The 72089-nt window shown below is 41.6% G+C and overlaps 1 protein-coding gene and 1 long non-coding RNA gene across 2 annotated transcripts; both read left to right on the top strand.

The window, feature by feature from the left end:
- The first annotated feature begins 35666 nt into the window (after positions 1-35666).
- On the top strand, positions 35667-37361 carry LOC141008522 (uncharacterized). Its single transcript, XR_012180081.1, has 3 exons — positions 35667-35882; positions 36381-36687; positions 37244-37361. It is a non-coding gene; the product is annotated as an uncharacterized lncRNA (long non-coding RNA).
- An 11785-nt stretch (positions 37362-49146) lies between these two features.
- On the top strand, positions 49147-54435 carry LOC141008055 (uncharacterized). Its single transcript, XM_073480247.1, has 8 exons — positions 49147-49263; positions 49988-50112; positions 50364-50729; positions 50917-51166; positions 51262-51485; positions 51579-51726; positions 53413-53522; positions 53854-54435. Exons 1-8 carry the CDS (start codon positions 49176-49178, stop codon positions 54160-54162), a joined length of 1620 nt encoding a protein of 539 aa, XP_073336348.1. The 5' UTR covers positions 49147-49175; the 3' UTR covers positions 54163-54435.
- Positions 54436-72089: the final 17654 nt, after the last annotated feature.

The following is a 72089-nucleotide window of genomic DNA, read 5'->3' as shown; positions in this document are numbered from 1 at the left end:
TGTATTTCTACCGTGTGATGTGTATTTCTACTGTGTATTTCTATTGTGTGATGTGTATTGCTGCTGTGTATTTCTACTGTGTATTTCTACTGTGTGCTCTTTATTTCTACAGTTTATTTCTCCTGTGTATTTCTACTATGTACTGTGTATTTCTAGTGTATTTCTACTGTGTGATGTGTATTTCTACTGCGTATTTCTACTGTGTGATGTGCATTTCTAGTGTGTATGTCTACTGTGTGCTCTGTATTTCTACTGTGTACTTCTACTGTGTGCTGTGTATGTCTACTGTGTTTTCTACTGTGTGCTGTGTATTTCTAATGTGTCTTTCTACTGTGTATGTCTACTGTGTAATTCTACTGTGTATTTCTGCTGTGTAGTTCTACTGTGTGCTGTGTGTTTCTACTGTGTATTTCTACTGTGTGCTGTGTATTTCTACTGTGTATTTCTACGGTGGGCTGTGTATTTCTACTGTGTTATTCCACTGTGTGCTGTGTACTTCTACTGTGTGCTTAGTATTTCCACAGTGTATTTTGACTGTGTGCTGTGTGTTTCTACTGTGTATTTCTACTGTGTGTTGTGTGTTTCTACAGTGTATTTCTACTGTGTGTTGTGTGTTTCTACTGTATATTTCTACTGTTTGCTGTGTATTTCTACTGTGTATTTTGACTGTGTGTTGTGTGTTTCTACTGTATATTTCTACTGTTTGCTGTGTATTTCTACGGTGTAGTTCTACTGTGTGCTGTGTGTTTCTACTGTGTATTTCTACTGTGTGCTGTGTATTTCTACTGTGTATTTCTACGGTGGGCTGTGTATTTCTACTGTGTTATTCCACTGTGTGCTGTGTACTTCTACTGTGTGCTTAGTATTTCCACAGTGTATTTTGACTGTTTGCTGTGTGTTTCTACTGTGTATTTCTACTGTGTGTTGTGTGTTTCTACAGTGTATTTCTACTGTGTGTTGTGTGTTTCTACTGTATATTTCTACTGTTTGCTGTGTATTTCTACTGTGTATTTTGACTGTGTGTTGTGTGTTTCTACTGTATATTTCTACTGTTTGCTGTGTATTTCTACTGTGTATTTTGACTGTGTGTTGTGTGTTTCTACTGTGTATTTCTGCGGTGTGCTGTGTATTTCTACTGTGTATTTCAATTGTGTGCTGTATATTTCTACTGTGTGTTTAGTATTTCCACCGTGTAATTCCACTGTGTGCTGTGCGTTTCTACTGTTCATTTCAATTGTGTATTTCTAATGTGTTTTGTATTTCTACTGTGTATTTCTAATGTGTATTTCTGATGTGTATACCTGCAGTGTGCTGTGTATTTCTACTGTGTATTTCTACTGTGTGTTTTGTGTTTCTACTGTGTATTTCTAATGTGTGCTGTGTATTTCTAATGTGTCTTTCTACTGTGTATGTCTACTGTGTAATTCTACTGTGTATTTCTGCTGTGTATTTCTACTGTGTGCTGTGTGTTTCTACTGTGTATTTCTACTGTGTGCTGTGTATTTCTACTGTGTATTTCTACGGTGGGCTGTGTATTTCTACTGTGTTATTCCACTGTGTGCTGTGTAGTTCTACTGTGTGCTTAGTATTTCCACAGTGTATTTTGACTGTGTGCTGTGTGTTTCTACTGTGTATTTCTACTGTGTGTTGTGTGTTTCTGCAGTGTATTTCTACGGTGTGTTGTGTGTTTCTACTGTATATTTCTACTGTTTGCTGTGTATTTCTACTGTGTATTTTGACTGTGTGTTGTGTGTTTCTACTGTGTATTTCTACTGTGTGCTGTGTATTTCTACGGTGGGCTGTGTATTTCTACTGTGTTATTCCACTGTGTGCTGTGTAGTTCTACTGTGTGCTTAGTATTTCCACAGTGTATTTTGACTGTGTGCTGTGTGTTTCTACTGTGTATTTCTACTGTGTGTTGTGTGTTTCTACAGTGTATTTCTACTGTGTGTTGTGTGTTTCTACTGTATATTTCTACTGTTTGCTGTGTATTTCTACTGTGTATTTTGACTGTGTGTTGTGTATTTCTACTGTGTATTTCTACTGTATGTTGTGTGTTTCTACTGTGTATTTCTACTGTGTGTTTAGTATTTCCACCGTGTAATTCCACTGTATGCTGTGCGTTTCTACTGTTCATTTCAATTGTGTATTTCTAATGTGTTGTGTATTTCTACTGTGTATTTCTAATGTGTATTTCTGAGGTGAATTCCTGCAGTGTGCTGTGTATTTCTACTGTGTATTTCTCCTGTGTGTTGTGTGTTTCTACTGTGTATTTCGACTCTTTGCTGTGTATTTCTACTGTGTATTTCGACTGTTTGCTGTGTATTTCTACTGTGTATTTCGACTGTGTGTTGTGTGTTTCTACTGTGTAATTCTATGGTGTGCTGTGTGTTTCTACTGTGTAATTCTACTTTGTGTTGTTTATTTCTACTGTGTGCTGTGTATTTCTACTGTGTAATTCTACGGTGTGCTGTGTATTTCTACTGTGTGCTTAGTATTTCCACAGTGTATTTTGACTGTGTGCTGTGTGTTTCTACTGTGTATTTTGACTGTGAGCTGTGTGTTTCTACTGTGTGTTGTGTGTTTTTACTGTGTATTTCAACTGTGTGTTGTGTGTTTCTACTGTATATTTCTACTGTTTGCTGTGTATTTCTACTGTGTATTTTGACTGTGTGTTGTGTGTTTCTACTGTGTATTTCTGCGGTGTGCTGTGTATTTCTACTGTGTATTTCAATTGTGTGCTGTATATTTCTACTGTGTGTTTAGTATTTCCACCGTGTAATTCCACTGTGTGCTGTGCGTTTCTACTGTTCATTTCAATTGTGTATTTCTAATGTGTTTTGTATTTCTAATGTGTATTTCTGATGTGTATACCTGCAGTGTGCTGTGTATTTCTACTGTGTATTTCTACGGTGGGCTTAGTATTTCCACCGTGTAATTCCACTGTGTGCTGTGCGTTTCTACTGTTCATTTCAATTGTGTATTTCTAATGTGTTTTGTATTTGTACTGTGTATTTCTAATGTGTATTTCTGATGTGTATACCTGCAGTGTGCTGTGTATTTCTACTGTGTATTTCTACTGTGTGTTGTGTGTTTCTACTGTATATTTGTACTGTGTGTTTAGTATTTCCACCGTGTAATTCCACTGTGTGCTGTGCGTTTCTACTGTTCATTTCAATTGTGTATTTCTAATGTGTTGTGTATTTCTACTGTGTATTTCTAATGTGTATTTCTGAGGTGAATTCCTGCAGTGTGCTGTGTATTTCTACTGTGTATTTCTCCTGTGTGTTGTGTGTTTCTACTGTGTATTTCGACTCTTTGCTGTGTATTTCTACTGTGTATTTCGACTGTTTGCTGTGTATTTCTACTGTGTATTTCGACTGTGTGTTGTGTGTTTATACTGTGTAATTCTATGGTGTGCTGTTTGTTTCTACTGTGTAATTCTACTTTGTGTTGTTTATTTCTACTGTGTGCTGTGTATTTCTACTGTGTAATTCTACGGTGTGCTGTGTATTTCTACTGTGTGCTTAGTATTTCCACAGTGTATTTTGACTGTGTGTTGTGTGTTGCTACTGTGTATTTTGACTGTGAGCTGTGTGTTTCTACTGTGTATTTCTACTGTGTGTTGTGTGTTTTTACTGTGTATTTCAACTGTGTGTTGTGTGTTTCTACTGTGTATATCTACTGTTTGCTGTGTATTTCTACTGTCTATTATGACTGTGTGTTATGTGTTTCTACTGTGTATTTCTACGGTGTGCTGTGTATTTCTACTGTGTATTTCAATTGTGTGCTGTATATTTCTACTGTGTAATTCTACGGTGTGCTGTGTATTTCTACTGTGTGCTGTGTATTTCCACAGTGTATTTTGACTGTGTGCTGTGTGTTTCTACTGTGTATTTTGACTGTGAGCTGTGTGTTTCTACTGTGTATTTCTACTGTGTGTTGTGTGTTTCTACTGTGTATTTCTACTGTGTGCTGTGTATTTCTACTTTGTATTTCTACGGTGGGCTGTGTATTTCTACTGTGTTATTCCACTGTGTGCTGTGTAGTTCTACTGTGTGCTTAGTATTTCCACAGTGTATTTTGACTGTGTGCTGTGTGTTTCTACTGTGTATTTCTACTGTGTGTTGTGTGTTTCTACAGTGTATTTCTACTGTGTGTTGTGTGTTTCTACTGTATATTTCTACTGTTTGCTGTGTATTTCTACTGTCTATTTTGACTGTGTGTTGTGTGTTTCTACTGTGTATTTCTACTGTGTGCTGTGTATTTCTACTGTGTATTTCTACGGTGGGCTGTGTATTTCTACTGTGTTATTCCACTGTGTGCTGTGTAGTTCTACTGTGTGCTTAGTATTTCCACAGTGTATTTCTACTGTGTGTTGTGTGTTTCTACTGTATATTTCTACTGTTTGCTGTGTATTTCTACTGTCTATTTTGACTGTGTGTTGTGTGTTTCTACTGTGTATTTCTACTGTGTGCTGTGTATTTCTACTGTGTATTTCTACGGTGGGCTGTGTATTTCTACTGTGTTATTCCACTGTGTGCTGTGTAGTTCTACTGTGTGCTTAGTATTTCCACAGTGTATTTTGACTGTGTGCTGTGTGTTTCTACTGTGTATTTCTACTGTGTGTTGTGTGTTTCTACAGTGTATTTCTACTGTGTGTTGTGTGTTTCTACTGTATATTTCTACTGTTTGCTGTGTATTTCTACTGTGTATTTCTACTGTGTATTTTGACTGTGTGTTGTGTGTTTCTACTGTGTATTTCTACTGTGTATTTCAATTGTGTGCTGTATATTTCTACTGTGTGTTTAGTATTTCCACCGTGTAATTCCACTGTGTGCTGTGCGTTTCTACTGTTCATTTCAATTGTGTATTTCTAATGTGTTTTGTATTTCTAATGTGTATTTCTGATGTGTATACCTGCAGTGTGCTGTGTATTTCTACTGTGTATTTCTACGGTGGGCTTAGTATTTCCACCGTGTAATTCCACTGTGTGCTGTGCGTTTCTACTGTTCATTTCAATTGTGTATTTCTAATGTGTTTTGTATTTGTACTGTGTATTTCTAATGTGTATTTCTGATGTGTATACCTGCAGTGTGCTGTGTATTTCTACTGTGTATTTCTACTGTGTGTTGTGTGTTTCTACTGTATATTTCTACTGTGTGTTTAGTATTTCCACCGTGTAATTCCACTGTGTGCTGTGCGTTTCTACTGTTCATTTCAATTGTGTATTTCTAATGTGTTGTGTATTTCTACTGTGTATTTCTACTGTGTATTTTGACTGTGTGTTGTGTGTTTCTACTGTGTATTTCTACTGTGTGCTGTGTATTTCTACTGTGTATTTCTACGGTGGGCTGTGTATTTCTACTGTGTTATTCCACTGTGTGCTGTGTAGTTCTACTGTGTGCTTAGTATTTCCACAGTGTATTTTGACTGTGTGCTGTGTGTTTCTACTGTGTATTTCTACTGTGTGTTGTGTGTTTCTACAGTGTATTTCTACTGTGTGTTGTGTGTTTCTACTGTATATTTCTACTGTTTGCTGTGTATTTCTACTGTGTATTTTGACTGTGTGTTGTGTGTTTCTACTGTGTATTTCTGCGGTGTGCTGTATATTTCTACTGTGTGTTTAGTATTTCCACCGTGTAATTCCACTGTGTGCTGTGCATTTCTACTGTTCATTTCAATTGTGTATTTCTAATGTGTTTTGTATTTCTACTGTGTATTTCTAATGTGTATTTCTGATGTGTATACCTGCAGTGTGCTGTGTATTTCTACTGTGTATTTCTACTGTGTGTTGTGTGTTTCTACTGTGTATTTCTAATGTGTGCTGTGTATTTCTAATGTGTCTTTCTACTGTGTATATCTACTGTGTAATTCTACTGTGTATTTCTGCTGTGTAGTTCTACTATGTGCTGTGTATTTCTACTGTGTACTTCTACTGTGTGCTGTGTATTTCCAATGTGTCTTTCTACTGTGTATGTCTACTGTGTAATTCTACTGTGTATTTCTGCTGTGTAGTTCTACTGTGTGCTGTGTGTTTCTTCTGTGTATTTCAATTGTGTGCTGTATATTTCTACTGTGTGCTTAGTATTTCCAGTGTATTTTGACAGTGTGCTGTGTGTTTCTACTGCGTATTTCTACTGTGTGTTGTGTGTTTCTACTGTGGATTTCTACTGTGTGCTGTGTATTTCTACTGTGTATTTCTACGGTGGGCTGTGTATTTCTACTGTGTAATTCCACTGTGTGCTGTGTATTTCTACTGTGTGCTTAGTATTTCCAGTGTATTTTGACGGTGTGCTGTGTGTTTCTACTGTGTATTTCTACTGTGTGTTGTGTGTTTCTACTGTGGATTTCTACTGTGTGCTGTGTATTTCTACTGTGTATTTCTACGGTGGGCTTAGTATTTCCACCGTGTAATTCCACTGTGTGCTGTGCGTTTCTACTGTTCATTTCAATTGTGTATTTCTAATGTGTTTTGTATTTGTACTGTGTATTTGTAATGTGTATTTCTGATGTGTATACCTGCAGTGTGCTGTGTATTTCTACTGTGTATTTCTACTGTGTGTTGTGTGTTTCTACTGTATATTTCTACTGTGTGTTTAGTATTTCCACCGTGTAATTCCACTGTGTGCTGTGCGTTTCTACTGTTCATTTCAATTGTGTATTTCTAATGTGTCGTGTATTTCTACTGTGTATTTCTAATGTGTATTTCTGATGTGTATACCTGCAGTGTGCTGTGTATTTCTACTGTGTATTTCTACTGTGTGTTGTGTGTTTCTACTGTGTATTTCTAATGTGTGCTGTGTATTTCTAATGTGTCTTTCTACTGTGTATATCTACTGTGTAATTCTACTGTGTATTTCTGCTGTGTAGTTCTACTATGTGCTGTGTATTTCTACTGTGTACTTCTACTGTGTGCTGTGTATTTCCAATGTGTCTTTCTACTGTGTATGTCTACTGTGTAATTCTACTGTGTATTTCTGCTGTGTAGTTCTACTGTGTGCTGTGTGTTTCTTCTGTGTATTTCAATTGTGTGCTGTATATTTCTACTGTGTGCTCAGTATTTCCAGTGTATTTTGACAGTGTGCTGTGTGTTTCTACTGCGTATTTCTACTGTGTGTTGTGTGTTTCTACTGTGGATTTCTACTGTGTGCTGTGTATTTCTACTGTGGATTTCTACGGTGGGCTGTGTATTTCTACTGTGTAATTCCACTGTGTGCTGTGTATTTCTACTGTGTGCTTAGTATTTCCAGTGTATTTTGACGGTGTGCTGTGTGTTTCTACTGTGTATTTCTACTGTGTGTTGTGTGTTTCTACTGTGGATTTCTACTGTGTGCTGTGTATTTCTACTGTGTATTTCTACGGTGGGCTTAGTATTTCCACCGTGTAATTCCACTGTGTGCTGTGCGTTTCTACTGTTCATTTCAATTGTGTATTTCTAATGTGTTTTGTATTTGTACTGTGTATTTGTAATGTGTATTTCTGATGTGTATACCTGCAGTGTGCTGTGTATTTCTACTGTGTATTTCTACTGTGTGTTGTGTGTTTCTACTGTATATTTCTACTGTGTGTTTAGTATTTCCACCGTGTAATTCCACTGTGTGCTGTGCGTTTCTACTGTTCATTTCAATTGTGTATTTCTAATGTGTCGTGTATTTCTACTGTGTATTTCTAATGTGTATTTCTGAGGTGAATTCCTGCAGTGTGCTGTGTATTTCTACTGTGTGCTGTGTATTTCCACAGTGTATTTTGACTGTGTGCTGTGTGTTTCTACTGTGTATTTTGACTGTGAGCTGTGTGTTTCTACTGTGTATTTCTACTGTGTGTTGTGTGTTTCTACTGTGTATTTCTACTGTGTGTTGTGTGTTTTTACTGTGTATTTCTACTGTGTGTTGTGTGTTTCTACTGTGTATATCTACTGTTTGCTGTGTATTTCTACTGTGTATTTCTACTGTGTGTTGTGTGTTTCTACTGTGTATTTCCACTGTTTGCTGTGTATTTCTACTGTGTATTTTGATTATGTGTTGTGTGTTTCTACTCTGTAATTCTATGGTGTGCTGTGTGTTTCTACTGTGTAATTCTACTTTGTGTTGTTCGTTTCTACTGTGTAATTCTACTTTGTGTTGTTTATTTCTACTTTGTATTTCTACTGTGTGCTGTGTATTTCTACTGTGTGCTTAGTATTTCCACAGTGTATTTTGACTGTATGCTGTGTGTTTCTACTGTGTATTTTGACTGTGTGCTGTGTGTTTCTACTGTGTATTTCTACTGTGTGTTGTGTTTTTGTACTGTGTATTTTTACTGTGTCCTGTGCGTTTCTACTGTTCATTTCAATTGTGTATTTCTAATGTGTTGTGTATTTCTACTGTGTATTTCTAATGTGTATTTCTGATGTGTATTCCTGGAGTGTGCTGTGTATTTCTACTGTGTATTTGTACTGTGTGTTGTGTGTTTCTACTGTGTATTTCGACTGCTTGCTGTGTATTTCTACTGTGTATTTCTACTGTGTGTTGTGTGTTTCTACTGTGTATTTCTACGGTGTGCTGTATATTTCTACTGTGTATTTCAATTGTGTGCTGTTTATTTCTACTGTGTGCTTAGTATTTCCACTGTATATTTTGACTGTGTGCTGTGTTTTTCTACTGTTCATCTCAATTGTGTATTTCTATTGTGCTGTGTATTTCTACTGTGTATTTCTAATGTATTATTTCTGATGTGTATTCCTGCAGTGTGCTGTGTATTTCTACTGTGTATTTCTACTGTGTGTTGTGTGTTTCTACTGTGTATTTCGACTGTTTGCTGTGTATTTCTACTGTGTTTCTCAACTGTGTGTTGTGTATTTCTACTGTTTGCTGTGTATTTCTACTGTGGTTTTCAACTGTGTGTTGTGTGTTTCTACTGTGTAATTCTACGGTGTGCTGTGTATTTCTACTGTGTATTTCTACTTTGTGTTGTTTATTTCTACTGTGTATTTCTACTGTGTGCTGTGTATTTCTTCTGTGTATTTCTACTGTGTGTTTCCACTGTGTGCTGTTTATTTCCAATGTGTATTTCTACTGTGTGCTTTGTATTTCTGTGTATTTTTGACTGTGTGCTGTGCGTTTCTACTGTTCATTTCAACTGTGTATTTCTACTGCGTGTTGTGTATTTCTACTGTGAATTTCTACTGTATATTTCTGATGTGTCCTGTGTATTTCTACTGTGTATTTCTACTGTGTGCTGTGTATTTCGACTGTGTGCTGTGCGTTTCTACTGCTCATTTCAACTGTGTATTTTTGATGTGTATTTCTGCTGTGTACTGTGTATTTCTACTTTGTATTTCTACTGTGTGCTGTGTATTTCTACTGTGTGCTGTGTTTTTCTACAGTGTATTTCTACTGTGTGCTCTGTATTTCTACTGTGTAATTCTACTTCATGTTGTTTATTTCTACTGTGTATTTCTACTCTGTGCTGTGTATTTCTACGGTGTGCTGTGTTTTTCTACTGTGTATTTTGACTGTGTGCTGTGTGTTTCTACTGTGTATTTCTACTGTGTGCTTAGTATTTCCACAGTGTATTTTGACTGTGTGCTGTGTGTTTCTACTGTGTATTTTGACTGTGAGCTGTGTGTTTCTACTGTGTATTTCTACTGTGTGTTGTGTGTTTCTACTGTGTATTTCGACTGTGTGCTGTGCGTTTCTACTGCTCATTTCAACTGTATATTTCTACTGTGTGCTGTGTATTTCTACTGTGCCTTCCTGCCATGTATTTCTACTGTGTGCTGTGTTTTTCTACAGTGTATTTCTACTGTGTGCTCTCTATTTCTACTGTGCATTTCTACTGTGTGCTGTGTATTTCTTATGTGTAATTCTACTGTTTGCTGTGTATTTCAACTGTGTGTTGTGTGTTTCTACTGTGTAATTCTACGGTGTGCTGTGTGCTTCTACTGTGTATTTCTACTTTGTGTTGTTTATTTCGACTGTGTGCTGTTCATTTCTACTGTCTATTTCTACTGTGTGATTTGTATTTCTACTGTGTATTTCGACTGTGTGCTGCGCGTTTCTACTGTTCTTTTCACCTGTGTATTTCTACTGTGTGTTGTGTATTTCTACTGTGTGCTTAGTATTTCCACTGTATATTTTGACTGTGTGCTGTGTTTTTCTACTGTTCATCTCAATTGTGTATTTCTATTGTGTTGTGTATTTCTACTGTGTATTTCTAATGTATTATTTCTGATGTGTATTCCTGCAGTGTGCTGTGTATTTCTACTGTGTATTTCTACTGTGTGTTGTGTGTTTCTACTGTGTATTTCGACTGTTTGCTGTGTATTTCTACTGTGTTTCTCAACTGTGTGTTGTGTATTTCTACTGTTTGCTGTGTATTTCTACTGTGGTTTTCAACTGTGTGTTGTGTGTTTCTACTGTGTAATTCTACGGTGTGCTGTGTATTTCTACTGTGTATTTCTACTTTGTGTTGTTTATTTCTACTGTGTATTTCTACTGTGTGCTGTGTATTTCTTCTGTGTATTTCTACTGTGTGTTTCCACTGTGTGCTGTTTATTTCCAATGTGTATTTCTACTGTGTGCTTTGTATTTCTGTGTATTTTTGACTGTGTGCTGTGCGTTTCTACTGTTCATTTCAACTGTGTATTTCTACTGCGTGTTGTGTATTTCTACTGTGAATTTCTACTGTATATTTCTGATGTGTCCTGTGTATTTCTACTGTGTATTTCTACTGTGTGCTGTGTATTTCGACTGTGTGCTGTGCGTTTCTACTGCTCATTTCAACTGTGTATTTTTGATGTGTATTTCTGCTGTGTACTGTGTATTTCTACTTTGTATTTCTACTGTGTGCTGTGTATTTCTACTGTGTGCTGTGTTTTTCTACAGTGTATTTCTACTGTGTGCTCTGTATTTCTACTGTGTAATTCTACTTCATGTTGTTTATTTCTACTGTGTATTTCTACTCTGTGCTGTGTATTTCTACGGTGTGCTGTGTTTTTCTACTGTGTATTTTGACTGTGTGCTGTGTGTTTCTACTGTGTATTTCTACTGTGTGCTTAGTATTTCCACAGTGTATTTTGACTGTGTGCTGTGTGTTTCTACTGTGTATTTTGACTGTGAGCTGTGTGTTTCTACTGTGTATTTCTACTGTGTGTTGTGTGTTTCTACTGTGTATTTCGACTGTGTGCTGTGCGTTTCTACTGCTCATTTCAACTGTATATTTCTACTGTGTGCTGTGTATTTCTACTGTGCCTTCCTGCCATGTATTTCTACTGTGTGCTGTGTTTTTCTACAGTGTATTTCTACTGTGTGCTCTCTATTTCTACTGTGCATTTCTACTGTGTGCTGTGTATTTCTTATGTGTAATTCTACTGTTTGCTGTGTATTTCAACTGTGTGTTGTGTGTTTCTACTGTGTAATTCTACGGTGTGCTGTGTGCTTCTACTGTGTATTTCTACTTTGTGTTGTTTATTTCGACTGTGTGCTGTTCATTTCTACTGTCTATTTCTACTGTGTGATTTGTATTTCTACTGTGTATTTCGACTGTGTGCTGCGCGTTTCTACTGTTCTTTTCACCTGTGTATTTCTACTGTGTGTTGTGTATTTCTACTGTGTATTTCTAATGTGTATTCGTGATGTGTATTTCTGCTGTGTGCTGTGCATTTCTACTGTGTATTTCTACTGTGTGCTGTGTATTTCAACTGTGTGCTGTGCGTTTTTACTGTTCATTTCAACTGTGTATTTCTACTGTGTGTTGTGTATTTCTATTGTGTATTCCTAATATGTTTTTTGATGTGTATTTCTGCTGTGTGCTGTGTATTTCTACAGTGTATTTCTAGTGTGTGCTCTGTATTTCTACTGTGTATTTCGACTGTGTGCTGTGTATTTCTAATGTGTACTTTCTACTGTTTGCTGTGTATTTCTACTGTGTGCTGTGTATTTCCAATGTGTATTTCGACTGTGTGATGTGTGTTTCTACTGTGTATTTCTACTGTGTGTAGTGTTTTTCTACTGTGTATTGCTACTGTGTGCTATGTATTTCTACACAGCAAAATCTGTAGTGTTGGTTTTTCAGTGTAAATAATTTTGAGTTGGTGGGTGTTGAATTTGGTGTTGTTTCAACCAGTAGGTGATTTGTTAATTTTTAACAGGGTGGATGGCTCAATGGGAGCACCACCTCTCAAAGGACATTGTTGACGCCTTAACCATAACTGTGAAATTTCTGATTCTACAATTCCATTTTATCCAGTTATCTTCCTTCTCTCCCTACTACAATTGTCTTTTTATAACTGTATTAAAGTAATGAGTAAATACACCTTTAAATTGTATGCAGTGGACTGAGTTTATTCAGGCAGGGTTTTCTCATGTTTCTCACAATACACTACAAGCAGGGTCATTTTAAGTTACATGATCCCTTGGAATTTTTTACCATCTAAATTCCTTGAAGGACACACAATGAACATTGTGCAAAATAGCAGAGCCTGACCGATTCATCGGTTGGCCGATTTTATCGGCCGATATTAGCCTATCACAGATATATCAGTATCGGTGTATATATTATCCGATATGCACTGATATGAAAACCTTATATTTAAAAACTATAATGCAGAAAAACATGCTTGGGCTAATTTAAAATTGGTGTAATTGTAGCATGGAGATGTTGTTACCTAAGATTATGACTATCAGTTTTTATTTTGAACGGCGGTAAAGTTCACTTCAGAAAGGGTGGGTAACTTCCGCATCTTTATATTTATTTTATTGGAGCGATTGTGTTGTTAAAAATGTAAAAGTAAATTATTTTCTTTATTTTGAATCGCACCGAACCCAGGGGTTGTGGTTTTGGGTGGCTGGTATGTGTTTAAAGAGAAATTAGTAAGCAATATGATTTTTGTGTCGCTGTTTCTTATAAAAACTGTATTAAAAGTAATGTGTGTTGTAAAATGTAATTTTTATGCATTCGGGGATGTTTATGGTCTGGAAAAGGATAGCGTGGTTGTATCAAATGCTTAGTGCTCCGTGTTGCATTGCTAGTGATGGCTACTGTGATCACATACTGAAAATAGTATATCCGGTGGTCAAACAGGCACAGTAATCCTTGTGAAGAAACCATTTCAGAAAACCACTGTGCTCTGCTGTTTTCATTCAGGTATGTGAGGTTGCACTGTGTTTTGTTGTTTTGTCCGGTAATGCGAGTTGTGTTGTAATTCTACAAATGTAAAATATTGATGGGAATGTGATGGATATTGTTTTATTCAGATTTATATATTTTTTTATTTTATTTTTTCTAATAGACTCCGCTACATAATGACATAGTTTGTCCAGCAGAGTGCGCTTCAACGGGGGATAGAACAGCTGGTGTCAGGAAATGTAACAGCTACCTCACTAATGGTTAAACTATCAACCAGCACAAAAATGACAATTACCAACATAACATAAGCCACTATGTTCTGAACAGGCACACTAAAAACACTTACAAAAAGTAACATTTTAGTTTTAGAACAAGCAAACTCCTCTACATCAGAGACGCACTGGGAATCCACCGGAAGCTGCTCTATGACGTCGCGTCTGCTACAGGTTTTGTCTCGCCCTCCACACGGCATCATACCATGAATATATAAAGAGAACCCAGCGGGAACGTTTCAGAAGCGGAGCCTTTTATCTGCCCGATTTTGTTGACTTGCTTAGATTTTGTTGATCTGGTCATTTTTCGTTTTTATACAATCAGGAGTCTGCACAGGGTGTTTTATTTTGAAAATTGACCGGATGCTCTATGCCGTTCCTGTGTCTCACTTCCTGCCGGTGTTGTGCCAATGTAGGTATCCCCGACGCGATATTTTTTTTTCGTAGAAGTCCGGGAATCTCATTAATATTCATGAGGCGCCGTCATCTTATTGGCAGATCAAGGCGCTTCGTGATTGGTTGATGCAGCTATGTGCGGCTAAACGTTCATTGATGCAGAGTGCAGCATAAGGTAAGATTATGGCTCATCACTCCCACTGATATGAGTTATTCATCAAAACTACTAGGCTACGTAAAACTACTAGGCTACGTTAATGTAATCATATCACCATGACAAATATTGGCTGCTCAAAACATCTGAAATAGTCTTAATTATCGCCACTAACCGCGAATTCGTGACGGACAGCTAGCACCATTGGTGTAAGCCAAATTTTCTGTGTTATTTCATATGTTTTCCCTGTTCTATTATGAATAAAATATGGGTTAATGAGATTTGAAAATCATTGTATCATGTTTTTATTTGTACATAGGAGTTTGTACATGTATTAGTGTAATAATAGTATTATTTTACATTTCAGTGAGAGCAGCAGTATGTGTAATAATGTCCAGGGGAACGTGAAAGAATATTCTCTGTTAAAGGTCAGATTCATTTAAAATCAACTTTATTGATAAGCAGTGAACAGAACAAACATGAACTATAAACAACACATTGTACATACTGATGCAGGGGTAGAGTTGATGTTAGGATTAAGGTTATGGCTAATGGTTGTTAAATTGAGGTATAGGCTTTATGCACAGCTCAACTACTTTTTGAACTTAAACCAGCTCTTTTATTTCCTGTTTTACATTATTGGACAAACTGATTAATCCAGGTGTGTCTGACTCTGACCTCAGTAGTCACAAGAATGGTCAGACACACCTGGATTAATCAGTTTGTCTAATAATGTAAAACAGGAAATAAAAGAGCTGGTTTAAGTTCAGGAAGTAGTGGAGCTGTGCATAAAGCCTATTGCCCCGACCATCTTCTACTGCCAGATCTGCCAATAAATCCTCACTAACCAACTGAAGTCAATGGGCCCTATTTTGACAAGAGGGACAAATTTCAGGGCAAATCTTCGAGTTTGGCTTGCTAGGGAGGATGAGGTTCAGAGGTGGTTGGAGGACTTTCAGAAATCCTCAGGCTTCACCTGGAAAAAGTCCAAAACCTACCCTGATGCAGGGCAAGGCTCAAATAAGTATAGGGTTAGTACTAAACAATCCACCCCCCACATCTCCTTAACGTTTTGTGTACACCACTTACCAGATTTTTCTTCTTTTCTACATCATCTGTAGGTGGACTTAAGGTTGTAGCATAACACCCGGGGAAGTGCTGGCAAGGTGACACAAAACACCTCCTGTCCTGCCACCATGTACCTAGTCCTGAAAAGGCAGTGCAGTAAAGGGAGAAAGTCAAGGTTAGTACTTTTTTTTGACTCCAATGATAGTTGGACTGTTTTTGCTGAATCTGGTGTGTGTGGATTAATTATATACCTTTCACATATCCATTTTATGTCAGGTCAGAAGATCCACATATCCTGGAGGGATTTTTTTTTCAAAATAAGCCTCCAGAATGAGCACAACCATCGGCTCTCATGTGCTGAAGCACTTAAAAACAGGGATGTTTGCCAGGACACCTGCAACAAATTACAGGCCCTGTTCCAGAGTGGGCACTCTCCCTCATCGGCCCTTGACACGCTGAAATTTGACCTGCAGGAGCAAGAGGGGGAGAACTACATTTTTGCTGCTGCAGATCGCTCTGTCTGCCCCGATCTCCAGTTCTGCTACAGGTGGGTAAGGTGGGCATAATAGGCATTAAAAAAATATAAGGAATGTGACTTACATTTAAGTATAATGAGGTGTATGGAGCTCCATTCAAAACTCCCATTTAGAATTCTGCCTCCTATAACTCAGCCCCAGATCCACATACTACCACAGGAATGGTCTTGTATGCATCATCCCCCCGAGACAGAGACATAAAGATGGTTAGTGGTTCCTGGGCTGGGTGAAAGGAAGCAAAAGTTTCCACATTATAAAGCCCTGCAGATGTCAATGTATTTTGGTGGTCTAGATGGTCTTTGTTGATTCGTCAGGCAACTGTGATCGGCAAAACCACCGAATTTTCCTCCTCATGACCCACTCTACTGCACGTGGGTTGCCATTAGGTATTCTCATCACCACCTCTGAGAACCAGGCCACCATCACAGCTGCCCTGCAGCTCCTCAACAGCATCCTGCCAGCGGAGAGCTTTTTCGGACGTCAGGAGGAAGGTTCCCGGGTCATACTGACTGACGACTGCCTGGCCTTGCGTCAGTCCCTCAACGCTGTCTATCCAGGCACCACCCTCATTCTGTGCGTGTTCCATTTGCTTCAGGCCATGTGGAGATGGCTGTGGAACTCCCACAATGGGGTCGCCAAAGACCATCGTTCTCACATGATGAGCTTGTTCAGGCACATCATGTATGCCGGCACCCCATCATCCCTGGAAGACAGCTACAGGGTGCTGACTCAAGAGCCAACAGCGCAGAAGTACCCAAAGTTCCTCCGACACCTTGCTGAGGTCTTCAGAAGGAGAGAAGAGTGGGCCATCTGCCTCCAGTCTGAACTGCCAACAAGAGGAAACCACACGAATAACTACGTGGAGAGTGCAATGCGCATTCTGAAAGAGAAGGTACTCTACAGACTGAAAGCATACAATGTCACACAGCTGGTTAGCTTTGTTACCACGTACATGGAAGAGTACTACATCGCCGCCTCACCGATGTCGCCAACAACAGAGGGAAGCAGTTGAAAAACATCCACCATGGCGATGTTGACTGTGAGGTGATTGTTCAGGTACGTTTTGTAGCATCCCCACACTCTGGAACACACTGTAAGAGGGGACAGAAATATAAAAAAAAAAAAAAAAAAATCTTCCCTTTATAATAATAAACTTATCATATATACATAGTAGCCTTACAAGATTCTCCCAGGTGAAATAATTTTGAACTGCTACAATCAATGTTTTAATAACAGAAAAATCACTTTAAAAAAAACATTTTAACATAAAGACAACCTCTAATAGAGCGCTGTATATAATGTCATATTGAGCTGCATTATTTGATACAGAATGACTGTTTAAAAACTTTGATTTCAATAAAAGTTTTTAAACAGTCATTCTGTATCAAATAATGCAGCTTCAAACATATACATGAAAGCCAGTAAAAAACACACAAATACATTTCGTTACATAATAAACAAACCAATGAAATAACTAGCTTTAGCTCCTAATGAAAATTGGCATTTCCGTTAGCCTAAACAGGTCATATAAAAATACACAACTTTGGGACATAGCCTACTCATCCAGAAAAGGACCACAAAACAAATGTGTTTCTGATTGATTTTAAACTCAGTTTAAACAGTTTTTTTCTTGTTTTTGTTTTTTTTACATGACAGTCACATGCTCTCCCCATCTGATTAGAGTGGGATATTTAAAGCCCTTGCTTACCTGATCATTCCTGGTTACTCTGCTGCTGTCTCTGCCACTCTGCTGCTGCCCTGCTGCTGATATTGGCTGTTGCTGCCACCACTTCTGCTTGTCACTGCTCGTCACATCCACCTGTGGGCTCTGTTTCTACGATCCTCTGTGGGGAGGGTCTGCTATTCATTCCCTGCAATGTCTGTCAAGCAGATCATTCATGGGGAAATGAATACAATGAGATAGAGCCTGATGCAAAGCTTGCTTCAGTCATGCTAAAATTATTTATGCTCTGCTTTAGTTGTGCAAAATGTTTGTGCCAAAAAAAAAAATATTGAACTCAATCTAGACTTATCTGACTGAAATGTTTTGATCATGTAATCAGCATTAATTGATTGTTCATATTAACTTAACTAGAATGAACTATCCTTTAGAAGGTGGCAGCGATGCAAATCCCATGGAGTTTCCTCCAAATGAGACCAACTCAGGTCTGTACACAGGCTTGTATTGTAGTGGGAGACTACTTTTCTTATCTTTCCAATTAATGCACTATCTGACTCTGAAAATCCGCTCAAGGTTGAAGTCCAAAAAATCAAAGGCAAAGCAGCAGGTCCTCAGTCCAAAAGGTGTTTATTTCCAAAAACAGAAAATATATATCCGTGAGCTACCCCGGGGCAACTGAGATCTCTCGCCGATTCTCCCCATTTTATACCTGTGGTCCAGGGTCCCCACGCCCCTATGGACCATCCTTTTACCTTTATGATCATCCTGGGTTTGTCACTTATTATTCTCATTCTTGGATGTGCTCTGAAGAACCTACAAATGTCTTACTCAGGCCCCTTCTGTGGCCTTGGGTGAACTGTGGCAGCACCTGTTGCTCATTTAAATGGTGCATCAAACATTGGTCTTTTATCAGCCTCAAGCTCAATTAGAGCACAGTTGGGACTGCAAGGGATATTAAAAAATCTAATCACATGCATGATCATGACCCAGTTTCTCATTTGCCACTACAGTCCCCCCTTTGGTCCTTAAAAAAAAAGGACCAATACTTCCACTAATGACCCGGGAGAGCTCACACAAGTCAACACAATACAAACAATAGCATGAATTTAATGTAAATAAAACATAGTATATATGGTTTCAAACGATATAAATGCAACTCCAACCTACAAGACTGACAATGAGTATCAACCCATAGGGAAGTGCTTCAACTATCAAGAGGATAGTTGAGAGTTTTCCCTGAGCCATCTTCTGGACCGGCCCTCAAACAGATGACCCAGTGATATTCATTAACAGATTTCTATTCTGACCTGGCAACATGATGGGGGAAACATCCTCTCCAATTTAGCTGTTTCTGAGAGGTAAAGGCCCCATCATGTGGCCCACTGTTCAAACTGACCTGTCCTTTTGGTGCTACATACAACACAGAAGAACTTCAAAATCAAATGGCGAAACACTTTAAACTCAATGGTAAATTAGAGATATATAAATGATGATAAAACACATTACACATGCTTAATAAACACATTTAAGTCCATGACATTAAATGGGTACACATTCTTGTGGCGGTAATCCACCTTAAGTCAACACAAGTAAACACTAGATCAACAGTTATTAGATCATCGTCATGAGATACTCATATTGTCTTTTTGTTTTTGTTGAGATTTTTCAAAAATACTTTTTTTGCCTGTTTCCATAGTAAGATAGAGAAACTATAGTCTAAGAATAGAGCAGGACTTTAAAAAAAAACACGGCTGGGTAATTTGCATGGACAGTTTACCATTCGTGGATGGATTAAAACTACATGGTTAACATATAATCTACTAATACTACATTGTGAATCATATTTAATACCACAAAGTGTAATCATCTAGAACTACATGTGCTTTATTTCATGCATAATTAATAACTTGTGCACATATGATTATATTAAAGTGATTAAGAGTAATATATATATATAGGTGACAATCACTTTGTCAACATTGTTTTTAACAACCTTTGCAACCTTTGTCTATCATCTCAACATTGGTTTTGTCAACCTATGTCTATGTACCACTTATGGAGATTAACCTCCTTATATATATATATATATTTTTTTTATTATTGTTTTCCAAAAAACTAACATTCCACCAGTGCCCCTATGAACTTACTGGTTTCCTGTAAACCACACTGGTTTAAAACCTTTCTCTTGCTTGTTACGGCACTCAGCTTTCTGACGTTACCTTCACAGATGAGTGCCCTCTTACCTTTATCAAACACTCATTTCATCATAACTACACATTTACAACAAGTGATCCCACATAACTGTATTGAATCCAAAGGATCGTCGTACAATTGCTGGAGCTCCATTTATAAACCTGTCAAACTCTCTCTCTCTTGCACGGTAGTTTCCATTTTGATACCTCACCCTTCTTCCTGGGGAATGTAGGTACCGATGGCTACCTCTGTCCTGCTGTCTCCACCTGGGTTTCTCCACTCCAGGTGCGGACAGCAACTTTAGCCAGGCTTGCATTTTTGCTGGCACATTTGACCAGATCACATTTTGTCCATTATCCATAATGTTGATGACTTCCTGGCTACTGTGAAACCTCAGGGCATAGGACGTAGTTTTTAGCCTAGGATATATGGTGAAAGGATTGCGGCTCTGGTTGAAAAAAGGATATGTCCAGAGGAACAATAAATATGTTGCTGTCACCAGATAGTTCACAGTCTGCACACGTAAGTTGTGGTTCAAGGGCATGATATTGTCAGTCAGAGTCTCACCTTGCAACAATGCAAACCCCTCGTCCCAATAGCGGTAGGTTTCAGTTTCCTCAATTTGTCTGAGGAGGGATCTTCTGTGATTTCTGTTAACCAGCATCCAATTTAATCGTAGGTCTTCTGATGCATTCCACTGTAAGTAGGGGGTAATGGGATCTGATGCTTGCTTCCAGGGTTCGTACCAGTCATCCCGATGCTGGAGTTGTGGTACATAACCAACTAATGTGTTTATTATTTTGGGGCCTGGGGCTTGGCAGTGAATGTCTGAGTCTTTATCTATATATTGGACGTAGGGTGTCAAAAAGTCTCCATATGACCAGCCTCCTACCGTTCTCCCGGCAGGAACATGTTGGTCACGTAGCTCTCTCCATTGTTCCCATCTATTTACATAAGCTGCGTCATACAGCAGTGCTCGACTCATGTTTTGTCCTCTATTGGGCACTGTTGTAAGTACCCCTCTGGCCATTATCAGGGTAGTGACTATTTCCCACTGTAGTCACCCCTGTGTTGAACATCGCCAATGCTGCTCTTTGTTGTTGCAGTCTTTCATTGCAGAATTTCAGCAAGCTATCCTTTTGGCGCTGCAGTTGCTTCACCATCATCTGCAAGTGTGCATTCTCTGCCTGCAGCTCTGTAACTCTACTTTGCAGGTGTGTCAGAGAGGCGTTCAGGTGCCCATTGTCCATTTGTAGCTGCACGGCGTTTCTCCTGATTTTGATTATCATGTCGTGTGCTTGGGGTGACAGGCATGTTTGCAGGGTGCAGTACACGGGTTTAGGCAGGTTGCCTATGGCAGTCTCAGCGTCTCGGTGTGATGGGTATGTGCTCAGTGGCTGTGGCAGCACACCATTGAGCTTTCCCACGTCGTCTGCAGCAAACTCATCTTGTAGTGGTTGGGCTAGCTGTTGGGCCCACCTGCCTCGTAGTGCAGGTCTGATGGGCTCTATGCGATGGAGTCCTCTGTCCTCCTTGCCGTCCGGGCTCGCTGGGCTGAACAAGTTCCCCGTTGGGGAGACTCCTGGACGGTGTGGAGCCACTCTTGCTTCTGATGAGGCGGATACGCCCGTTGCCAGGTCCTGGGATGAGTTGAAACCTGCCCTCCACTTTTATATGTATGCCTCCGCCATTGTGTCCAGTCTGTCCTCCATTTGGCACAACCTGACCACACCTGATACGGGCCTTTGGGCTGGTTTCACACATTTTGATGGTGGCTGTGGTGTTTCCGGTGTCAGTGGTTGGATACCAGGTTTCCTTGCTGCTTCTCACCAGTCCTGCTGCATCCGTCATGTTGGGTGTGGATCTTTTGGTTACATATTCCAACTCTTCTCCTCGCACTACACAGAAAGGGAAGAGTAGTTTATCAGGTTTACGTACCACAGGTGGCATTGCTGTTGCTATGTCACAGCTGTCATGCTTTTTAAATCTATATGGGCATATCTGTGAGTCTTTACTCCATCCATCCAATTTCCCTGCCATGTGCATTGCACAAAAAGCAAAACATTCAGTCAGGTCTGAACAGTCACCTATGTGACTTCCTGGCAGTGGCATGAGCTGTGGTATTCTTTTGGCGTTGTAACATGCAATACACTCTTGTCTGTCTTTATTCTGTGCTTTGTACACTGTTTTCAGCTGAGTAGGTTATCCACTGTTGAAACATGTTTGAGTCCCACTGTGTAGTTTTTAGTCTGGCCAAATCTCGTTTTTCTCACTTGTTCATCAGCTGAATCCACTTGCTAGCTTCTACTGTTGTCATTTCCTGGTTTGTTTCTACCTCCTGACATGATGTGTTGGTGCATATTACCTGCAATGTCACCATCCCTTCTTCTCGGCAGTCAGCGGTGCGGGGTAATCCCACCCAATATTTACCTGGAGCGTTGGCTGTTGTGATGTCGGTGGTTAGTACATACTCATATGTGTCCACTTTTACATACAGAAAGTGATGTGGTTCTCCTATTTGTAACATGCCTTTATCAGTGGCTAACATAATCATGGCAAGTACACAATTAACATGTGGTGTGTTGATAGTGGCGGAAAAGGATTGTGTCATTAGGACTTCTCCTTCTCCCTCCCCCCTTGCGAAACCTGAAAGGGTTAGCACAAAGAAAAAGAAAACAAACAAACTAATCTGAGTCAGAGAACGCCCCCCCAGGCGTGAGTGGGCAGTCTGTATCTTGCAGGCCAGACGGTCCTGCACTTGCACTTTCTGGAGTGTCACCGCCTGTGGCAGTGCTGGCGGCATCATTCTTTGCAGCCGCTCCAATACTATGATCAGTACGTGATAGGGGGGTACTGTCACGTCGGGCCTGTAATCGGGCTGAACGTCGTTCCCCTTGAGGCGATGCAGTGGGACCAGGTGTGACGCTGCGGGGTGTGCTTTCCGCCTCCCCTTCACTAGGTGTGACAGTGCGGGGGGTGCCTTCCGCAGCCCCTTCAGCATGCTCAGGCAAATGCCCAGGCGAGTCTGGCGGTCGGTGACGGGTGCAGTGGTTACGATGGTACCAAAAGTTCTTACCTTCTACTTTCAAGGCTGAGGGTGTAGTAAGTACCACCTTAAATGGCCCTTCCCTACGGGGCTCATGCCACTGGCGTCTAAATACTCATACGAACACCTGGTCTCCCACTTGAGTCTCACAAGCATCCACTGGAATTCCCTTATCGTCTCCTTTATTGGCTTCTTTCACCTGTTGGAAGACAAGTCTGTGGATTTGAGTTAAACCCCGTAAATAGTCCCCCAATTCTCACTCCAGCTGCTGAAGCGGTGGTCCCTCTATAGGGCCTCTGCACTGTGGCAGAGGCACTGGGCGTCCAGTAAGCATTTCATGCGGGGTTAGATGGGTTAGTCTGTTAGTTTGCGAGCGCATAGACATTAGTGCTAATGGCAAAGCATCCACCCAGGTGAGTTTACCATTACTGCCAGCCATGATTTTGGCTATTTTAGTTTTTAATACACCATTTGCACGTTCTACAGAACCTTGTGACTGTGGGTGATACACACATCCATATTTCTGTTGTATTCCAAGTGTTTTAAACATTTCTTTTATGACAGAGGACACAAAGTGTGGTCCGCTGTCTGATGAGATGGTGTCTGGCATGCCAAATCTGGGGAACACCTCTGTACACAAAAATTTAGCAGCTGCTCTGTCATCATTTCTAGAAGTTGGGCATGCCTCTACCCATCTACTGAATCTGCAAATTACCACAAACATATATCTTTTGCCTTGAACTCTATCCAGCATGTCTACATAATCCATCATCAGATGCCTAAATGGGCCTTCTGGTACTGGGATATGAGCCAATGGATGAGTGAATGATTTGCGAACATTATATTTTGGACAATATATACATATGGCCAATTCTCTATCTACCATTGCCATCATGTATGGAGACCACCATACTGCTTGTAGTTTTCTCAAAACCTGAGCTCGTGAACAATGATCTGGCTCATGCATTTTCTTTATTGCTATCTTTAGCAATGACAGAGGTAGGACAAAGTGTCCATGACTGCTTCTCCACAGTCCTTCATGGGGGGTCACTGTTCTGATTGCCCCCCTTTGAACCCATAAGCGTTTTTCTGCTTCTGGGACTTGGTTTTGTGCCTCTATTAGTGAGGTTAAACTGGTTATAGGGGCACAGTCTTGCTCAAACAAAATTGGAGCTTGAGTTGCTTGCCCTGTAGCTTCTTTTGCTGCCTCATCAGCTAAATTATTTCCTCTAGCTACCAGTGAGTTGTTGGTCTGATGTGCTGCGCACTTAACTATAGCTAATTCTGTAGGCAATTGTATTGCCTGGATTAGCTCTGACACTCCATGTCCATGTACTACAGGAGTGCCATCTGCACGAACAAAACCTCGCTGTTTCCAAATACTGGCATTAATCTGACAAACACCGTAACCATAAGCACTATCGGTATAGATAGTTGCCCTTTTTCCTGCAGCTAACTTACAAGCTGCAGTTAGGGCTTTTATCTCTGCTAACTGAGCTGAACATGGTTGATCTAAACGCACTGATAGGAGTTTGGTGAATGTATTATCTGGGTTCAACTGCACAACTCCATATCCTGCACAATTACCTATGTCACCTCATACGCAAGATCCATCTACAAATAATGTTAGCTCTGATGGGATTGGTTGGTTGTACAAATTCTCGCGTATTTTCATGAAACTATCTGTTTCTTTAATCATGAGGAATGCCATCAGTGGGCAACACCATTCTTGTCGCTGGGTTTATAGTGTTGCATCGCTGTATTGTAAGTTCTGTTCCTGATAACAAAACTTCATAACCAGTTCTTCTGGCTTGAGTTAATACAAACCGTGGGCTGGTTAGCATGGCATGTAACTGATGTGATGTATATAATGTAACAGGATGTCCCATTGTCAAGACTGATGCCTTTTTATAAGCAAAGGCAGCTGCAGCTAATCCCTGATAACAGGGAGGCAGGCCTTCTTCTATGTTATCCAGTCTTGTGCTATAATAAGCCAATGGTTGTTTTCCTGTGGGGGAATCCTGCATTAACACAGCACATGCATAACCTTGTTGTTCAGCTGCATAAAGATGAAATGGTTTACTATAATCTGGGGTGGCCAGAGCGGGGGCAGTCTGCATATCTGTTTTAAGGAGGAAGAATGCTTTTTCGGCTTCCTTTGTCCAATTTAACTGGGCTGACCTGTTTGTCTGCCCTGCAGCACGTATCAGAGCTCTCAATGGAGCTGTTTTGATTGCATAGTCACATATCCATGGTCTGCTGTAACCAGTCATGCCCAGAAAAGACAACATTTGCCCCACCGTTTGCGGTTTCGGAGCCTTTGTTACAGCTTCAACTTGAGAGGGTGCAATTTGTCTTTTATTCCCACTCAGTTGCCGGCCTAAGTATTCTACTGTTTGTTGACAAAACTGCAGTTTGCTTTTACTGACCTTATGTCCACCTGCTGCTAGTGCTTTCAGAACTGTAATTGAGTCCTTTTTGCACTGCTCTTGGCTGTCTGAGCATATGAGAATGTCATCAACATACATCAAAGTGGTGGACTGAACATTTAAATGTTACAGGTCTTCTGCTAGAACTTTGTTAAATATTGATGGAGAGTGCACGAACCCTTCTGGCAGTCTGCTGTAAGTGTACTGCTGTCCTTGATAAGTAAATGCAAACAGATATTGTGACTCTGGATGAACTGGCACACTGAAAAATGCAGAGCACAAGTCTATTACCGTGTACCATTTTGTCTCCGGAGGAATGTTGGACAGTAATGTATGTGGATCTGGTACGATTGGTGTTTCTTCTGTTACTATGGCATTTATTGCTCTTAGATCATGCACCAACCTATAGTCATTGGAATTTAGTTTCCTTATTGGAAAAATTGGTGTATTGCACGGGCTTTTAGTCTTTATTAGAACTCCTGCCTCTAATAATCCTTCTATAGTTGGTTTTATGCCATTGATTGCTTCCTGTCTGAGAGGATATTGTTTTTGGTATGGTAAACGTACGTCTGTTTTTATTTGAAATTGCTGTGGGGTTGCTGATTTCACTAAACCTACATCAGTTTTATGTGCTGACCATACTTGTGGTGGGACTTCTGACAACAGGTCTTCATGATCTTTGGTCAAGAACATTTGTGTCTTTTCTTCTGTGGGCAACAACACTTTTTCTGCAATCACTTCGTCAGCTTTTTTGTATGAAATTCTCATAAAATGTCCATCTGGTGACGTATGGATATATTGATTGTCTGTGGAAATCCATTCTTGGATTTGTTGAGCTTCTTTTATCATTGGTCCTAATTCATGTGATTCATGTCCAGCTACCACCAGTAATGTCACATGGGGTGATGAGTTAGGATCTTGAAACCACTCTTTCATATCTTCTGAGAGCCTGACTGCTGCTGCTGTTCGTTGAGGTCCCATTATGATGTCCTCATATTGTATGACTGTCGTGGTGTGATTAATCAGTTCGTTCCAACATGCATCATAGTCCTCTTGTTCACCATCAGCATCATACATCATGGCACAGTGAAGTGGAAGAGTGGGTTCTTGGGCTGCTTCATAATAGTGTGTAACAAATAGCTTCCATGTTTTCCATTCTTGATGCAGAAAAGAGTTTGGTGAGGTTATTTTCATCCAATATACATGTGCTTCTTTGGTCACCATATGTTGTTCCATCACTGTTGCCATTAATGTCTGCAGATTTTCTTCTGGCAGATCGAAATGTAAGCCATCCGGTGTGCACATTATTCTTGCTTGTAGTGTACACAAAATGTCTCTTCCTAATAGATTGATGGGTGTGTCAACTGAGTAGAGTAGTGGCGCATAAACAGTTCTTCCTGCAATTTTCATAAGAACTGGTTCTGTCATTGGTATTATTTGAGTCCTCCCAGAGAAACCAACTGTCCGAATTTTTGCTGATGAAAGGGGAAGCCCAGCTCCTTCTTTTCCAATACAGGAGTGTGTTGCTCCTGTGTCCACCATAAAATTATGCTGACGATTCTGTATTGTTACCTCTATGGTGGGCTCAGTTTGTGGTTGCATGGTTAGAACAGGTGTTATAACTTCCCCTTCAGGTTTCTCTGGGCATCCCTATTGCCATTGTGCTGCGGGTCCCATCCAGGGATTGGTTGGGCAGTTTCTCTGCAAGTGTCCAGATTGTCCACATCCCCAGCATTGGCTGTTTTGTCGTTGTGTGTTTTGTGCTGGTTGGCCATATGAAGGCTGTTGACGTTGGTATTGCATTTGTGGAGGTCCTCTTCTCCATCTTCCTCTTTGTGGCAGTCCTCCATTTTGATTTGCTCTTCCTCTACCCTGTGGCGGGTAGCCGGCGTTTCCTCCTTGGTCAAAATGCACGTGTATTGGAGGAGCTTGTTGCATTGTTGTTGGAGCTGTTGCATAGTTTGGTTGCTGGACAGCTGAGGGCTGTTGCAGAGTTTGTGGTGGTGCCGCTGCTGCTGCAAACATTGGTGCCTGAGTGATTGCTGGCTCAGCTTTTATCTCAGGTGCAGGATTAGGCTTGATTTGTGATGCTGTAGTTGTCACTGATGCTTGGTATTTAGCCTTATCTTTGTCTTTCTTGATGTTCTTGGTCAATTCTCCAATCTGGAGTTGTGTTAGCTTTCCAGCTAACATTCTGCTCTGTTCTTCTTGGCTTGACTTTTCAGCTCTGTATGTATCCACATAATGTACAATGTGTTCTGAAAACACAGGCCAGTCCATTTTCATCAGGCCAACCACTTGGTTTAGTTTATTTTGTACTTCTTTTGGCATGGCATTTTTCACATACAGCTTGAACAGAGCTTTAGATGCTTCATTTGCGTTCCAGTCACTTCCAGTTTCTTCTTTCCACTTTCTTTGAAACTCATGTAAAAACTGTGTTGGATTTTCTCCTTCTTTCAAAGTCTGCCTTTCCAGCTTGGATGGATCCATTTTAGATGGATACTTGTTTCGTAATGCCTCCCATATTTTTGTTCGATAATGTCCAAAGGGTTTAGCATCATGATAGTGATTATGATTTAATGCTCTTGCACTTCCATCTTCAAAGATTTCGGCCGCCATCTGCTGGCCTACTATCTTCATTAGTATGGCCTTAATATCTCCCAGCGCCAGCTTTACTCCTCCTGTGTTTTCCTCAAAGGCCCTGATCCATTTATCAGCTCCTTCTGTTAGTGCAGGTAGACGGTTTATTAACCCTGTCATGTCCATGAAACTCCAGGGCACATATCTTTCAGCCTCGCCTGGTCCTTTGGCCAGGAGGGGCAGTATTGTTTCCTTTGACCCTTCACCTTTTCTTTCCTCTTCTTCAGAGAGTTCCTCTTCCTCCTCTCTCTCTCCAGTGAGTGGGTTGACCTTTGTATGATAATCAGGGATGCGTCGCCTTCGTAGTTGCAGGTGATTTAACCCTGTGTCCATATTTCTGGCAACTGCCAAGTTTACCTCATATGTCAGAGGTTGTCGTGTTTTGGCTCTGTTCCTCTCCTGTGCCTGTTCCTTTAATATCTCCTGTTCCTCTTTTATCATGTCAGCTTCGTATTGTTGACGAAAGCTTTTCATTAAGCCATTCCAATCGGGTGTGTAGCCTGAGTGTTTTCCTGCATCTTTCACAAGCTGTGCTTTACATTCATGGTACCACTGCTTTTCCTCCTGTGTGGCCTTTCCAGTTTCTATTTTTTCTTATATTTCTCTGCATCTTTGTATTCCAAACTCCATTTCCCATGGTTCAATTTGGCCTCTGTGCAGCTGTCTGTCGCCTGGGTGGGAGTACTTGAGCCATTCTCTCACTCCCCTTCTGTCTTCACAGGGGAGTCTGTGTGCATGTGGGTTTTGACTTTCTTCCAGCTTCTCCATCAGCCTGCTGAACTCCTCGAACACTTTAGGGTCTAGTGCATGTTCTGTTGGAGTAGAGTGACGTGCTGTACCATGTTGTTGTTGCTCTCTGCTTTTCACCGTCTGTGTTTCGGACGGTGCTGGTGATACGTCACGGTCAAGATCAGTCACATCACTGTCATGGTTGCTTCCTTCTCTGTCTAAATTTTCTGCTAAATGCTCAGAGGTTTGGCTGTGGTCTAAATCCTCTGAAATACTACCCTGACTGTGTGTTCTTTTGTGCTGTGCTGAGCGTTGGCTAGTTTTCAAGGTCTTCACTAATCTTTTGGCTTTTGTGTGTGTTATCTGCTTCTGATGTTCCGTTTTCTCTCTCAAGTCTACTGTAAGTTTTCCCACTATTCTCCCATCCACTTCTCTCAGTGGAAACTGTCTTATTTCCTCCCCAGACACGTTTGGCGGTGGCGGTGTTTGTGCTTCTAAGACCGGAGCAGTGGGCTTTGTTTTATTCTGCTCCCTTTTTTGTTGTACTGCCATTAGCCTCTGTGTTCCTTCTATTTTGAAGTACTGCAGCACATCTCTCTGTTCAGCGTGATTCATCTTTTTATTTTGATGCTTTTTATCATTTTTTAGGTCTTTTCTCCGTAATTCAGCCTCTATTCGGGCCCACAATAATTTAGGTAAAAAGTCCCTGTTATCGGCCACTTAGTGGCTCCGGAGGATACTCTGTGCCTCTTTTTCATGCACTCCTGGATTTTTCTCTTTTGTGTTGGGTGTTTCAACATTACTAGTTCAACTGGTGTCAATCCCGTCGGCCGCTTACTGTGCGTTATGCCCATTCTGTTAGACGCTAACTGGTACAGCAGGCCCCACTCTGCTTTTATCTTCTATTTTTCTTTCTTGCCGCCGTTATCTTTTTAGATTAGACTGCTCCTCTTCTGGCCCTCCAATTATTAATCTCTTTTTCTCTTAATCAATTTCAATATTATTATATTATTGTTATATATTATATATTATTTATTATTTACATATTATTGTCAAAAAAGTTTTCTTAATTTCTTCTTTACTGCGTTTTACTGCTTTTATTTTCTTAATATTTCTTAATAATTTATTTTTTAATAGTTAATAATTTATTTCTTAATATAATTTTATTTCTTATAACTTGTTCTGCCTCAATTATGCTCTTTATTATTTACACAGTACTCATACTCCTCTTTTATTTTATGACATATATTCATGCATATTTCAACTTTCATGCTTTTTTTGTACATATAATTACAAAGGCCTTATGCTATTTTCTTATTTTTTTTTCTACTCTACAGCTGTTTCACTACTATGTCACAGCCCTCTTACTTAGGCGCTGTCTCTGGATCCTTTTATCTTATTTTAGTCATCCCAGAGAGGGCACGATGACCTGGCTTCCCTGCCATACAGAACTTCCCGCGTCTAAATCACCCCGGAGAGGGCACGGTGATTATACGTAAGACCGCCAGTTCTCTTGACCCTTCACCCGGGTCGCAACGAGCTATTGTTTAAATCTCAAACCACAACAACAACTTATTTAACAACTTATTCAGACTCTTTAAACAACGATAACAACTGATTAGACACTTAGACAACGATAACAACTTGTTCAGACATTAACACGCATTTTATCCTCAGCTGATCTGTCCCTCCTCCTTACTCTTCACAGCTAGAATTATTTGTTTCAACAGATAATGGATTAGTACTATTTTCTTGTGTCATCATTCTTGGTACTGCCGCATATTTTACAAAATACCATATTATTCCACTTCATAGACTCAAACACATACAAATCCACATGCAAATTAACATGTTAGAAAGCATCCTTTCACATTTATCCATCTTTCTTCATGCATATTTTTGTTTTACCATTAAAATTTAATTAGGACAGGCTATGCATGAACATTAATATTCAGACATAATTCACATGCACGCATGAATTGACTTGACTAAATCATACATTTACATAATATGACTTAAACATACATATATAATCATTAATCACACATACTCACGATTTTGACCTGAAGACTGCTGTCACGCCTCTTAAATACCTCAATTCAGGTTATTATTTTTACAATTTAAAATTCAATTTAATTTAATTTAATATATGTTTTAAATTTATTTTTATTTTAATTTTTATCAGTTTTAGGTTCTTTTTAAGAGGTTTTAGCAAAATACCTGAGACTTGTGGGCTGGGAAGGAGCAGACAGCATTACTCATGTAAAATAATAATAATAATACATTTGTCTCACCTTAATGGTGGATGTGGGGCGCGCCTGAGCTCCGCCGTCCTTTCCCACCCAGTCCCTTTGCCGCAGGCTGTGTGCCGGTCACTCCTCCGCGGCTAGCGTCGCCAAAATGTAGTGGGAGACTACTTTTCTTATCTTTCCAATTAATGCACTATCTGACTCTGAAAATCCGCTCAAGGTTGAAGTCCAAAAAATCAAAGGCAAAGCAGCAGGTCCTCAGTCCAAAAGGTGTTTATTTCCAAAAACAGAAAATATACATCCGTGAGCTACCCTGGGGCAATTGAGATCTCTCGCCGATTCTCCCCATTTTATACCCGTGGTCCAGGGTCCCCACGCCCCTATGGACCATCCTTTTACCTTTATGATCATCCTGGGTTTGTCACTTATTATTCTCATTCTTGGATGTGCTCTAAAGAACCTACAGATGTCTTACTCAGGCCCCTTCTGTGGCCTTGGGTGAACTGTGGCAGCACCTGTTGCTCATTTAAATGGTGCATCAAACATTGGTCTTTTATCAGCCTCAAGCTCAATTAGAGCACAGTTGGGACTGCAAGGGATATTCCAAAATCTAATCACATGCATGATCATGACCCAGTTTCTCATTTGCCACTACAGTATCATACATGGTGTTACATGGGAATGAGTTTTCCTTTGTTTACAGTTATCTGTCTGTCTCTGTCTAACCATCTGTAGTCAGCACTGACACTGAAGAACCACTGGATTGTGGACTGCCTCCTGTTGAGACTGACTCAGGTAAAGACAATCAAGCATGGTTGCACTTCCAGAGTACATTAAAAGTACTATTAAAACATTCTTATAACAGACAATGCTGTTGATATGATGTGATCCGTAAGGTGATTTATTGTCAGGTAATATATTGAAGCTTAGTTGTCTTAACAATAAAATCCACTGATGAATCACATGACATTTCTGAGGAAGATAGCAGGAAGAGGCTATCAAGACATGTCAGGATACAAGGTAGCCTACATAAACTGTCCGTTAAATTCAATAGTACTTTTTCAGACTACATTAAAAGTAGGCTATAACCATGAATTTTTAATAATACTATAAACACCTTGTACTGTACACACCTTGTAATGGGAAGTCTTTCCTCAGATGCAATGTTTTTTCATGCTACCTCAAGGAACATCTGGACTGGAGGAGGAGCTGATGCAGGTTTTTGATTGCCTGAAAAAGAAGCTGAGAGATGACCCCAGCTTTTCAGCACCCATTACATCCTTCATCTCCAGCTTCAATAAATTAAAAACTGACAGTTCCCTGCAGTCGGCTCTTTCAACTTTTGCTAAGGGCCCAGTCATCAAGACGACCCAGTACCAAAGACCAAAGGGACACCTTCAGACAACAACCCAAATTGGGGTCCAGCCCACAGCTGTAGCCCGCAGAAAGGCAAGGCTGGGTGGGAGAAGGGCCTTAATATCAGGGCGGCCCACAAAGGCCTCAGCGAGGGAGCACCCGTATAATAAGACTGGAAGGAAGAGGAGTGCTCCTCATTGTCTCGCCCACTGTGTGGAAGAGAACATCACCCTCGGTGGAACACACTAGCTGGATGATGACATTCATGATTTCTTTAGTAAAATGTTGTAAATAATTATTTTTCATTCCTTGACCAGAGGTTTGATGTTTTGATAAAATACTGTGGTTTTTAACACACTAGCTGGGTTGATGACAGTCATGATTTCTTTAGTAAAATGTTGTAAATAATTATGTTATTTTTTCATTCCTTGATAAAAAGGTTGATCAGAGGTTTGATTTGATTCAGTGGCAACAATAAATTACTACTTATTTGTGTGCATTAAGGCAGAGGTCTTCAACAGGGGGTCCGCGGAGGTGTTGCAGGGGGGTCGTGGAATTTTTGGTTGATGAGGCAATGTTTCATATCATTTAGTTTTCCACATTTATCAGGGTTCCCACTCTTTTATTGAAATCATTTTCCAGGACTTTTCCAGGACATTTATACATCCCCCGTCCCATTCAAGCTTTGGAGAAGTGTTCTTTTCGACAGTTGTACTTTATTAGTATTTGTAGATGTGCGGTCTATGGCTATAATTTATTAAATAATCTCTTACATGCTTAGAAATTATATGATAACTTTTGATCAACTCAAAGTTGCTAGTTTTATCACCAGATACTTATTTGGAAAGGTCAAATAGAGCTCTGGTAGCTCATGTCACCATGTGATAAATCATTTTCCAGGACATTTTACTTTTTTTCCCTCATTTTTCATGTGTTTTCTATGACTGGAAAATTGGTCAATCATTTTCCAGGTTATTTAATATAATACACAATTTTACACAATATAGTAGGGGTCACACACACACACACCAATGCGCACGAATACGCCTGCAAAACTCACCGTTTAATAGGGACAATGCAATTAGCCTACCATTTATACACTGGTGCTAGCTGTCCGTCACTAATTCGCGGTTAGTGGCGATAATTAAGATTATTTCAGATGTTTTGAGCAGCCAATATTTGTCATGGTGATAGAATTCGCGGTTAGTGGCGATAATTCAGATTATTTCAGATGTTTTGAGCAGCCAATATTTGTCATGGTGATATTATTACATTAACGTAGCCTAGTAGTTTTGATGATGACTCATTAGTTGGACTGATGAGCCATAATCTTACCGTATGCTGCACTCTGCATCAATGAATGTTTAGCCGCACGTAGCTGCATCAACCAATCACGAAGCACCTTGATCTGCCAATAAGATGACGGCACCTCATGAATATTAATAAGATTCCCAGACTTATCCTACGAATAAAAATATCGCCCGCGGGACGGCGGAGATCAACATGGCTACCTCCGCAGTTCACGTTGATGAGGAAGACACGGAAGACGTTACCACACTGACAGCATCTCCTCCGGTAGAAGACGACAGTCACCCGCCGTGGTCATACCTGGCAACAATGTCTGGCTACCTTGGGATGGGGGAAAATCCTAAAACATACAGAATGAAGTGCCTCTTGTGCATGCCAAAGTGCCATGAGATAAAGGCGTTTAAGAACTCTCCGTCCAACCTTAAGAATCACATTGAGGTAAATGAATTAAGTAACGTTAATAGCTGCCAATGTCATCTCATGTGCCAGGAGTATAAATATGCAATTTCCTGATAAAACATAGTTTTAGCCAACATTTTAGCCTACATATTTCGTTAGCCAACATTACGTGCAAGCTAACGTTGCTAGTAACTTTAGTATCACACGTGGTGGCGTGGACAAGTATGGATAAACCTACGCGACACACACACCCACAGTATTTTACACTTTATTCTAGAAAATATCTTGCGCAAATTGTTCTGCAGGAGTGTCGATAAAACAGGGTTAGCATCTTAACCTATTCGAAGGAGGCAGCTTTCCTTCCGCATGATAAATTTTCAATATCAAGCGCTTCACTTTTTTTATTGATTATTATCAGATGCACAAGATCTGTAACTTGAAGTTAAGCAATATTGAAAATCTGCATTTTTGTTCATAGGAGCTGTAGTGAAATAGCACGCTGTTTAATAAAATAGCTTTGTTTTTGTTTTTTAGTGTATTTGTTGTAATGCACAGCTATTGCCAGTCTGGGTCTAGAGCAGATATGAAAAAAGTGCATGTATGTGCATATAATAACTACCAGATACAGAGCACATCTGCAAAAGTTGGAACCAAAACTGCATTTATGTTAACCACAAAGAAAAAAGGGGGGAAAGCAGATGTCCAAGCTCAATGTGCTGCATGATGTTTTAGCTTGTACATCTGCTATTTTTTAAACAATTTGGCATTTTTGAAAGATAAAATATAGTTGACAGTTGACCAACATTTTTATCAATTGGACATGCCCACAATTGGGACACCAGGGTGAAAGTGGTTAGAACAATCCAGACCTGTCATTGTGGTAACTGTTGAGTAATGTCTTGAGTATCATTTAAACTAATAATATTATTTATTTTATTCATGTATTTTTCATCTAGAGAGCACATCCACAAATGAAAATGAAGCCTTCAGAGAGCTTCTCGCAGATCTCCTTCCTACTGTCAAAGTCATCACACGGGTCACCCTGAGATCAAGGATTGAAGATTTAGCAAAGACTATGAAAAGCGTGGTAACTGAGGAGATGAGTAAAGTGGACCACATCGCCACCACTACAGACTGCTGGTCAGTTAGGAGAATGAGCTTCCTTGGTGTGACTGCCCACTGGGTCAACCCGGGTCATAATGACCACTAAAAAAGCAGAGCTCCACTAAAGAGCCTGCAATCGTTGCAGAAGGTTATCTGATGTTTTCTAAGAATTTTGGACGTGTGGGGCGAACTATTTCTTTCTTAGCTGAAGCCGACAACGGGACAAAATAAATGTAAAGACAGACATAGTGGAGTTCCTATTTTCGTTTTGATAGGTATAATAAATTCTATAGTCTACCCCTTACATGACCTGGAAAGTGACATTATTCTAAAACGCATAAGAATAACTCCCCCGACATGGTTAGAAAATACTGCCTCTAGGCCTGTCACAATTATTACATAATCGCCTGATAGTGATTATTTGAGCTGACCGCGATCATTTTGCATAATCGTCAGATTCCACGATCAAGGGAATTCTACTCCAATGTTAGAAATGCCGCATAAACATGCTTGGATGGAAACATGGTGTTTTAAGAGCAGCGTGGCTCCTTTTTAAGAGCGTAGCGAGTGGTGAAGCCGGAGACAGAGAGATGGTGGCTGAGCTCAGAGCTGACAGGTGTGGGTGATGGAGGAGAGAAGAAATTAACAGTAAAGTTGTCTAGTAGTAGTAAATGTACAGTTTAGGTTTCTGTTTGTCTCTGAGTAAATGCTGCAGCTCCTCAGGACCCAGGAAAGTTCCCGTGTCTTGCTTCCCAGCTGCTGGGTAAAGTGAGGGAGGAGCTAGGCTAGGTTACGGTTAGCCCCGAAGTTAGCATCAACTTCGACCCTGGAGGCAAACCAAAGTCTCTGCTGAAGCAGGAACGGTTAACTACGGAAATGAGGAGAACATTACTCGCCCTGCCTCATCGGCATGCAAAAAGTAATCAGGAGTAAATGCTAAACGTCAGTATATTTTCCTGCTTTTTTGTCCTTTGCCAATTACACCTATGAAAAAACTGCAACATTCAGCAAGTGTCATGGGCTGTGGAATAAGTGTGGAAGATCCTGCCAAGCAGCTGAAGCTGTGGAAGATGCCTGCTCCCTCCAGCTGCTACGACCAAATGCCACCAGGTGGAACTCGCTGTTTATGGCTGTGGAAAGGCTACTCAAGAATCTGAGAGAGAAGGGAGAGCCAGCTTTAAGAGAGATCTGTGCAGAATTGAAGGTTCCAATGTAAGTTGGAATTATGTATTTTTTATTTATTTATTTATTTTTTGCCTCTCATGGCTTCTGTGAATGTCCCTGACTTGTATCATATTTAAATGAGACTCGTTTAAAAACCACTTGACCCCTTTAGAAATGATCCCTGAGGTGATAGTGCTATGCTCCATTAAAGTCCTCATTTCATACTATGTTCACCTTCCTAGTGGTTTAGTTTACCGGAGCTATTAAATATTTTTACCACCACTAGAATGCAGTAATATGTTGAACATACACTATCTAGCTTTCACCAACCTACCTACAACTGCACTCTAGTGGTTATAAAAATATTCAATCTCTTAAGTAAACTAAACCATTATAAGGAGCTGTAGACAACCTCGGAACTGGTTCATACACAATGTACTGTAAAACCTTGCTTTGTATGTTTTCTAGGTTACTGATTTTTGGGTACAATATTCATGCATAATTGTAAAACAGTGGTTTGTTTTCTCCCTAACCGGTTCCATCCAGTTGAGCTCACTTTCCTCAAAGAGTACTACACCACCATGAGCCCTGTCGCCCAGTCCATCAACATCCTCCAAGGAGAAGCGGAAGTCCAGATAGGATGGCTTCTTCCGACGATTTCCCTGCTGAGCAGCAAACTGGAAAAAATAAAGATTGAACAGAGGCACTGCAAGCCGTTGGTTGAAGCCATTCAAGTGGGCATCCAGAACCGTTTTGGCGAGATGTTAAAGAGACCCTGAATTGATTGCTGCAGCGATTCTCATCCCAAAGTTCAGAACGGCCTGGATCAAAGATGATGCTACACTGAGAATTGGTAAGACAACATGAAGATCTTTAAAATAAAGGAAATGTAGCAAATATACATTAAATTACAAATTGAATGTACACTTACTACATTTGTTATTTTATTATTCATTTTATACATCAGTCTAATTTCGAATTACGTTGATAGTATTTCAGCTGTAATCAGGGTACTGTAAATTTTGTTTTTGAAGTTCGGGGCCTGAAAATATCTCAAGATGTCTGGAATTGTTAGAGTCAAGACATTAAATTTGTGTTTCTCTCCTTGTTTATTCCCTGAATTTGGCAGATACAGAAATTGTGAAAGTAGCCAATCTGCAAGCTCACACTGCCTCGTGTTGCGAGCTTGTAGATCTATTTTCATAATTTGTCTCAACTTTTTTTCTATTATTTTATTTATTTTTTGCTAATTTTGGCCTTTTGTTTCTGATAGTATTGTTTGTCAATGTAATTTAATTTTTTTCCCTTAGAGTTATGGAAAATGTCATAAATGTAATTAAATTTGTCCTATAAAAATGTGCACATACCCTGGCTGTACTAATGCTAGTTTCACCCTCCCTGTGTTTCAGGGTTGGACTACATCAGGGAGCAGTTGGAGGATTCTTCCATTTCAGCAGATGTTGGATCCGGCTCATCTGATGAGGGAGATTTCTTCCATGCCCTGAAAAGATCCCACGAAACACAAAGCGCCACCAAGCAACTTGATTCGTACCCAACCTACTCAACAGACAACATCAAGATACTGAAGACATTTCCTGTGGTTCTCAAGTTGTCTGTCAAATTCAACACACCTCTGCCTGCTTCTGCAGCCTGTGAAAGACTGTTCAGCATAGCAGGTCTCATCTTCAGCCCAAAAAGAGCACGGCTAGCTGCGAACACTTTTGAAAATCAACTTCTGCTGAGGATGAACCGCGAGTTCAACTTCTCTATCACCACTAGAACCAGAACCAGAAAGTTTTTGTGTGTGGTGTGAGTATGCCTCAGCCCATGAGGATTCCCCCAACATAGTTTAAAAGTGGAAAAGTGGTCCTTAAGTTTAATTTTGCAATACAGTTTGTGCAAGACACTTGTTCAGAAAAGTGATGTGCAACCAGTCTCCAGTGATGGTGCTGTGTGTAGTGAGAATGTATTTTATAAGTTGTATTCTTAACCAGACACAAGGCCCCTTATTTAGTTGTGTTCTCTGAGGCAGATAGGAGGCATTTTTTTGTGTTCTTAGGCAGACAGACACTTTATGTATAGTTGTGTTCTCAGGAAGACGCGAGACACTTGATTCACTCACTCCACATGTTTGCTCAGGTGGTTTTTTGTTTTTGTTTTATCATACCACATCTATTTCATTCACCTGAAAGTGAAATAAAGAGAACAAGGGGAGAACTATTTTTGGTTGTTTTGCTTCTTTTTATGCATACTATAAAAATACTTTGTACTTTACTTGTACTTGTACTTTTGATACTTGAGTATATTTTTTCACAAGATACTTAAGTACATTTAATGTGAGCTACTTTAAGACTTTTACTCAAGTAATTTTCTTAAGGGTGAGTAACTTTTAACAAAGTCATTTTCATTTATGGTACTTGTAATTTTACTTAGTTATTTTTTTCAAGTACTTTATACACCTCTGCAAGGGGGGCGGCATCCCCCCTCAAATCGCCTACTGGTTTCAACACTTGTAGTGATCAAATAGCTCTGCAAGCGTTGTCAATCAAGCGAGTTGAATATTAACACCTGTGACTGAGTTACATTCACTCCTGGCGGAGTTAATCACAACATCCGGTTTGGATGCCTTTTTCACTCATGTCGGTTGGTAATAGGAGAAGACGGCAAAGACCCTGTGTGGATTATACGGCTTAAATAAGGTAAGAACCGAATATATTTACTTCTACGGGATGGTAATCGCTGTATGAAGTCGTGTTAACATATCATGGGGTGTGAAGCGAATTAATTGTCATTGACCTGGTTGAGACAAGCTGTTAATTACGTTCACGTTTGCTGGCAACAAGTGGTTGCTTAAAACAAAGTTATTGAGTGGCAACTTATTTATCCGGCCAAATATCAAGTGTTAAGCTAAAATAAATGTGTTAAGATGTACTAAGGTGACCAGTGGTGGATGAATTAGCGTTTTTTAAGTCAAATGATGGTGAGTGTTTTGTCAAATTTTAATCTGCGCATCAATGTGGGGGAGGGGTGGTGGTGGCGGCGTCGTCGTCGTAGTGAAATTGTCAAGAGGTCCTGGCTGCAGACCTCCACTGTGAGGTCGCTACCGCCGCAGGCTCCACTCTCAGGCCGCCTCCACTGTCAGGACAGGAAATGCACGGGATACATTTCAAAATAAAATCGCGAATGCACTTCCGGTTGAATCGTTTTCCTCACAAATGCATTAATTAGTAAACAATATGACGTAAAATCTATTAATTCCTTGCCTATAGTATAAATCGTTATATCGTATTTATATAGTAAACTTTTTTGTTTGTCGTTTTTGGTCCGTGTTTTCCTTTTATGTTGCGCATGAGCCCCAACGTGGGCATTTTGTTTTATTCTGTCCAAATCTAGGACAAAAAGCCCGACTAATATACACTGCACTGCGTAATTTTACAACTTAGTCATTACGAAAAACAAACGGTGGGTGATATGACTCGGGGCTCAATAGTCTATTTGCAGCCTACTACAAAGCTGAGGATCTTGAAAAGAGAAGGTCAAATAGTTGATAAATGAAAACAATGGAGGGCAGGAATAACATTGCTCAGTGCACAAATGGTCTTTTAAGTTATTACTCATGTTCATAAGCCAACATCTCATAAGATGTCATTGGCCTATACATTTTATTGTGCACTATACAGTACTTAACTGACTTTTTATCATTTAACTTTGACTTTATTGAACTGCTCTTTTTCTATATATTTTTTCAATTTTTCTTCCTGTTGTATAATTCTGTATTTTTATTCTTTACCACCATAAATTTCATGTTTGGTTCTATGTCTATGCTAATTATGTTCTTGTTCTGCTGGAACACCCAAGTAGCTACCACTAAATACTACCCTTACTCTTGATATCTACAGTATAATCCAAGTGAATTATTAAGTGATCCATGAGAAAAACAAAAAACACACAAAAAAAAAACACAAGTCACAACATGAATAAATGTTCTGTAGCCCTTTATTCTTTATTCTAACACAAACTCACTCATCTGTGTGACATTCACAATAGGCCAAATAATTTCTTCTGTCCATTATTTCTTCACAGAATTTCCACATGTCCTCAGTATTGTAAAACGTGAACTTGAAGGGCTCCAGGATTGTTTCCTTTTTATGCTCATCCACCTCTTCTTTCCACACCCTCCCATATTGCACAGCAGCCTCAGCCTGTTTCTCCTCCCCCAAGCACAGAACATCAGGCAGGTCTACTTTGGCAGACAACAGTTGTCTGTTGGCCTCAACCCGCTCTGCTGCATGTCTGCAATCGTGAAGAATGCGATCTTCAACCGACTCCTATGGAAAAGACAAAGAAAGATGTCTGTACATAGATGCTGCACCAACAGTATCTGACCAATAGATACTGTGAAAAAGCTTACCCCTTCCACTGGTGTGTCCACATCGGCAGGTCTGACTGAGACCTCAGCCTGCTGCTCTTCTTCCTGAAAATATATAGATAAGCAAAATGATCAGTTGTAATATTCAAAACACAAGCTCCAAAAAGAAGAAAAAGAAAAGATCCCATCAGTCAGTCTGGAGGTCAGAGGGCCCTTCTCAGACGTCACTCTAAATGTGTATTTCCTTCCTCAGTATCAAAAATAAAAGTACTGATGGTGCAGAAGCTACTTCTCAGTAATTTCAGTTACTATTCGTTTTGTTTATATACTGTAGTTTACAACAGAGGTGGAAAAATAAAAAAGTAAAAATGTGCCATGTAGTCCTGCCACATTTTGATTCCACTTGTGCACTTAAACAGGTGATATCACTAATTAGCTAGTCGACCTCTGGCAAAACATCATGGTGTGTTGCATCGTGTTGGTAGCTTGGCTGTCTCACATATCACGTCTGTGAGTTCAGAAAGACACGTTTTCAACTTTGTGACGATGCCCAGCTAATGCAAGGAGAGTTTACAAAAATGTTTTATAACATTACATACAAACAAATGCGAACAGTTACTTTAGGTTATGCACTATACAGTTAATAATCCCTGATAATTTACGGTGTTGATGCTAACCTCCACTGGTGAAAGTTAACTTTGACGTTATCTAACTAATTTGCATCATTAATGACTACTATAACGTTATTATTTTACGGCACCTATATTGACGAAGAACACAAGAAACCATGCATTTACTTTCTGTGGATAATAAAAATCAGCAACTCACTGCTACTCGGAACACATGCTCACTCGCTGGTCTCTCTCGAATGAAAATGCAGGTGAAATCCAGATTTAAATGTCGTCACTTTCCGTCCTGACAGTGGAGGTGTCCTGACAGTGGAGCCTGCACCGGAAGCGACTTCACAGTGGAGGCCTGCAGCCAGGTGCCTCTCAACTTTTCTGGCCCTGGTTGCTTCAAACTGCGTTTGACTTCCCCATTTTGTAGCTAGAGCAAGAGTGGCAGATTTAGCCTCATCAAATTGCTCCCTAAACTCCATCAAAACACTGATGGCGTTTTGCAGAAGAGTAGATGCTTTCAGAATATCCGCGTCCTTAGCTTGCAGTAACTGTGAGGCAGCGTTTATACATTCAAGAATCTTGGTTTGCATGTTGACTAAAAATATGAAAGAAAATTTGCTTATGGCATTCTTGAGCGCACTTGCTTCACCACGCTCATCGTTTTTGTCACTGGTCAGGGATATTTTGATGAGGGCTTTTATAATGTCTCCATATCTGTGCCTTAACGCAAAAAGCGCATCATGTCGAGATGTCCAGCGAGTGGGACAGAGGCGTTTTAATGTGACAGTTCTGCTCTCTGGCTTCATTAACTCACTGAGGAGCGCTCATCGTTTGATACTGTGACCAAAAAAGTTGTACAGGATCTCTACAGTGTCATGGAACTGCTTCACTCCAGGGACGTTTTTAACAGAGTCGTTGAGAGCTAGGTTGAGATTATGAGCAGCGCAATGAACATAACAGGCAAGGGGCTCCTTCTCTGCTATTCTTGCCTGTACTCCTGAATATGCACCACTCATATTCACGGCCCCATCATAGCCCTGTCCGCGGCATTTTGTCAGATCTATTCCGTTTTTCTCTATAGAGCCCAGGATTTGGTTTTCAAGCTCTGATGCTGATGAGCCCACAGTCGCCTCAAAACCCAAAAACACTTAATTGATCTGTATATCTGTTGCAATATCCATGTCATTCTTAACAACAGTTACGTAACTGTACACCTGGCTCAGCTGGTCTATCTTTGACACATCTTGCGTTGTGTCCATGATAATCGAATAAAACGGGGCTTCATTTATTTCATTAATTATGTCAGCTTTCACGCGTTGAGATAATATGTAAATAATCTCATCTTGAATCTGGTGACTTAGGTATTTCGCTGACCCTTCTGGTCGGTTGATTAGCTCTTTCAAAACAGGGTCATAGCGAGCTAATAACTCGATTATTGACAAAAAGTTGCCAGCATTTCCCTGACCTAGAACTTCCCTGTGCCCCCTGAATGCCAGGTTGCATGAAGCCAGAGTAAGAGTTACATTTACAATGCACTCCACGACCTGTCTCCAAAACAAGGCTGCATTACGTACATTCCTCTCCATTTCGTCTATTGTGTTGTTGAGTTTCCACTGCTCGTAGACTATGCATGCAGCAAGATGTATTTGCGTGGATTCATGCTTCTCAACTTTGGCAGAAAGATGTTTCCAATCTCTTATTCCGTTTACCCATGCATTGTTGTAATACGGGGCATTTCGGTTGGCAAAAAGACAGCAAGGCTCACAGTAACAGCAGTCTAATTTGGGGGAATAGTACATCCAGCTGCGGGGAAGTTTCATCCCAACTTTAGTGGTAGAGGTGTAATAACTTTCCGAAAAACACAGATTGTCGTTATCAGTGGGAAATGGACCTTTGGGTCTGTATGGGCCCATCTTAAGGATATATCTTTTAATGTTGGCGTCCTGGATGTTTTCAACAAAATTGGCCCAATCAGTCAGAAAACATCATCATCCACGGTCTGCGTGTCACCTGTAGCATGAGGAGACCTGCTGCTTTCATTTCCAGTGTCCAGTGCGGGTGAGGAGGGGGGCTGCTGGTCAGGTACCAGGTCTGGCTCTACCCTGGAGCAGCTAGCAACTGCTGAGTCCCTAACATCACCGCGATACAGCCGAGAGAGAAAGAAGGGGATTTAAGCTAGGCGGCTGGGCTACTACAATAACAACCATCAACAGTTTACAACTAACTCACACATTGTGTATAGTGCAGTGATTGTTAGAATTGCTACCTGTAAATCTGGCTCCCTGACTGTGCTGGCAGTATTGGCGGGCCTGAATCGCTGCCAACAACAATGTCGGGTTCATCTCCAGGGGGACGAACAAAATATGTGTCCAGTTTTTGTAATTTGGCTTTTCCTTGCTCTCTTTTTTCCTTTTCTTTGCACTTTGCCCGCTTTTATGTTTATATGAACTGCCACTCATGTTAACTTCGTAGTAAAAATGCTCCACCTAGCTTGCACTCTGTTGACAAGTGACTGATGACGTTGGTGGACGGTTGATGACAATTTTGCCCAAAATACACTTGGAGACAATATCGGCGATCCACTTGTAAATTTGCACATCGTAAAGTGAAATGTGAGAGTGAAAATAAAGTCATACAGCACAACATTTTATTCAATATTTTACACCTACTACATCACTAAAGTCAGTCTTGTAAAGTTTCACTCAAGTTTAGTGTGGAGCATAAATCACATGCTTTAAACACAAGTGTATCACACACGGAATAAGAACTTATTCATCCATTTCAAGCAATAAACATAACTTATCTATTGGTCTTTCCAAAACACTAGTTTTAGTTTTCACAAAAGCACATCTAACAAGACCTTTTGCATCAGAAACTGCCTTTTCAACTTTTCCCATCACCCGTGAACTTCTTGGTGCACCGTCGTCCACTATAAGAACGACATGTCCTCCCTTCAGATTTTTCCTGATTTCAGTCCACTTCTGCCTCTCCTGCAGAAGCGGCAAGTACCCTGGTCCAGCGTTTCCAGAAGATGTCAGACAGGTATTGTACCTGTTTCCACCTCTTCCTGGCATACAAGTCCTCTTTCTGAAACACTCCAGGAGGCAGCACTGGTTGGCTTTTCAGAAGAAGTAAATGGTTTGGTGTGAGAGCCTCAATGTCATGTGGATCATTTGACACTCTTGTTATAGGTCTGCCATTTACAATAGCCTCGACTTCACAGAACAATGTGTGGAGACGTTCATCATCAAGAGGCTGCTGTTTCAGTATCTGGTTAAGAATTCTCCTCACAGAACGAATCTGCCTCTCCCAGATGCCTCCAAAATGTGAACCTGCTAGTGGGTTGAATATCCAAGTGATTCCTTTCTGCATGAGCATATTTGAGATTTTTGACTGATTCCAGCCTCTGATTGCTTCACGCATTTCTTTCTCTGCACCCACCAGATTCGTGCCATTATCTGACCTCATTATAGACACCTGGCCTCTCCTGGCTATAAATCGTCCAAAGGAATCAGTTTCGAGAGAATTAGCAACTTCTATATGAATTGCTCTGACTGTGAGACATGTGAACAAGACCCCATACCTCTTGACCATACTCCTCCCACACTTGACCTCAAAGGGTCCGAAATAGTCTATTCCTACACTAGTGAACGGAGGATTGTCTGGTATCAGGCGATCTTGTGGCAGATTTGCCATTCTCTGTTCACCAGGTTTTGCTGATATCTTTCTTGATCCTGCACGACAGGATCAAGCTTGATGATGTGACTTCTTCTCTTCAGCTTGTCACCTTTCTAAAGAGTCATCAGTTCATCACATAAGCCTTGCATTTGATACAGTTTGACAATTTCAATCTCTCCCAGTGCAATATCTTCAGTAGTGAGCAAAGATCCACTGATAGTTGTTTTGAACTTTTGCATCTGGTTTGCAACAATCTCAGTTTTCCTTTCATGACTCAGTCTCCCACTTGCTTGTAATGTGAGTAATTTGCGATGTACACTCAGTTTGTGGAGCAGTTGTTTCAACTTCATCATCCAGGAAACTGCTCTTGTTAATCTGTGCCATTCTGAATAATGACAAATGAGCTTGTTAAGTGTATTCTCATATGCATTTGTAGCATTCGCACTCACTGCAGCTTTAACTTCAACAACATCTTTCTGTATCTTCTTTGATATCAGGTGAAACTGGCCAGTGTTTCTCATCTTTCTTCAAAAAATCTGGCCCACCAGTCCAGTCCTGACACTTTATGAATGTGTCTGCATTCATGCCTCTGGATGCATGGTCGGCTGGATTCAGCTCAGAGTTCACATACATCCACTGACAGTGGATTTAATCAGTGTTTTAATGGAGACACTCTGGACTTCCCAATGATGAATGAACAGTGAACTGAACCCTTTTTGTTTTTAATGAGAAGGTAGGTGACAACTCCATAACCTTTCTCACTCGCGTCTGCAAAGTGGTGCATTTGTGCAGATGTGACTTTTCCAAAACCAACTGGTTTTAGACATCTGTCCAATGTGAAACCATGAAGTTTTGCAAGATCCAAAATCCACTTTTGTGACTTTTGAGCCAGGTCAGCAGGGATATCTTAATCCCAGGAGACTTTCCTGCCACACAGCTCCTGCAGGATCATTTTAGCTGGAAGGATGACAGGTGACAAAAACCCTAACGGGTCATATACAGGACTTACAAATGACAGGATGCCACGTCTAGTTTATGGTGTATTCTTTGCATTAATTCTGACCTTGAAAACATCTGACTCTGTACACCAGTTCACTCAAGGACTCAAGGATTCAAGGACTCTTCCGTCAGGTAATGCATCATGATCAAGGTCCAAATCTTTAACCTCTTTTGCTCTTTCTGACTCAGGAATGGAGGCTAGAACAGTCCTGCTATTACTCATCCACTTTGTAAGATGAAATCCTCCACTCTCACACAGTGCTGTCAAGTCTCTGACCACATCAACTGCTTGCACTGCAAAAAAGGAATTTCAAGAAAGTAAAAAAAGCCTTGTATCAAGAAAATAAGTCTTATTTTTTTGCCCAAAAAGAATATTAATCTTGTCAAGCATGTTTTGATTAGAAAAAATATCTCATTTTAAGAAAGTGTGCCTTACTTTTTCTTGTTAAGATATACCAGCTAATTTTGAGCTAGAATGAACCAGAAACAGAGTATAAAAATGTTTTACAATAAAACCCAGTGCAGTGACAAGATTATTTGCCTTATTTTAAGAGTAAGACCATTTGCACAACTTCTCAATTTAAGAATGCCATGAAACAAGGACAATTAAAGGTTTATTATTATTATTATTATTATTATTATTATTTTCATTGCAGGGCAGAACCTGCTGCTTCATATCTAACATATTAAGATGACAGCAGACTGGTCTATACAACACACAACATAATACAAATAACCATGCTGAATGAAAACTGCATGGCCCATAAACAAAACAAAATGAAAAAATGGCCAAAATGATATGACCCTTGACTCAATTGCATCCTGAATCACAAAAGAACATGCAGTATCCTGCAGCATCGGCATCTGACTGCTAATTGATTGTTCATCTGAAGAAGAAAGAATCATGAAACAACAAAATTGACGGTCAAGAAGCACAGTTTGTGGCAAACACATTAAACAGTGCGCCTTTTACAGTCCATCAGATGAGGCTCTGTGTAGCCCAAGCACATCTCCCAGATAATATTTTGTAGGGACATATGTCACATCCTTGTGAGTATAACTATAATATGGAGTGAAATCTACCAGATTATCAGATGCTATGAGTTCAGTTCAGTGCCGGATTGGCAATACGGGCAAACCGGGCATTGTCCCGGTGGCCTGCGAGGCTTTCTGGCCTACTGGCCTGCGTTATTTTTATTTATTTTATTTATTTTACGACGTGAAATATAATAACAATTTAACATACCGTTGTAGGCGAATGACGGTATATAAGCCCTCCTATTGGTGCATAAACTGGTAGCTCGGCCCATTGTTCATGACTGATGTAGCTGCTGGACCAATGAGCTGAGGGCAGGGTCTGCCCGGCAGGTCCCCTCCCTCTCGGGCTACAAGGTGCCTGTAAAAACAGCTAAGACCGAGCGTGATAAAAAGTAGTTTATAGTAGCTTATCTGACCATGGATGGCAAAAAGAGAAAGGGTGGCGCTGAAAGAGCTAGGGACCAAAAGAGAATGGCCCTCCAGGTGGATGCTGCAAAATGTAGAAAAATATTCGATATGTTTGCATCTTCTGGACGCGGAGATTCAACATCTGCGGCAGCTTCAAGTGGCGGAGAAGGTCAACAGGTGGACCCGGGGAGCACTACGGCCATGATCACTGTGAGTATAATTGATAAACTGCAACCTAACTGGTTCATAAATCAGATATCTGTGTAAGACAGAGATGGACATCTGTCACACCTGTCTCTGTCATCACTCAGATATGTATTATAATTGGATATTAATTTCATTGGTGCTAACTCTGCCAGTCATGTAACCTAGCCATTAAGCAATGCAACCTGGGCAAATGGTGTGCATGCTAGCTAGCAGGCAGGTTGTTTCATCATGGCTAGTTGGACTGGCAGTTTGATGGATTTATTTCGCCTCTGACCTGAAATTAAGTTCTCTCGCACATCTGTCATTAAGAGGGGGTGAAGTGTCGTCTACCGGGGTCACTCATACATCTGTCATTAAGATGGCAGAGGTGGGGGTGTTGGAATATTTGTACTTATGGGTGTGAAGTACTGTGTACTCATATCATTACTAGTGTCTATACTGTACATACCTACCATAGTACTATACTGTAAATACCCCAGTGTACTCATATCATTACTACTGTCTATAGTGAACATACCGTTTTTGTGTATTGCAGTATCAAATTTCCACCTTTTGTATCGAGCCATTTCTTGTTTTATGATGAATTGGATTGCAATTATATATCATTTATGGTATACAGTATTTATATATAACCAATGTTATTATATAATTTCTATTTATTCTTAGATGTAAGTATCGAAGCTGAATGAAATTACCCACCCCGAATAAATGAATGAAATAAATAAATAAATACCCCCCCCCCCCCCCCCCCCCCCAAAAAAAAAAAAAAAAAAAACAGGTGGTGGCCTGGCCTAAGTAAAAAATGCCCGGCCTAAAAAAATGGCCCAGTCCAGCCCTGGTTCAGTTGCTTGTGCCATGTTTGGAATCTCTATTGTATATGCCATGTAATTTCCATCATAGCGAACAGTAGTATGCTGCTGCAACTCAAAACAATATAATGATGAGTTAATTACATAGATATTGCTCACAAGTCCAAACTCAGGTAAATCATTGGAATTAACAGCAGTTACAAGTAATGTCTTCTCCCGTATATATTTATTATCATTTAGATTAATCCATTTTACAGACACTGCATTGTCTATGTCATCAGTTCCAAGGAAAGCCTTGTTTTTTCTTTCAAATACGACATGTTGCGTATTTCTGAAGTTGGTCCCAACGCACACTCGTTAAAAAAAATTGGGTGTTCAGAATAACTTACATTTTGACAACATTCATACATTTGATTATGCCTTATTAAAGACTTGCAAAGTTTTAAAGTATTAAGTCTTTTCAACTTGCTAATTGTCTGTAGACCAATGACAGGAGCAAACAAAATTTTAACAATTTCTATGAGTTCAAGAATTATTTTGTAGTATTCAGTATCTTCAGCTGTATCAATAAGAAATGGCAATATCTTTAGTAGAACAATCATTTGGCCTGAGGATTGCTTCAATTTATTATCACTTGAAGCTAATGTGCTGTAAGCTATAGGGCTTGGTTTGTCTTTGACATCAAGTGGAGTAGGGAAATCCAGTTAATGCAGTATTGAGAACATCCAAGTCTAGTTGACCTAAAAGAACTAACTGTTTTAACACACACTTTATTTCTAATGGAGCAATGCCTTCAAGAAATCATTTCCCCCGTTTTTAGCCTGAGTTAACTAGCTGGAGTCCGACCTGCGTTTGCCCCTGCTCTGTCTGAACCGTCTGAACCATGACCTGGTGATACGTCCTGGTTATTGCTCACACCATAATTCAGTGTCTTATGACGGCAGAAACGACTTGCCATTTATCAATTATCACATGAGTGTGCCTCGATTTTAATAATTATAAAGTAATATAAACTTATTTAGATGAATATAATTTGTATAAATGCAAAATAAACTCATTTAGGCTGAGTGCCCACCCCCGCTCCCTCTTGGAAGATGGTACAATCCACCCTGTCGCGCTTTTCTTTTTTTTTTTTTTCTCCGCTTGGAGTCCGTTGCAATTTGAATTAGGCCTACACAGCAGCTATTCCGGAGGTCACCTGCTGCTGCTCGAAATGTATTATTCTCAAACATCGATTGTGGATGGATATCAGAGTCAAAAGATGGACAAACTGGACGAGGTTGCAATTGCCACACTCAGAGGTATGCTACAGGGGTTACTTTTATGTTGTGCTGGCGTTGTTTACCTATCTTAACGATTTGTGGATTTGCTAATGGGCTAAAGTTTAGCAGCTTATCTACATCAAAAAACCGGCTGGTGTTGCATTATGATTCCCATCTAGAAATAGGTTAAGTCTAATTAAGCTTTGGGTCCATGTTGTTAATATTAGGGGCTGTAAATGCTGAAAAATGCCTGGTTGTAAAATGTTAAGGGTTAATTGATTAAGCAGTGCACATGCCCAGGCAGGAGCCGGAGCCGTTGGAGCTCTTTTGCGCGCACAGGACCCCGGTTCAAGTCTTGCCACTGACTCGGTGTTTGTTACCTTGGCAACCCCCTCCCCCTCTCCCCCCCGCACAATAAGTACAAGGCGCCTGAGTTTAATCTGTATGCTAACGCATTTGTTTAAAGGTGCCATTTGTGGTGCCAATTGTCTATCAAGCTTTACAATATTAACTGACATGAAATGTGAATGCATTTTATCTAGCAAGGCTCTATTGTCACTCTTACTGTAGTTTGCATGGCTTCAATATATGTACCGGTAATTTATAAATGCTGTCAAATTCACTCACTGCTCTTGAAGTAAAAATAGGAAAAATGTGTAAAATGTCCAAACAGTGCTTATTGTACAAGGGGTGTTGGCAAAATGTCCTCACCTGCTATGTTAAAATCTGAGGGAATTCAATGATAACCTGTTCTATATTCCAGCTGCTAATATTGGAGAAGACTTACTCCACTCGCTTTCCCGAGACGACATCAAAGACCTCTTTCCTGGTCCTGAAAATTTCTTGAGGCGGCGGGCTATATGGCTTGTTGTAAATAAAGATGAAAAGGTCAGGTTTGTCTTTCACAGTACAACAGAACTGTTTAACAGTACAACATTTTTCCAATATCACAGTTTAAATCTGGTTCATATACATAAATATGTCATTTGTTTAGACATTTCTGCTTTGAGTCCATTTCAACAGTGGATATAAAATAAAAAAGTGCTTTTTTAATCCCCAAAATGATAATGCTTGAACTAACAAGTAAGAACATACTATGACAAAGTTACTCAATAAATGTTTGTGTCAATGTGTTTTAGGTGGATACTGTTCCCGAAATTCAGCAATCACCCCCCACTGGAGGCAGTGACCTTTCAAAAGAGGAGGCCAATACTTCTAAATTTGTGACTATGTCAAACCCAGAATACATAGTCTTCACAGACAGTGAGCTTGAACAGGTGCGACGCTCCTACTTTGAACAGAAACGGCTGGGGACCGAGCACAATGTGACCCTATCCAAGGAGCTCTTCTGCCGACTCATAAGAAACACTATGACTAACATGATCTCCATCGCAAGAGCCACAGAGGACTCCAGATACCCCACCAAACATGAGGTGAATGCCATGGCAAAGCGACTGATGGATTACTATCCAATGATAAAAGACAGGTCATCAAACAATGAGTGGGTGAGTAGATTTTGTCACTTTTGCTTGTTGCTGGTATGATGTTAATACTGAGATTTCTGTTCATACAGTGCTAAATCGTGACAGAAAGTTCAAATGGAGCAAGACATTGCCGAAAGATATAATTAGAATATAAGAAAGTTTGAGCCTATTGTCATTTTTTTTAATGTTAACTATATATGCCTCACAGGAGCATGTTGCCAAAAAGCTCATGAAGAGACTCTCAAATGTCAGAAGTCCAAAGAAGGCCAAAGGTCCTCCTTCCAAGAAACCACGACAAGAAGTCAGTTCAGACGTTGCAACTACTGACTATGATGGAGATTCCAGTACATCCACCATTATTCTGGAACGGTCACCTGTTAACACCATGGGCATCCCAGTAGATCTGTCACCTAGAACCAGCACCCCAGCGCAGAACCGGAACAGCAGTGATGAAGAATGTATGTATCTTATTACATTTAATTTGTCAGTTTTACTTGTTAGTTTGGAAATCTCGTGTCCCCTTTCCACCATAACGTTCCTGTAATGTCTTCAGCTTGTTCAGTTGACATCATGGACAGCCAGAAAATCCAAGCAAGACACTACAAGACCCTCCAAGAAATGTACAAGTCCAAAAAGCCAAACAAAGCTGCGGTAACTCATTTGCTGAACATGGAATTTGAGTCTCGAAGACGCTTCATCACCTCTGATGTTTTAAAGGAGCAAGACAGAGCAACAAAGATTCTAGAGGCTTACCCTTGTTTCAGAGAACTGGATCATGTAAGTAATGTTGTTGGGTTTTTTTTTTTTGAAGAAGTCATCAGAATGTACTTTTTTTCAGTTTTTTTTTCTTTATCAGAATCTATTTTTCAGGTGCTGGATGAGCTGCAGCGAATCATCCAACCGACCAACTCCCAGTACATATCAGAGATGCAGAACAGATGGAAAACCTTCTATTCAAAGGTCCAGTTTTATGGAGTTATGAAGAAGGCCATGAAGCCTCCTAAAACTTTGAATGGAGGTGAAGTCACAATACATTGACTTGTTCATTTTATATAATAATTAGAGATAGACCGATATGGTTTTTTCAGGGCCGATACCGATACCGATTATTAGTAGTCAAGGAGGCCGATAACCGATATTTGGAGCCGATATTCATTTGCAGTAAAAGGGAAAATATTGGCCTTGATGCAGTTATATTATGTCTTAAGTCTTGAACAGCAATATCCTGCTCCTCTCTACAAGAAACTGTCAAAGACAGCTTCAGGACACACTTCATCTAACAATATGTCATTTTCTGCTGCTTGGGATCTCAATCAACACAAAAAAAAGGTAGAGTAAAATAACTTGGTAGTTAAACAGCCATTATTGCCCTACAGTTTTCTCTCAGACAGACGGTGCTTTGCTGTCAGTTTCTGCAGCTTCTCATGTGGCACACACACACACACACACACACACACACTTCTTTATTAATTAAATTTTAACTTTAGTTTTCTTAATTCTCTAGCCATCCCCTCAACGTGCTTCCCTGCAGTAAAACTAACTGAATTTTACTCACACACACACACTTCTTACTTTGATCACTGACTATTTCCCTATCAATATTATCAGCATCCTTGTTTCAAGTGATTAAACCGTTAAAAACACTAAATAGCCTGCAGCATCTTCTCTTTAATAATCAGTGTTTATCATAGGAACAGACAGCTGCCGCTAACGTATTGGGCCTCAGAGTAACGTCGTGAGTTGTAGAGTTTCGCTACAGTCTGCTGAGCGTCCAGAGCCAGGAGGAGAAAGCGGACCGGTGGGGCTACCGGCGGGCTACGTTACTATCACGGACTATTTCCATATCGATATTATCAGCAACCTTGTTTCGAGTGATTAACAAGCACGTCTGGAGGGACTGCGAGCGGAGAGGAGAAAAAGTTTTGCCGAACGGAACCGGCGCTGTTCCTGGGGGCTCGGTTTCGAAGGTAAGTTAAGGCAGCAGACTCTCCTGAAATTGTAATTAACATCCCAGTCCTCTACACTCAACTAGTAACATGACTGTGAGCCCATTAACGTTATATAAACATAAGCGGCAGCTCTGCTCGCTCGCAGTCCCTCCAGACGTGCGTGTTAATCACTCGAAACAAGGTTGCTGATAATATCGATATGGAAATAGTCCGTGATAGTAGAAGTCTGTGTGTGTGAGAGAGAGAGAGTAAAAACCTAATGAACTCAATTCAGTCCAGTTTTGTTGCAGGGAAGCACATTGAGGTGAAGGCTGATTAGCATTAGCGTAACGTTAGCCCACCGGTCCGCTTGGCTCTACACGCTCAGCAGACTGTAGCGAAACTCTACAACTCACGTGAGCACTGTGCATGCACAGCTTTCACTGCTGATTGGCTGTTACCTGTGCGTGTAACCAGAGCTTGTAACCACTCAGATGGTGCTGTGGGTGGGACAATGCTGGAGACAGAGTAGCGACAGCAGACAGAGAGGTGCGGCTGCATCAGAGCCAAAATAACCCAGTTTTAAATTGATCTCTTATCGGCCGTCGGATTAAAAAAAAGGCCGATGCCGATATGCGTCAAAATGCCGAATATCGGCGCCGATAATCGGCCCGGCCGATAATCAGTCTATCCCTAATAATAATGTCTCGTAATTATTTGTTATGTTAAAGTTATTTATGGTACCACCTTGTATTGTCCCTTTTCCATTAAACCAGTGGAGCATATCACAGCTGTCTTCAGAGCCATGCCACTGCTCTTTCCGTCCAGCACTTTGCCACAGAAGAAACTGGGCTCAAGCAGCGAGGCTCTTTTCCATGTCCTAGCGGTGAGATTTACAGACTTACTGAAACATTTCATAATATATGTTACAGTTTTTCAGGCATACATTTTATATTAGGTTTAGTTACTTTGAGATAAACTTTTATCATTTCAAAAGCTCCAAAGGGGAAGTGTTTTCCATAGTGTACTTAATGTAGTACTAACATCATTGGAACTAGCTGTGCATTCAGCATTTGCAGTGGGCTTAATGCTGAGGGGTTACTGTGACTGTTTGTTTTAAAGTACAATATGATTTCTCTAATGTCCTAGTCCAGGTCTTAAGTTTATGTTACTTGCAATGTTTTTTCTAATCTTCTTGATTTATCTGTGTCATCTAGACTTCTGAGGATCCTAATGGTTTCATGCAGCAGCGACCCCTGTCTTCTCCGGTTCTGCTCGTTTCTGAGGACAACTGTATGATCGCCATCAGAAAAACACCTGTGACCACCTTCACCATAGACAGACTTAATGAGGGACTTCTCTACGTCATGGCATATTACTATGCCCTGCACATGACCTACCCCAAGTGCATTTCTACACTACTGTCAGTACTGCAGACAGAGGTACTTCAAGATTCAATTCATGAGCAGGATTTGACCCCTCACGACAAAAAAGCGATGGGTGAGTGGAAGTCATTCAGTGAGTGAGTCCCTTTGTCCATCACTCTGCCCCACTCTTCCTGTTGTAAGTATTTCAAAGAAAGATGATGTTCTGTTTAAAAAAAAAGTTCATCACAGTTAGACACATTTGTTGGTGAGATTGAAAACCTTTCCTGTGGGATAATATGCTGCAAAGCAGCTGCAACATGGTGTTTATTGCTGTAGTATGCTGCTACAATAACTGATGGGTTTTTTTGATAGTGAGGTTCAAATCAAAACTGGCTTTTCAATCTGTTAGATTATGATAGCTCTGGAATGTGGAAGTTGACCTTTTTTGGATGTTGAGTTGAGCAATTGTATTGCAAAGTTAATAAAAAAATATTAAATGAGAAAGTTTTGGTGTCTTGATTTAAGACAACATCACTTATATTTGTTATGCTGTTTTAAGAAATGATGTCTTATTTTAACTACTTTTATGCTCATTATCAATCCCAGATTAAGGTGTCAATTCTTAAATTTAATTTAGTCAAGAGACTTAAATTCTAATTTTAAGTAACTTAATCTTAAATTAGTGTTTTTTTCATTGCTTGTTTTAGAAGAATTCGGGTTAATTTAAGATTTTCTGTCTAGTTTAAAGTCTCATTTTAGTCTTTCAGAGCCAAGAATTTTGGGCTTATTTTAAGAAATCTTGTCAAGCGAAAAAAGCTTACCCCATTGGCAGATTTTTTTGCTTGATATAGGATGATTTGATTGAATATAAGAATTTTTTGCTTCTTTCTAGAAGGGCTGTTTTTGCAGTGTGGGTTTCATCTGACACTGACAAAAGGCAGTCATCTACATAAAAATTGTGCATGCTTTAACTGCAGCAGGTGCCATTTTGTCCTTAGCATCCTCAGCTGTCTTCCTTAATGCAAAGTTGGCACCACTGGGAGAGGATGTCGCCCCAAACAAGTGCACAACCATTTTGTATTCTTTCAAGGGCTCATTCAGGTTTCCATTCGGCCACCAGAGGAATCGCAGGAGGTCTTGATCCTCTGGTGGTACTTTCACTTGATGATACATTGCCTCTATGTCTGACATTAAACCAATGTGGTCATGTCTGAATCTTGTTAACACTCCTATTAGTGTATTTGTTAAATCTGGTCCTTGTATTCAATGACTTGCCCTGATGATGCTGCAAATTCAAAAACTTCGCAAAGTTTCCCTTTTTGGGGGTGATATACCCCATGATTAGGTATGTACCACACACTATCATTTTCAGACACAGTCTCTTCTTTTGGTACTTCCACTGCATACTCTTTACTGATCAGGTCAGACATGAATCTCTGATACTCTTTATGAAAGTCTTTGTTTTTGACAAGTTTCCTTTCCAGGTTTTCTGCTCTCTGGAATTGTTGTGCCCCGGTGGCACAACAATTTCCACTAGAGTTGTGTGTTGTTTCACAAGTTGTCATGTTTTCTGTGGTGCTTTTCTCACTGCTCTTAACAGCTTCATTATCATCTTCCCTTGTGACATGAAGCATGTGTAGGAACACATGTCCATCGCCTCTGCATTCCATTGAGGTTCTGTTCTTGCATTAATTACTCCTCTCATCTGCAAGCTGACTGTTTTCAGGAAAGAGACGCCATGAAGTCTCTCACCTCTTCACCTGACTTGTTTTGCTTTCAATGAAACCGTCAGATGGACGCTTCACAGGAGAACCCCTCTCCTTTATTTACAGCTTTGGATAACCATTTGTCCTCTTCCCCCACTCAAGATATTGACACTCCTTTCTCTCAGGTCGGTTGAGTTCATCATCAAATGAATCCACTACAGAGTAAAAGTACTCTGGGCCTCTTCTCTGTTTTCCAGCCCTCCTGCCCTAATGGTTTACGACTACGCTTCTCTTATCACACATTCCAACCTATAATGGTTTCTGCACTCATCCCGATTTCAAGCAAGTTCTAAAATACCATTAAACCAGGAACTCATCCTCTTAATTTTAACAGATTAGGAAACAGTAAAAGAATTTCATAAAACTGATCTTTTTCCCGTTTCTCTACGATTAAGATTGACTGAGATCAAGTTTTAATGTTTAATCTGTCCTGTGTTCGGTGGAACCACAGCACCTCCTGATGACGAGCTATTTAAGAAATATTCTGTTTAATATGTTTATTGTTATCGCCAGTAAATGTCTCTGATATGTTTTTGTTTTAACAAGTATTAGGCTAGAACTAGGAGAAATATGTATAAGTGATCAATTCTACCAGTTCTACCTACGGTATATTCAAGTGTGTTTTCTTTTACGTTTTAATCAAGTTTTAATTCCTTTTGAATGTTAGTGATTTTAATCATGTCATAAACCTTTTCATGATAGACAAAGTACATCTATTGAGCCATGGTGAGATTCTGTGAAAGGTGAAGCACGGTGTTGAAACGTTTAAAACTATAAGTTTAGTTTTAGTGAGTTCCTGTTAATTTTCACACTATCTACTCGGAGACAAAAAGTCGGCAGTCCTGCCCCCAGGCACGCCCGCCATTTGGAGACAACAAAACTAAGAGACATCACTTGTCTCGAGTTAGTCTAGGTTTTTTTTGTTTCACTCTTACTCTTGTAATTTATTTTGGAAACTCTCGTCTTTAATTTTTCCGCTCCTTACTTTTACTTTGAAACACGCTTCAAGGCAGCGATCTCAGCAGAAGTGCTCGCGCGTTGATTTTTCTCACTTTTATATTTTTCGCAGTATCTTTTATTAAGTTTGTACCAGAACGAAGTTCTGTTTTAATTTGTTTTATACAGTTAAGTATTGTAACCTGATTTAGAGGAAGTGAACTTAATTTAGATTATCTTGCATTAACTAACAACGGAAGATCCGCCTGATCAACGTATCATCCTCAGTTATTTTATTCAAGAAGTTAGATTTAGTTTACAAAGTCAGAGCCTGAGAACCACTCGAAGCAACGAAGAAGAACATCTTTATCAAAATCATCATCACGACACTACAGCAACTTGCTGTGTCTGAAACCGTGCAAGCGGTTTCCAACAAAAGACAGACTCGTTGACAAGCGGTACTGGACCAGCTGCCCTCTTCCTAAGACATCGGACCGAGGTGTCCAACCAGCTGATACCGGACGAGCTGACCCCCACCATTGAACCGGGACTGCCAGCTAGAGTCGCAAATCACCTGAGGGAACCCGCCGCCGCGGACTCAACCACTCTGCTAAGAAAGTAGGCTTTCCATTGCTCATCACAGCTGGATTCACACATGATACATGAGATGGTGTCTATGGCTCTGATTCATATCTTTTAGTTTAAGAGAAAGTCGGTTAGGATTTTGGTAGTATTAAAATTACTCCCGTAATATTTAAATGCTTCAACCTAACTCGTGATCTCACCATCAGCCCATATTCCACTAATAACCCATTACTTAGTTATTCCATATTTCCTGTTACCTGTTGTTATTCATTTAAATTGCCATTTCATTTATTTAATCTGAATTATTTAGTCAATAAACATATTTAACCGTATGTCATTGTCTGTGCAGGTTTGTTTTTAATGTGGAGAACCGATGGATCTGTGTAGAAGTCACTACTTCATTTATGAGATTGAATAAATTGATCTGAAATTGATTAGAATTGATACAAGTTAAACTTGTCCAGTCGAATTTGATTAATTACCTCCGGATTATTCAAATAGACGAACAACGGAGGTGGTGCCCCATTTACGAGTGCTTTATTAATCACCAGTGATTAATAAATTACATTTATTATTAGTGTATCTCCTACATTCTGCAAAGGAAGCACAGGGCAGAGTCAGGAAACACACAGTTGCAGGTAGGAACAGTCATATTTTTGCCGGGAGTTTGGTCCGACGTCACCCATGTACCCCTTTGTGTGTTACCCCAATAAGGCTCCCCCTTGCTACAGGTGAACCCGGAACTTAGAAATAGAACTGATATAAAACAATGCAGGAAATTCTAACTTTTTTTTTTTTAGATAATATTAGCATTGACCAGGTTTTGAGAATGTTCACCATAATTAATTAGGAAAATAAATAAATTATGACAATAATGAATGATCAGATGAATAAAACAAAGTAATCATTGACCCAGCTACATACTCCCCCCTGAACTCCTAAAAAACAGCTCCAGTACAGGATAATAGCTGGCTTAAGGGTAATCTCAACATAGTCAGTTATCACTCTCAAATATACATTACTACACGCAACATGAATGTCTCCCAACTAGCAGGGAAAGTAACATGAAGAAGCTGGCCAGACTTCTTTAATGTACTCTTGCTTAGGAAAGTGCCTTATACACAATCCCCTGTAGCTGACTAGATAACTATAACCCAAACTGTATGTTTACACAAAAAAAGCACATTAATGTTGAACTTAGAATTGTCCCTGAGACATAACAAACTATGAAACTATGCCATTTGGCTGTGTGTTTTTCTGTGTCATGTTCTGTATCAGTCTGTTAACTGGCCTTATAATCCTGCCTACTCTTGTCCTAATATGGCCCACTGAGTCACTTGGTGGCAGTCCATCAGGTTTTAAGGCTAGTTTAGTAGTTTCTCCCTTGGCTGTTTGACTCTTTGGTTGACCATCGCCTGATCCTGATTGTACACTATTTCGCCTAGTCTCTGCCACATTGCTGCTTGCTTTACTGCTGCTGTCCATGTCTGTTTCAATGGGAAGATCTGACGCAGCACTGACGCTCTCCCCGTCAGTCTCAGTGCTGACACCGTCGCTTATCTGTGACACCCGAGAGGGTGATACAGGATTACCAAGGGGCCGTTGAGGGGAATCAAAGGGCACAGGCTCAGTTTCTGGGGGGCCTTCAGGAGCAGCAGACTCAGCTACCCAACTGGCAGTGCGATCTGACCGGTCAACCTCCGACTCAGTCAACAGGAGTCTCCTGTGTTCTTTACTTGTTTCTGAGCCACTGTCAAAGGTTGACTCAACTTCATGCTCCACTTCCACTGGTAAGAAGTTAGCTTGCAACAGCATATTTCTGTGGACAACCCTCTCTTGACTGGTGGTGAGATTTTTAATGTGGTAAGTATGGCACCTTAAGTCTTTGGAAACAACTGTGTAGAGTTTAGACTCCTACCTGTCAGCCAACTTCCTGCGTCCGCGTCCACCCTTATCTGCCAAGAGAACCTGATCCCCTTCTTCAATATCTGTGCCCTTAACCCCTTTGTTATACAGGTCTGCCTGTCGTTGTTGGCTGGGATTGGCATTGACCTGGGCCAGTGCGAGGGCTTCCTTGAGGTCATCTCTCATCCTTTTGACATAACTGTCATAGTGATGTCATTATCTCTCTCCACATTGCAGAAGATCACATCTACTGACAGTCTGGGAATGCGTCCATACATCAGGTAAAAGGGAGCATAGCCAGTCGACTCATGAGCTGTACAGTTATATGCAAAGGTCAGCATTTGTAGCATCTGCGGCCATCTTTGTTTATCTCTGGGGGGTAAAGTCCGGATCATATTCCCCAAGGTTCGGTTGAATCTCTCAGTGTGGCCGTTCCCCATGGGATGGTAAGGGGTTGTCCTTGACTTTTTTACACCGGCAACCTGCAACAGCTCCTGAATCAACTGGCTTTCAAAATTTGCACCCTGGTCTGAATGGATCCTTTGAGGGAATCCATAGACACAAAAGTACTTATCCCACAACTGACGTGCGACATGCTTTGCTGACTGGTCAGAGCACTTGAAGGCGTGGGCCATTTTAGTGAAGTGGACTGTTGCCACTAATACATCCACACTCCTTCCTTTAGCATCCTCTGCAGACCAGAAATCCAGACAGACTAGTTCCAAGGGGCTTGTGGTCTTAATACTTTCAAGCTTGGCTCTTCCTTCAGGTTCCAAGGTCTTACTGACAACACAACGCTTGCAAGTCTTGACGTACTCTCTGACATCACGCTCCATATCAGCCCAAAAGAACCTCTGCCGTACCAGATACAAAGTCCTGCTCTGACCTTGATGGCCAGCATCATCGTGAACGCCTCGCAGAACACCGCTGACCAAAGAGGTGGGTACCATGTACTGATGGCACTTCCTCCTAGTTACTGTATCCTTACACACTCGGTATAAGATACCATCAAGCATTTTCAACCTATGCCACTGTTTCAAAGTTTTAAGCACCCTTATTGACAATCCGGCTCGCTCTCTCCTTGAAGACCGCCTTGCACGGGTGACAAACGGAATGACCTGCGACAGTGTGGCATCATTTCTCTGTTGATCCTGGAGCTCCTGGAGTGAGAAGACAGGCAGGGTGCTTTCGCCTGGTGGGATGAGTTGCTCCAGATCCTGCGCAAGACAAGCGACCACCCTTTGTTTGGACCCCTGATCCCACTCAACATGTCCTGCCAACACTGCAGACACCTCAACATCAGTCATAGAGCAGCATTCGAAACTCTCGAAGTGGGTGTTCGACGCTCTGGTGGTTGGCGTCAGCCCTGAACACTTCTTGAACAACACCCTCTCGAACTTGTTGAGACTCCTCCAAAAGCTCGGCATATGGCTCCTTTATGAGCCTTTGGCTGACACGGGTTTGAACGAATGGCTGCCTGCTCAGAGCATCAGCGACGATGTTCTTGCTACCAGGTATGTATTTGATGCTGAAATTATATGGCGGTAACTTGGCTACCCACCTTTGCTCACACGCATCGAGTTTGGGTTTTGTGAGGATAATCAGTGGATTATTGTCTGTCCAAACAGTAAAGGTGTGCCCTTTCAGCCAATAGCTAAATTTGTCGCAGACGGACCACTTCAATGCCAAGAACTCTAGGCGGTGCGCAGGATAGTTGCACTGAGCGCGGGTCAGTGCTTTGCTGGCAAAGGCAATAGGACGTGCCTTGCTGTCGCCATCCTGGAGCTGAGTTAACACAGCGCCTAAGCCATCCTGGGAGGCATCAGTACAAAGAATGAATGGTTGGTTGAAATCAGGGTGTGCCAGTACGACAGACTCCAGGAGTGCAGCTTTCAGACGTTCAAATGAGTTGTGGTGCTCCTCTCTCCAGTCACTGGGGAGCAGTTTCCTGAACGCAGCAGCGCCTCTTGCATTCCCTCTCTTTCCTTTTGGTGGTGCAGTCAGTGCAAACAGGTTTGGCTATGCGGGAACAATCAGGAATGAACTGCTGATGATGATCATACCCAAGAATGACTTGATCTTTCTTTGGGACGGTGTAGCGCCATCTTCCATCATAAGATCAGACTCAGACATGGAGGCGATTGCCTTGACCTTATCTGGGTCGGTCGACACACTGTTTTCATCCACAATATGACCCAAGAATTTCACGCTCCTCCTCAGTAGGTGACATTTTTTTAGGGGCCAGCTTTAGTCCATGAACACGAAGTCTGCTGAAAACTGTTTCAAGCCCCCTGAGAGCTTCAGCTTCGTTGGGAGCATACACAAGCACATCATCCAGGTAACAGAGTAGAGTTAGAAAGTTCTCATCTCCAAATATGCCCATCATTAGTCTCATAAAGCTTGCAGGGCTGTTGCATAACCCCTGTGGGAGTCTATTAAACTCATAAAGCCCCATAGGTGTTGTGAAGGTTGTGAGTTTTTTGTCCTCTTCTGCCATGGCAATGTTATAAAAGCCAGATGTGAGATCCATTGCACTGAAAATGGCATTACCTCCCAGAGCTGCCAGACAGACAGATTGATGGGGCAAGGGATGTGCATCCTTGATTGTGCGTGCATTCAACCAGCGATAATCCACGCAGATCCTGAGATCCCCGTTCCTCTTCCATACAAGCACTAATGGGGAAGCCCACACGCTGTTGGACTTGCGAATGATCTCACGTTCCTCCATCTCCGTGAGAACCTGTCGGAGCTTGTGATATTCCCCTGGTGGAACACGCCGGTACGGGAGTCTGAACAGTCGCTGGTCGGACAAATGGATGCGATGGACCAAATCGTTAGCCATCCCACAATCAAGCTTGCTCCTTGAGAAAATGTCCTCATACTTTTGTATCAGTTGCAACAGTTGTGACTTCCAGTGGTCTGTCCCCTCACATGAATCAATATCCAGATCATCCAATCCCAGATTACACAAACTGTCACGAAAGTTGGGACATGGTGGAGGATCTGAGCTGTGGGCTGATTCACCACATACTGTCTGGTTCTGCATTCTGACCTCTGCAGTTGATGTTTGCTCAGAGGCCACATCCAGATCCTCAATAGCAATGCAGGAGGACACATCTGCTACCTTGGTGTGGCACTTTAATGTGACAGCCTTGTCAGACGTGTTCAAGATTCTGACTGGGATCCATCTCTCACCATTTATAGAAGCAACAGATTGACAGACGATTATGTTTTTCTTGTGGATTTGTTCTTCGATGGCTCAACCAGAACAGCGCTGCCTTCAGAGAGGGGTGAGACTCCAGGTAACTTACCCCAAACCAGGTGCTCTTGCTTTGGGAGAAGAGTTACTGCTTGCACCAGCTTGACAGACCCGATAAAATCTGGCATAGTGTCACCTTTCCATCTGTTGATGCCAGACAACATGTTAAGAAACTGCATTATCTCAGGTGCGTTTGTAGACTGAGGTTTGCTCAGAACCTGCCAGAAATGGGGAGACTGTTTAAACTGCTTCAAGAGATATTTAATGACATTTGTGCCCAAAATCAACTGATCTTTCTGCCCCGAAACCACTAAAACAGGTACAATAAATGTACAACCATACACTTCCATCTTCAGGTTGTGAATGGATTTGGGCCTGACTTGGGTTCCACCACAGCCAACAAGCACAACATCAGGATGGGCAGAGTTGGTCTCTGATACTGAACCAACATTCTTAAGCATCTGTTCAGCCTCTTCACTAATGGTGCAAGCCATGGAGCCCGTGTCTAGCAGAGCTTGTAATGACAGTTTATCATCCACCTGTGCACTGGCATAGAATAGGCTGTCAGATTTATTGAGCTGGGTTATGTTCTGGAACAATACAATGGCACCAGGTGGAGCAGATTTTAGGCTTTCTGCATACACTGACTGCATATCTTCACTGGGATTGAGGGTCTCATCAATGTCACTCACACTGTCCCCTCCCATGCGTGAGTGATTTAGTTTCCCTGATCAGGTGAGTTGTTGCCTTGCTGAGTAGCAGTGACCTGGGGGCAATCTTTTCATCTATGTCCTAGTCCTAAGCAGCTCAAACATCTCCGTTCTCTCATGAGGTGTGTTCGTGTTGAGTGGGAGCTGTTACCACAAACTCTGCATGAGGCAAACTGAGCTGATGGGATGAACTGAGGTCCAGCAGCAGGGGCAGACTGGTTGGTATGTTCTAACACTCTCTCTAGCATACTCAACACACGTTCCAGAGCACCTGATTCTGAAGCAGCTGCTTCATTTGACTTGGTTGGGTTAGTTTGGGTGCATTTGGCCGTGTTCACTTGGGCAAAATCAGTGTCGGGTTCAGGGGAGCTAATGGATGCTGTAGCTGTAGTTACCTGCAGAACGTGTGCTTTGGCCGTGGTTACATTTGGTCTTTTAACTTGACACTCTCTTTGATGTTCATCGATGACCTCCTGCTCCTTTGTGAGAGACCAGTTACTTATGGGCCTTCACTTGAAAACACAAGCAAGACTGGGGTCAGGACAGTTTCTAATGAACATCATAGCTATTTCTGCATCCATATTGTCCATTTTGCTCCCTTGGCACTTCAGGTGTCTGTCTGCTGCCTCAGCAGCTGTATTTAGCCTAACCCAATAATCTACTGGTGTTTCTTTTGCCGCTGGCTGTGTGGCATAAAAGTCAGCCAATGGTAAACAAGACCCAGGGGTTTCACTGAAATAACCTCTCAGTATGCTGTAGATTGTCTCGGGATTAACAACTGTGTCAGATGACGAACTGCTCTTCAGTCCTACTTTGACAATACTTTTAGCTTTGCCAAGAAGATGACTCAGAATCTCATCTCTATGTTCGTGGGTCGAGAACTGTTTCTTGTGCAAATACACCTCCATCATATCAATCCACTCCTGAATGGAATATTTTTCATCTCCATCGCCACGATACATGGGAGGTTCCTTCACATCTGATCTGACGACCAGGCTCACCTTGGAAAGGTCAATGGTCGTTTCTTGTGCTTCAACCCTTGCTGAACTAGCTGCAGGGGACTGCTGTGAGGTGAATGGGGACTGACTGGCTAGTAGACGACTGGCTATTGATTCACCTATCTGGCTCCCCAACTCACCAATGAGATCACGTAGCTGTTGGACTGTGTTCTCAGTGTTAGCAGCAGGTGTGGAAAACAAGGGCTCAAGTGGAGGGGTGTCAGTGAAATCATCTGAATCTAAGGGCTCTTCATTAATTAACACTGTAGACTTACTACGAACTACCCCATCTGTGTTGAATAAACCCCTGTTCCTATCAAAAGCTGGCGTAGATACATTAAAGGTATTCTGACCTCTGCCTGCCATATCACACAAATTTAATGCACATATACAATAATGGGAAAAAAAACCCTCAGAAATAAGTTTTACAGATATCACAGAAAATGCAACTTGTATCAATATGACTCCTTGGTTAGTTATTGATTTTTTTCTGAATGCCTGTGTTAAACAGTCTTAGCAAACACTTCAGCAACTAACAGGATCCACAGGTACAGCGATCGGTGGCGGCTGACCAATGGATCCGGGTCACGGCACCAGTCTTATGTAGCAGTTGTGAAATGGTTGCTTATAGGCTGAAGGATGACAACACCAGGGATCGGAGTTTGTTCATTTATTCTGCAAAGGCAGCACAGGGCAGAGTCAGGAAACACACAGTTGCGGGTAGGAACAGGCTGCCTCCACAACAAGAGCAGCCATATTTTTGCCGGGAGTTTGGTCCGACGTCACCCACGTACCCCTATGTGTGTTACCCCAATAAGGCTCCCCCTTGCTACAGGTGAACCCGGAACTTAGAAATAGAACTGATATAAAACAATGCAGGAAATTTTAACTTTTTTTTTTTTTTAGATAATATTAGCATTGACCAGGTTTTGAGAATGTTCACCATAATTAATTAGGAAAATAAATAAATAATGACAATAATAATGATGAATAATGAATGATCAGATGAATAAAACAAAGTAAACATTGACCCAGCTACACATGTAATCATCCATCCATAATAGGGTGACTTGATGCGGGGTCAGAGGTGCACTGACTCCAATGGTCATCACTATGCCCATCAAGATTTCATTGGGGCGGGGGCGTGTCAACATGGCCACTGTGTAGACACGTCTTTGCCAGCTCCTGTATATTTAATCATTAATAGCACACCAAACGTCATTTTACTGGACTACTTCGGTTGTTTTTTTATTTTATGACGATGTATGAAACATTCAGGTATGGCTGGGAAAGCTAACTCTCGCCTAGACCGCTGAAATCGAGCTCAACCTCGGCACGTTAGCGAGAAGGCTAACCACCCGCCGTCACCCAAGCATGGCGACGAGGAGGAGGAGGAGGGGGACCTGTGCCTGTCAGCCGTTATCAAACTTATTGAAACTTTCCGCAGTGAAACCCGCTCTTCGATGAGCACTCTGCAGTCTGTTATAGAGTCATTCGGGGTACGTATGACAGTGGTGGAAACCTCGCTACAGGATTGTGATGACAGGATTACTACACTGGAGGCGAAGTGTGAGACTTTGGAGAAGTGCAACAAGCTGCTAATGACGAAAACCAAGGACCTCGAGTCAAGGAGCCGCCGCCAGAATTTACGCGTGGTTGGTATCCCGGAGGACATGGAGGGGCCTAGAGTCACGACATTCATGACCGACTTCTTCGCTGAGACGCTGGGCATGGATATTCCCGAGGGACCGGAGATGGTGGACGGGGCGCACCGCCTCGCTTCGCGCCCGGCGCGGGCTCCAACACTCCTCCCAGACCAATGATCTTGAAGGTGTACCATTTCGGAGTAAAGCAGCAAATCCTCCAGCTGGCCAGGGAGAAAGGCCCGCTCACATTGCGTGGAAAATCAGTGCATATCTTCCTGGACTTTACTACTGAAGTCGCTAAACGGAGGGCATCTTTTAACAATGTCAAGCAGAAGATCCAGGCTGCCCACATCCGATATGGTCTGCTGTTCCCGGCTCGGCTGCAGGTGACCTTCAACGGCGGGAGATACAGCTTCGCTGCTCCGGACGAGGCAGAGAGATTTTACGCGGAGACCATCGCCCCAACGCTCCCGGCGGGTCGAGCTGACGGCACCACCGACAACGGGTGACTCTTCACGGGCTCACGGTTTGTTTCTCCCCATGACAGCCCCACAGACTATCCAATATGGGTGGCTTAAATCTGTTTCACAACTGTTTAAAACTGTGTTTTCCCATTTAAAGCCGCCATTTCAATTCAATTCAATTTAATATATTATATTAAGTGTGATGAGTGCTGAAAGTATTTCATTTTGAATCTGTATACAGATAATGTCCATGACAAGTTTTCTTTTCTTTTTCTCTAGACGTTTGGTGTTATATATTGTTAGGTTTGGAGCACTGGTTTAGTGCAGTTAGGATACACCGTGTGAGGTGTAGTAGACGCTTCGTTTGGGGAGGCGTTTGGGGTGTAGAGGGTGGGTGGGCTGGGGTTTTGTTCTTCTCCACACTGTTTTCACTGTTTTTATGTCTTATTTTTTGTTTGGTCAGAAGGTTTTCTCCACAGAGTCTTGACATAATATCGGGGGTTTCGGCCAGATTTATTGTACCTTGTTCTCAGATTGGATTGTTGAATCCTCTCTCATTGCTGGCGACTTTAACTGTTACCTAAATCCATGGCTGGATAGATCTAGTAAAAAAGTTCAATCTAATATAGGGCAGGGCCAGTCTTTACTTGGCTGCTGCAATGACATCCATTTTATAGATACGTGGAGGACTCTCCATCCCACCGATAGGCAGTATACATTTTATTCTAAGGTTCATAATTCATCCTCTAGAATTGATTATTTTTTTACTCCTAAATCTGCACTGCAGAATGTGCGCTCCTGTTCGATAGGTAATATTATCATTAGTGATCACTCACCAGTATTTTTAGTCATGTCCAGTAAAGTACAATGCCCCAAGGCACAGTGGCGGTCCCCAAATCATCTTCTGAAAAACCCTAATTTTAAATCGCATCTTACTGAACAGTTCAAATATTTTATCACTGAAAATGACACCCCTGGTGTTTCTCCTAGTCTGCTTTGGGAAACCGCTAAGGCTGTTATCCGTGGTCTTACTGTATCATTCTCAGCAAGCGTAAAGAAAAAACAGAGGGCAGAACAGCAGAAGCTTGAACAACAATTATGTAATCTGCAGGGAGAGTTTAACCTCAACCCGTCAGAGGATTTGAGACTTCAAATTGATGTTACTGTGATGTGACTGAGGAGGGGCGTGGGCTGGGGAGGTGGAGGAGATGAGAAACAGGTGCGGGGAGAGACCAGGTGTGGTAATTAGAGGAGGGAGACGCTGGGTTTGGAAAGAAAAGGAGTTCGGCTGTGTGTGGAGAGGGAGTTTTTTGAGTCTGGCGGCTGGAACTCTTTGGTGGGGAGGGTGTCGTTCGTGGCTGGTTAGGGCCACCGGCGATGAAGACAGCCAGAGCAGGGGGTTAGTGGTTCCAGCGATAGGAGGGGAGGCTGGGCGCCTCCTGTAGTATAGTCAGGGCCGGGTTTAGAGAGTGGGAGTCTGCTGCTGCCCCTTGCCACCTTCTCAGTCGTAGCGTTTGAGCCTGCTGCTACTCCTGCCGCTCCTTGCCACCGTCTCCGCTGGAGCGTCTCTGCCACCGGATGGACTGATCTGCGCCGTCCAACGAAGCCGTCTTCCCCGGGGAGTTGGACGGCGTCTCAAGCTCAGACCCCGGGGGGGGGGGTCTCGCCAGACGGCGAGTTGAGTACCCTTTTACTATATTTACTTGTAAGTTATTGTAATGTATTGGACAGTGGGGGCGGGAGCTCAGTCGGGGGACTCACCTGCGCAGCGTAGCGAGGGGGGGCTGCCATTTCTTTGGTGACGTCACGTGAGTTGCAGTGTTAATAGGTCACAGGTTTTGTGGCCGAGCAGAGTGTAGTTGCAGTGCCTCCAGTAGAGGGTGATAGCGTGCTGTGTTATAGTGTGCCTTAAGCTTGCAGTGATTTGTAGTGGGTAATAGTGGGAGCCCTTTTCTCCTGACAGCTAGCGCAGGCTTCTCCTGGCCACAACCCACCCCTATTTTATAATTGTGTCCTATTGTAATAAAGATTATTGTATTTTGTACCCACTGCTCTCTCTGAGTGTTATTGGACGGCTCTGACCTGGTGACAAGTCTGCCATCTTTTGACTGAACCCAACATTCATTACACTGGTGGCAGCGGTGGGATTCTCAAAATGTCAGAGCCTGAAAATAATTCACTTCGTACTGAGGCAGGTCCCAGTCAGCCGCCCCCCCCTCCTTCAAGTGGTGGTGTGCAAACTGTAACCCCCCGGCCAATTTTCATGCCTGAAACCTTTACAGGTGCTGGACGGGAATGGACAGATTGGGCAGAGCAGTTTGAAATTGCAGCCGATGTTAATAACTGGGACGAACCCCTAAGACTAAAATTTATGGGTCTTCTTTTGTCAGGCAGGGCCCGCGAAGTCTATAGTGGGTTGTCGATACCAGCTAAAGCTAATTATGCGTCCTTGAAGGAGGCAATGGGGCGGTGTTTGGATCCATGTGACAGCGATGATTGGAACAGGGCCACTTTTTCCTCCCGGCGTAGACTACATAATGAGACAGTCAGAGAATTTGGCATTGCACTGCGCCGTTTAGTGGTTAAAGCTTACCCCTCTGCAGATATCCACACACAAGACCTGCTGGCAAAGGATCATTTTGTTACATATGTGGGAAATGGGGATCTGCGAGTCAGTCTGCGTAGTGCCAAACCTGCCACCCTAGAAGACGCAATCAATCTCGCTGCCGAGCTTGAGCTTATTAGAGGCCTAGAGAGAGGATGCACAGTCTCTGATGCCAAGGTGCGTGGGGTTGGGGAAAAGCCTGACAACGGTGAGAGAGTAGATGCTCTTCTCACCGTTGTGGAAGGATTACGACAGGAAGTCAAATCTCTGCAAACCACTGTGCAGGCACTGGCAGGCCCCAGTAAACCTTCCCGTGCATCCTCCTCTTTAGGATCGGACTCCGCCACTTTTGCAACAAAAACAAGTTCCTTTGCACCTCGACGAGAAGTTGATCCTAGGGGGGGTTGCTGGGAGTGTGGGTGTAATCGACACCTGAGACAAGACTGTCCCTATTTGCAGGGAAACTAGAGGGGGCGCTCACAGAGGGCCAAATGTCCGCCCCCCTTCCTTCACTTAATATGGCCCCTGACGGGTTAAAGGGCGGCTCTGGCTACCTTAAAGCTAAAATAGGTGGGTTTGAATGTCATGTCCTTGTAGACACTGGAGCCTCTTGCTCTGTTATTCCTAAACAGTTGTGGCTTACAATAACAAAAGGGGGCTGTAACCTAGAGAATTATATAGGTAGAGCCACAGCAGCTAATGGGGGAGGGATGCATGTTGTAGGATGTTGGCAAACCATATGCCAGTTTGAATCTCTCGCTCTTGTTAACAAGTTTTTAGTTTCTGACATACCCTCTGAAGAAATTTTGCTCGGGTTTGATTTTCTTTCCCAGTATGGTGCTGTGGTCGACTTGGGTAAAAAATCTTGCCAGATTATGGGAAAAAACTTTCCCCTGGTCGACCTTAGCCCAACTTTAGAACCCCAGGTGGTGTCTGTTCAATCTGATACCATCATTCCCCCACGTAGTGAGGCCATCATTTGGGGTCAGGTCCAGAGTGGGTGGGGAGATTATGCAGAGGGAATGCTGGAACCATCATCCTCCCTCCCTAAGCACTGTGATGTATTAGTAGCCCGGGTGGTTTGTAGGGTTGAGCAGGGTTTATTGCCAGTGAGAGTGATTAATGTAACCAATGATGCGCTAACATTAAAGAATGGCATTAAGGTGGGCACCCTGTTCACTGACATTGAAGTCGGGGAGGAGGTAGAGCAGTGTGGGGACACTGAGGGGGAAACTGTCCTCCAGTCTTGGACAGTGGAGACCCTTATGAGCCAGTTTGGGGTGGAGGACAGGGGTTTTTCTCAGGGAGAACTTAAAGCTATTCGGCAGTTGTTCCAGCAAAACATCTCTGTGTTTAGTCGGGGAGAAACTGATTTGGGGAGGACTCACCTGACTTTACATAAAATAGACACAGGTGATGCAAAACCTAATAAAATGCACCCACGTAGGGTCCCCCTCCACCTACAACACGAGGTGGCTGATAATTTAAAGCAAATGCTTGCTGATGGCATAATCAGCCCCTCCTGTAGCCCCTGGGCAGCACCAGTGGTATTAGTAAAAAAAAAACAGGGTGGGCTTCGGTTCTGTGTCGATTATAGAGGGCTTAATGATGTCACCAGGAAAGATGCTTACCCCCTGCCAAGGATAGATGACGCTCTTGACAGCCTTAGTCACGCTTGCTGGTTTTCTACACTTGATTTAGCAAGCGGCTTTGGCAAATGGAGGTAGACCCTGCAGATCGCCACAAGACTGCATTTATAACACGCCAGGGACTGTTTGAGTTCAATGTTTTGAGTTTTGGTCTTTGTAACGCGCCCAGTACATTTCAGCGCTTAATGGACTTGATTCTTGCTGATCTGCAGTGGACCACATGTTTGGTTTATTTAGATGATATCATTGTTTTTGGCCGCAGCTTCCAGGAGCATCTGACCCGCTTGGATGGGGTGCTTGGGAAGCTTCGGCAAGCTAATCTTAAAGTCAAACCCTCCAAATGCAACCTGTTTTCTACCCAAGTGCATTATCTTGGCCATGTTATTTCAGCTGAAGGGGTGATGCCAGACCCTGCTAAAGTGGAGGCAGTAAGAGCATGGCCTGTCCCTAAAAGTCAGACAGAGGTCCAAAGTTTTGTAGGGCTGGCCTCGTATTATAGGCGTTTTGTTAAGGGTTTCGCTGACATTGCCCGGCCTTTGCATCAGCTGGTTGAAAAGGGGAGGCGGTTCCAGTGGACCGATCATTGTCAGGGGGCTTTTGACCAACTCAAGGCAAAGTTAATCACAGCCCCTGTGCTTGCATATCCTGATCCTAATAAACCTTTTATTTTAGATACAGATGCAAGTGATGTGGGGATTGGGGCGGTCCTGTCACAGGAGGAAGGAGGTCTGGAGCGTGTTGTTGCATATGCGAGTCGGGCCCTGACGAAACAAGAACGTAAATACGCCACAACAAAAAAAGAACTTCTCAGTATGGTTGCTTTCACAAAACACTTTAAACATTATCTGTTAGGGAGAGAATTTGTGCTGCGGACCGATCATAACTCCCTGCGGTGGCTGCATAACTTTCATGGCTTAGAGGTTCAGCTAGCTCGCTGGGTAGAACAACTTGCCCATTTTCAGTATAAAATCATTCACAGACCGGGCAAGCTACACAGCAATGCAGATGCTCTCTCAAGATTGCCAGCTTTTCTTGAAAAAAATAAACAGCCGGTGCAGATTCCATCCCAGGTACAGACAGAGGTGGTCAATCCAAAAGTGTGTGTTGTACAAGAGGCCCCGCCATCAATGGGGTCTGGTCAGGATGAAGAGTTTGATGAGTTGTCCCGAGCGCAGATGGATGATGAGGAGTTGCGGCTAATAATTGAGTGTAAAAAGCAGGGAGAGAGTCAGATCCCAGAAGCCCCGGAACTGCAAAAATATGCTCCAGTCTGGACCCAACTTCAGGTGCATGGTTCTAGGTTGTTGAGGATCCCCCCTGTTCATTCCGATGCTGCGTCCCAAGTACAGACAGTTTTGCCCCATTCAATGGTGTCCAGTGTTTTAGAACAGCTGCATAACGTCTCTACCGGGGGTCATTTGGGCGTACAGAAGCTGCAGGGGAAGGTCAAGGATCGTTTTTTTTGGCCTGGGTGGTTTGCAGATGTGAAGTCATGGGTCCGTCATTGTGTGGATTGTGCATCTCGCAAGAGTTCAGGCAAGCAGCCCTGTGCCCCTTTACAGC

This window comes from Pagrus major, chromosome 14, assembly GCF_040436345.1.
Source record: "Pagrus major chromosome 14, Pma_NU_1.0".
Lineage (NCBI taxonomy): Eukaryota > Metazoa > Chordata > Actinopteri > Spariformes > Sparidae > Pagrus > Pagrus major.
This window is presented reverse-complemented; position numbering and strand designations above follow the sequence as displayed.

Bases quoted from the DNA above. Each gene is read 5' to 3' on its own strand.
- LOC141008055 (XM_073480247.1), top strand. From the start codon at position 49,176: ATGTATTATTCTCAAACATCGATTGTGGATGGATATCAGAGTCAAAAG. The intron at 50,730-50,916 runs GTGAGTAGATTT...TATGCCTCACAG, and splicing joins GGTCATCAAACAATGAGTGG to GAGCATGTTGCCAAAAAGCT. The intron at 51,486-51,578 runs GTAAGTAATGTT...TCTATTTTTCAG, and splicing joins GTTTCAGAGAACTGGATCAT to GTGCTGGATGAGCTGCAGCG.